Raw genomic sequence first — 72,089 nt, 5'->3', positions numbered from 1 at the left:
ACACGTCGAACATCATGATTACGGAAGTTTAAATAAGCATAATTCCTTTATTTCATATTTAATTTCCTTTATTTCATATTTAATTGCACTTTTAATTATCGCACTTTTATTTATTGTCATTGTATTTAATTGCACTTTTAATTGTCGTACTTTTTATTTATCGCATTTTTATTTATCGCAATTTCATTATTGTTATTTACTTTAACCTTAAAATTAAGTTATATTTATTTTTAATATTTTACATTAGGTTTTAGCTGCGACTAAAGTTTTAAAATCGACAAACCGGTCCGTAAACGGTAAAATCCCCCTTTTATAAATAAAATTACTTATATATATATTTTTATATTTTTACAAATATAGTTCATAAAAATATAGCGTTAAGCTTGTTTAAAAGATCCCTGTGGGACGAACCGGACTTACTAAAAACTACACTACTGTACGATTAGGTACACTGCCTATAAGTGTTGTAGCAAGGTTTAGGTATATCCACTCTATAAATAAATAAATCACTTGTGTAAAATTGTATCGTATTTAATAGTATTTTCTTGTAAAAATACTACTATTTTGTACCCCTTACCTTTAACATCAAGTATTTTTGGCGCCTCTGCCGAGGAAAGCCGAAGCGAAACGCTATAAAAAAAAGATTTTTATTAAGTTTTAATTAGTTTTGTAAAAATACGTTTTTTAAATATTAAAATTCAAAAACATAAAAAGAAAAAAATATATATTTTTATTTTTAAAAGTTTGTTCAAAATATATAATATATAAAATTATAAAGTAATTTTATTCTATTTTAGTTTTTAAAATTAAGTTTTATAAATATTTTATATAAAACAGAAAAAAAAATATAAAAAAATCGAATTGGGCCAAAACCCGTCGAAGCCCAACACTGTTTTTAATAAAATTTTGAATTGGGCCGAACTGTTTTAGCCCAGTTTTAATCCGGTAATATTCATCTCCGCGATCTCGGAGGAGAAAAGGTAGAGAGCTACGAGATCGCGTAGCCCTGTCTGACACGCCACAGTTTGACCTAAATCTGCATTAATTACGGAGTATTATTTATTATTATTACTTTAAACCCTAATTAGGGTTATATTTTTTATATTATTTAGTTTAGTTTATTTATTATTTGTATTATTAAGTTTAATTAGTTTTAATAATTATAAAATTAATAGTTTTATAAAATAAATAATATAAAAATAATATTTTTATAAAAATTGTACTTTTTATAACTTTAAGTATATTTTTATATTTTGTATCTTTTTATTCGTTTTAGCGTAATATTTGTATTTTTCGTTCGTATTTAGTTTTAAGTCATAGTTTTTGCCATAGTTATTTTTAGATTTTTAGGCTTTGCCGTAAAATCCCTTAAGTACTTTTTCTTTAGACTAAGATTTAAGTGCTTCAGAATTTTTGCAACGCCGTTTTATAAAATTTAGTACCTTTTTAAGTTTTTGCCATTTTGGATATAGTATTCCTTTTAAGCTTTAATATTTTTAGACGCAACTTTTAATTCTTAGTTTTTAGACTTTTTAGTTTCGACGCGCTACTTTCTTATTTTTATTTTTCGACGCCTATTATTTTTCGACGTTTTTCGGCGCAATCTTTTTCTTTCTTATTTCTCGACGCTCTAGTGTATAGGACATAGAATTTTTTTCTATTTCTTCTCTAAAATTTCAAAACGAAAAATTATTTTAAGTGGTTAAATTGATAGACATCCATTTTCTGGTTCGTAGTAATAGTTGGATTTGTACGTGGACCGGGTTATTGGAGCCAAACAGTACTCAATTATATTAAGACCAAACGAATCCTGCCCCTCTGCTGCATCTTTTGGCTATTCGAAACGTGGGCAAAATCAGAAAAGTCTATTAATTTGATAACTTATATAATTTTTCTTATTTTTATAACTAATAGGATATTCAGTGAATGCACCGAGCAAAACGTTCACCACCTTTTGTATGTTCACCACCTGTAACTCGATCAAGACATCTAGCAAATATTGTCGCCGTTGATTTTTCTTTAGAATCATCATCCAGTCGACCAAGTACTCCAATTCAAATTTCCGAAAATCCATTTTTTGAACCCGACCTCACAATTGAGAATCCGGAGGATATTCAAGGACAATTCAGAGATCCTGAATCATTAATCTTTCCTCCGGAACCACCAATCATTCAAACAGAGATTGTCGAGGAACCAACCATTAAATCAGAATCCTCTAGTGATTCAGAATCAACCATTCCAATCATGGAAAATCTGGAGCCTCTAAGTATGGAAGACCGAATGAGAGCTAAACGCACTGGCCAAGGTCACGCAATTACTCCACCAGACAATAATGCGCCAGATTATGAAATCAAAGGACAAATTCTACACATGGTAACTAATCAATGCCAATTTAGTGGTGCGCCGAAGGAAGATCCAAATGAACATCTTAGTACATTTAATAGGATCTGCACTCTATTTAAAATAAGAGAAGTGGAGGATGAACAGATATATCTCATGTTATTTCCTTGGACTTTAAAGGGAGAAGCCAAAGATTGGTTGGAATCGTTACCAGAAGGGGCGATTGATACATGGGACGTTTTAGTTGAAAATTTTCTTAAACAATTCTTTCCGGCATCTAAAGCCGTGAGACTTCAAGGAGAAATTGTTACGTTCACACAAAAGCCAAATGAAACTCTATATGAAGCGTGGACAAGATTTGGAAAGTTATTGAGAGGATGTCCACAACATGGTTTAGACACTTGTCAAATAGTACAAATATTCTACCAAGGATGCGACATCACTACAAGAAAAGACATTGATATAGCAGCTGGTGGTTCCATTATGAAGAAAACGGCAACTGACGCTTACAAAATTATTGATAATACTGCTTCCCACTCACATGAGTGGCACCAAGAAAAAGATATCATTAGATCATCTAAATCAGCTAGAGCCAATTCTAGCCATGCCTTTGATTCCATTTCCGCAAAGATAGATGTTGTCGAGAGACAAATGGAAAAGATGACTAAAGATATTCACTCAATACGAATTAGTTGTGAGCAGTGTGGAGGACCACATTTGACAAAAGATTGTCTCAGTATTGAACTAACAATGGAACAAAGAGAGAATGTTTCATACATGAACCAAAGGCCTGGAAATAATTATCAGAATAATTATCAACCGCCAAGACCAATCTACAATCAAAACCAGAATTATAATCGAAATGTTTCATACAACAACCAACAAGGTCCTAGCAACCAACAAGTATCCAACAATACTTACAATCAGTAAAGACCTATTTTTCAAAATAAACTACCACAAACCGATGATAAAAAGCCAAATTTAGAAGATATGATGTCGAAGCTAGTTGAATCTCAAACTCAATTTTTCACATCTCAGAAACAAACCAATGAACAAAATGCTCAAGCATTTAGAAATCAACAAGCTTCTATTCAAAATTTGGAATAAGAAGTAAGTAACCTAGCAAGGTTAATAGGTGAAAGAAAACCGAGAAGTCTACCTAGTGATACAAATGCTAACCCCCGGAATGAAACAACTAAAGCCATTACCACAAAAAATGGTATTACACTTAAACCACCTGAAATGCCTGTAATTTCTGATGAAGCTATTCCTACTCCACAAGAACCACAATCTGAACAAGATAAGGAAAAAGAACTGGTAGTTGAAAAGGTTAATGAAGATAACACAGTTAAGGCTAAACCTTATGTTAAACCATACCAACCACCACTTCCTTACCCGAGTAAAATGAGAAAAGAGAGACTTGAAGTCGAGCAATCCAAATTCTTGGATATGTTTAAACAAATAAATGTAAATCTTCCTTTCATTGATGTAATTTCAGGAATGCCTAGATATGCTAAATTTCTAAAAGATCTAATCACGAATAGAAAGAAAATGGAAGAACTCTCGGCTGTTACAATGAATGCTAATTGTTCTGCAGTGCTGTTGAATAAGATACCAGAAATACTTTCAGATCCAAGAAGTTTCACAATTCCATATTTTCTGGGTAGTCTTAGTTCAATAGAAGCATTGGCAGACTTAGGTGCTAGTATAAATCTAATGCCGTATTCACTATACGCTAAACTAGACCTTGGAGAATTGAAACCAACACGAATAAGTATACAACTAGCCGATCGATCAGTAAAATATCCTAGAGGGATAATGGAGAACATGCTACTTAAAGTTGGTACTTTAGTATTTCCAGTAGATTTTGTTATTCTGGACATGGAAGAAGATTCTCGAGTTCCTCTCATATTAGGAAGACCATTCTTAAACACAGCTAAAGCAATAATAGACGTGTTTGGAAAGAAACTGACCCTAAGTATAGAGGACGAGAGTTTTACCTTTTCTGTTGATAGAGCCATGCAACAACCGCAATCTGCAGATGATACATGTTATTATATTCAAACTATAGATTCACATGTAGAATTGTTAGAAGAATTTCCAGAATTACAAGGAACAGGAGAATGTTCTTTAGGAGAAGGAACTGAACCAATTGATGAAACTGAAATATTAGCTACACTTATGGCTAATGGATATGAACCAATAACAGAAGAAATTCAAATGCTAAAAGAAGAAGACAGATATCGATATAAATCATCGATAGAAGAACCACCGACATTAGAGTTAAAGCCACTTCCAAACCATTTGGAATATGCTTATTTACATGGTGAATCTAAATTACCTGTAATAATATCGTCTTCTCTTACTAAAAATGAAAAATCTCAACTTATTTCTATGCTAAAAGCTCATAAACCAGCTATTGCATGGAAGATTCATGATATAAAAGGAATAAGTCCTTCGTATTGCACACATAAAATCCTTATGGAAGAAGGTCATAAAACGTATGTGCAACGCCAACGAAGACTAAATCCTAATATGAAAGATGTTGTTAAGAAAGAAATTATTAAACTGCTTGATGCAGGTTTAATTTATCCAATTTCTGATAGTCCATGGGTAAGCACAGTTCAATGCGTACCTAAGAAGGGTGGCATGACTGTCATCACAAATGAGAAAAATGAGCTTATTCCTACTAGGACTGTAACAGGATGGCATGTTTGTATTGATTATAGAAAATTAAATGACGCCACCAGAAAAGATCACTTTCCCTTACCTTTCATTGATCAAATGTTGGAAAGGTTAGCCGGAAATAGTTACTATTGTTTTCTTGACGGTTTTTCCGGATATTTTCAAATTCCAATCGCACCCGAGGATCAAGAGAAAACCACGTTCACGTGCCCTTATGGTACTTTTGCTTACAAACGCATGCCATTTGGACTTTGCAACGCCCCTGCAACCTTTCAAAGGTGCATGATGGCGATTTTTCACGACATGATAGAAGAATGCATTGAAGTTTTCATGGATGACTTTTCAGTCTTCGGTTATACATTTGAATCATGTCTAGTTAATCTTGAACGAATGCTTATTAGATGCGAACAATCAAATCTAGTACTTAATTGGGAGAAATGCCATTTCATGGTTAAAGAAGGCATCGTTCTTGGTCATAAAATTTCAAAGGAAGGAATTGAAGTGGATAGAGCTAAAGTAGATGTAATTACTAAACTTCCACATCCCACCAATGTTAGAGGAGTAAGGAGTTTTCTAGGGCATGCCGGTTTTTACCGACGTTTCATAAAAGATTTTTCTAAAATTGCCACTCCTATGAATAAACTCCTAGAAAAGGATGCTCCATTCATCTTTTCAGATGAATGCATCAAATCTTTTAATATTCTTATAGAAAAACTCACTAATGCGCCGATCATGATAACTCCAAATTGGAATATACCATTTGAACTCATGTGCGATGCAAGTGATTTTGCAATGGGAGCCGTTTTAGGACAAAGGATTGAAAAACGATTTCAACCTATTTATTACGCTAGTAAGATGTTACAAGGAGCACAAACAAATTATACAACTACTGAAAAAGAACTCCTTGCTATTGTCTTTGCTTTTGACAAATTTCGTTCATATCTCGTTCTAGCTAAAACGGTGGTCTATACCGACCATTCTGCTCTTAGATACCTATTTTCAAAACAAGATGCCAAACCAAGATTAATCCGTTGAATCTTACTCTTACAAGAGTTCGATATTGAAATCCGAGATAAAAAGGGAGCAGAAAATCTCGCAGCTGATCATCTTTCTCGTCTTGAAAATCCCGAATTAGAAGTTCTAAATGAATCGGCCATACAAGACAACTTTCCTGATGAATATCTATTGAAGATAGATTATAATGAAATTCCATGGTTTGCAGACTATGCAAACTACTTAGTATGTGGATTCCTTGAAAAAGGATTATCGTACCAAAAACGAAAGAAATTCTTTAGTGATATAAAACACTATTTCTGGGAAGATCCACATTTGTTTAAAAGTTGTCCCAATAGAAAAATACGTCGATGTGTATTCGGAGATGAAGCTAGTCAAATCTTAAACCATTGTCACACAGGATCAACAGGAGGGCATTATGGGCCTCAGCTAACAGCAAGAAAAGTTTACGATGCTGGATTCTATTGGCCTACAATTTTCAAAGACGCACACCTTCTTTGCAAATCCTGTGATGCTTGTCAAAGGGCCGGAAAAATAAGTCAACGTGATAAAATGCCACAAAATGTCATTCAAGTATGTGAAGTATTTGACGTTTGGGGTATTGACTTTATGGGTCCATTTCCAAAATCTCATAATAATCTCTACATTCTCGTTGCCATTGATTATGTATCTAAATGGGCGGAAGCACAAGCTCTCCCAAATAACGATGCACGAGTTGTAGTCAACTTTTTAAAACGTCTTTTTGCAAGGTTTGGAACACCGAAAGCTTTAATAAGTGATCGGGGTACTCATTTTTGTAATAATCAACTTGAGAAAGTTCTTAAAAGATATGGAGTAACTCATAAAATCTCCACTGCTTATCATCCACAAACAAGTGGACAAGTTGAAAATACCAACTGAGCTTTAAAACGTATTTTAGAGAAAACCGTAGGATCAAATCCGAAGGAATGGTCCATGAAATTGGAGGATGCACTCTGGGCTTTTTGAACAGCCTACAAAACTCCAATTGGTACCACACCTTTTAAACTCGTTTACGGAAAAGCATGTCACCTTCCAGTAGAAATTGAGCACAAAGCATTTTGGGCTTTGAAGGCATGTAATCTTCATTTACATGAAGCCGGACGTTTACGGTTAAGTCAACTAAACGAATTAGAAGAATTAAGACATGAAGCATACGAAAATTCGTTAATCTATAAATAAAGAACGAAGAAATGGCATGATAAAAGAATCAGAAGTTCAAAAGAATTTAAAGAATGAGACTGAGTTCTTCTTTTCAATTCACGATTCAAGCTATTTCCTGGAAAATTGAAATCAAGATGGTCTGGACCATTTATAGTCAAAAGAGTTTTCCCATACGGAACAATAGAGTTAATAAATTCAAATAGGATTGAATTTAAAGTTAATGGTCACAGAGTTAAACATTACATACATGGTCCGATGGAAGTTGACAATGAAGTCAATCATAATTTCACCACCCAAGAAAACCTTCAAAATGAAAACATAAATATGTTATCAACAACATATGAAAAATCAAAATTGGAAAATAGGGAGGATTCAAATTGGAGTGATGAAGAAGAATTCTTATACAAACCTCCCATTCCAAGAAACGAAGAAAAATGTGAACAAGAAGTTCAAATAGAAGTGAAAGAACCAAGAAAAGAACACCCGAAAAAGGTTTACAAACCAACTCGACTTACTAAAGCAGGAGACCCGGGTGAATTTATCATTTCTTGCTTGCTTAATGATGGTGCTGTATATAACGGACTCGCAGATTTAGGAGCAAGTGCAAATATTATGCCTCTTTCCTTATACAAAAGATTAGGTATGGGTAAATTAAAACCAACCAAAATAGGTGTTCAATCATTTGACCTAACCATTAAACACCCGGTTGGAATAGCAAATAATTTACTTGTTAACGTGGGAAGTTTGACCTTTGTTGCAAACTTCATAGTGATTAATATGGAGGAAAACCTTGATATTCCTCTAATTTTAGGTCGCCCATTTTTAGCAACCACCGAGGCATTCATTGATGTAAGAGAAGGTAGAATGACACTTAGGGATGGTGATACATCGATCACCTTTGTGAACTGAAAGTTTAGATCTCCACCAACCAAAACTATTAAACCAATAAAAATGCATAAGTGTGGGGAAGATGAAGAAACACTTAATGATGATCCGATCACAAAGAACCCCGTTGATGATACGAAATTAGATGAACCCGTTTTTAACAGTTCAACGAAGAAAATTTATAAACGGATTCATGATGCTAGGATTAAAGGGAAACTTTAAGTTATGTAACCGATTACTATCCAATTTATCGCCAAAAGAAAAGGCAATGTTAGTTGAATTTGTGAAAGTTATGGAGGAAATCAACAAATGGATTGAAGCAAAAGTCAGAGATATACAAGTTGTTGATGATCCAATTGAAAATAACGTTAATCACAATTTCAACTAAGTGTGGGGAGGTTCGAATCTTTTTAGGGTAATATGTATTTCTTTTAGAGTTAGATTTTATGTTTTCGTGTAGTTCTCGAGAATGGAATCCGAATGGTCTTTCCCTAGCAGACCCTAAAGAACTAGTCTTATCCCCCCCCTTCTGAATTTTTATTTTTTTTAGGTTTTACGAGATGAAGACTTCCTGTGAATTAAACCATGGTCTAATGCTACACGCTTTGATCACTAAACGTAATAATGACACCCTTCTAAATGAATTGGTATCATTAATCAGAGGCAAATTGGACGGAGTAAGAAAAGAATCCAGGAACGAAAATAATAAGTTACATTTTGGTAAAGAAAAATCAAAATCCACAGCGAAAAGAAGAGCACGACACCTTGAAAGATGTCACAAATGCGGAAAATGGTCACACGAAGGAAAATGCTCGACGAATCAGACATATTCAAATACCGAATTTGTTACTTTATGCAGAGATGGACCGTTCATATGTTTAGAAGAAAAATCGTTGAATGCTCGAGGTTATGCCTATGTAGCTATGGAAAACCAATTAGTCCGACTATCTTATGAGTGGGCTAAAGCAGGTCACTGAGAATTCTTTCTCACAGGTAAGTTTGTACAATTTTTATTTTTATTTTATTGCTTTTAGCCTTTTGATAATAAACGCTAAATCGTTCGCTATAAAGTATTAAATTGATACTCAATAAAATTAGGTTTTACGATTGAAATTATTGATATCATACAAAAATTTATTACATCACTGCGAAATTTACCGTTTATTCTTAAGTTATAAATATCTTTAATCAATCAACCCAAAATATTTCAGAAATTCGTCAGGAATAAAACTAGGTAATATAACCGAAATTACTTTACCGAAAAGAGGGGCGTATATTTTTGATAATATTTGATTGATTAAAGTGGGATAAAAGACCCAAAAGATTTTTAATTTTTAATTTTTACTTTGTTTTTAAAATTACTATATATTAATATTAAAATAATATTGTAAACTTTTTAAAATTAATATATTTAAGTTTGTAAATATTTGAAAATTTTATGTTTTTAATATAAGTTTGTATGTATAAAAACAAAAATATAATATAAGTTTGGTATGAATTTTTTATAAAATGAATTTTTAATTTTATGCATTTTAAATTTAAGTTTGGTGTGAAGATAAAAACAAAAATTTAATTTATTTCGCTAAGTTAAAAATGTGATTTTTAAAATTCGTCTTGAGTTGAAAACTAGGTCGTTGAACCGAAATTGCTCTACCCAAGGAAGGGACGAGAATTTTATTATCATTATTTTTAATCTTATTGACTTAAAGTATGCCAAAAAAATTAAAAAACCCAATAATCTTAGTTTTTAAAACAATCGCTTCAAAAAGACAAATTTTAAAATTTTGTCGAGGGACGGACTAGGACAACGATCCGAAACGACCTGGTCCTAAATAACAAGAAAAACAAAATTTTTAAATTATGTAATTTCTATTTTAAAAGTTAAAGGTTTTATATATAAAAAAAGGGTTTCGAGATCGCGGAGCCAGTAGGGTGTCCTCCTTCGAGATCGCGGAGCATTCCAGAAAGCATAAACTGGTCGACAGACCAGTTTCATACACACACACCACACATATTTCTGCGAAAATCCCACGAAAAAACACACAAAAATCGCCATTTTGCACCATTTTTTATCAAATTTGTTGCTAAAAATTGATGTGGAGATTCCTACCTAGATCCCTTTCAAGAAGAATGGTAATTTCTACACCCCTAACACTATTAAATTCGAATTTTTTTGTGTTCTTGAGCTATTTTTTTAATTTGATTTTTGTTAATTTTTAGTGTAATTAGTGCTAAATTGTTGATATATTATGCATGTATAACCTAGATTGATGCTATTTAACATGATTTGAAGCCAAAAACTTCAAAATTTTTAGGAATCTAGGGTTTGTGTTCTTGAGCAATTTGGGGCTTTTTGATATAAACAGGTTATGGCCGATTTTTGTCATGAATTATTGCTAAATTAAGTAGTGTAACATGTTTAGGTAGCTAAATGATCAAAACTTTGATCCTAAACATGATTTTTGAGAATTAAAGTGGACTTTTTAAGTCTAAAATTCATGAACTTGATTAATTTGATATAAAAGCCATTTGAAACTTGTTTAATTGCTAGTAATGATTATTTTGACATGTTATTTGAGTAGAATGCTTATAAACTTGGTAAACATTTTCATATATGCTTATTTGAAAAAGTGTAGAATCGTTAAAAATATGAAAATGAGCATGAGTTTAATATGGATTAAACATGTCATGTTAGTTATTTTTAATTGTCATTTTGCTAATACCAATGCATTTTTGGATGCACAATTCCTTTTTGTTTAATGTGTTTAGCAGAATGAACGAGGTGAATCTTCATCCGCGCCACAAAATTTGAATACTTATAATGAAAGTGACGAGGATCAAGATCTCAGTGAACAATACAAACAGAATCAACCGCATCCTTTTATTTCATTGTCACGAGCAGTTGAAGCAAATCTACACCCTAACTTACGATTTGACATATTTTGGATAGACTATCCAAAATATCAGAGGAACTTGAGCATTCTTTATCCCAAAGATGTTGAAGTGTCCAGGGTGATAGATTGGGCACCATTAGAGACAGTGGGATTGGCCGAGCCAATAAGAGAATTACTTACACAAAGGTATGGTAATTCTACTTTCAATGATTGGATTAATCTATTCACTATACGTAGACCTGTGTATAAGGAATGGTGCGTTGAGTTAGTAAGTACTATTGAACTAAATGATGAAGTAACTAGTTTAACGGATAGAAGTTTTATTAGATTTCTATTAGGAGGTGTGATGCGCTGTATGTCTTTATTAGATATGGCTGAAGCTTTGTGTATTTATACGGCTAAAGAATTATTAACTGATGATTGTAGACAGTTGATAAGTAATGGTAGAAGGGTTGATTATGATTTTGATAAGAATGAGTTGTGGAGTATAATGACTAGCCATAATCGTTTTCGTGGAGGTCATTATTCTTATACTGATATAGATAGAGCTGAGCTTAGGGTAATCCATAGATTCATTTCCAACTCTATTACACAAAGGGGTAGAAATAAAGATAAAGTGACTGAAGATGATTTATTTTATCTGGTGTGTATTAGAGACCCACAGAGCTTTGTAAATATTCCTTATTGTGTGGGCTATTATTTGTCGGATATGATAAAGGGAATGCGAAACAATAGTATTATAGGAGGTGGTATTTTTGTGACCTTAATTGCCGAGTACCTCGGTGTGGATATTACTCGGGAAAGGGAGTTAGTACAAGTACCCATTCCTCGTGATCGGATTGATATGCGGGTATATGCTGGTGCAAAGGTTTTGTTGAAAAGAAATAATGTTGCACTTCCATATCAAGGGAATCGTCCACAGGTAGAAAGAGGTCAACAACAAGGTAATGTGGGAGGAGGAAACCAAATGACCGATATACAAAGAATAATGTCCCAAACTGAATACCAATGGGCTATGCAACAAGAGTTTCAGGCTTGGCAATATCATCAAGAATATATCAAAGCCTATTTAGCCTCCCAAGGTAGGAACTACATTCCTACTGAGCCAGTCTATTTTCCTCCGTGGACCGAGGATACGAGACCACCTTTTCCTACCTATGACCCATTTCAAGCATATCAAGATAGATACAATGAACCATGGAACCCCTACTGGTTTCAGAATCAACCCTAGTTTACTTAGTTTTATTTATCTTATTTATTTGTAATGTTGCTATATTTAATACTTATGTTGGTATTGTATTAGTTTTTATAATTTTCTAACTATTATTATTATATTTTAATAATTTTTGAATGTGGGGTAATATACCAAACTTCAAAAATATGTATATATGTTTGCAGTTTATCTTATGTACACAACAGGGTAAAACAATGCATTTTCAAAGACTGGCATTAAGTTCAGCAAAAGCTACTAATTTTGACGACAAGATGCAAAATAAATGTGATGAAATAACAAACGGAATGAACAAATGATGTGCACCATTTATCATTCAACAAACAAACAACAATATGTTTGGAAACTTTGGTAAAATTTAATCGTTTTTCTACGCTAATCACCCTCAATAATTTAAATTGTTACTGATTTCTTGCAAATGAGGGCATTGCAAGATCTTAAGTGTGGGAAGAGGTTAAATTCTTTCGGAATTTTAAAAAAAAATTAAACACTTGGTTACCATTAAAAATACTAGTAACGCAGTAGTTGTATTAGAATCTAGTGCTCTCTGATAATAAAGAACAGCCCTAGTCTTATATACTGACTACCCAATTCTAGTAAAAATTTTCAAAATTTCAACTAAATGAATTCAAAATCATGTTTATACATATTTATGAACGATAAAACTAGGTATTAACACCGAAATTATTGTTACCTTGGAAAGGACATAAATTGAGAAATAACCAAAAATGTTATAATTCATTTAAAATGGAATAGAGGACAATAAAAAGGCAAAGAAATGAAAATAAAAGCCAAGTGTGGGAAAAATTTACCAAGTTATTTTGAACATATATCACATATTTTTGTACAAATAATTGAAGATACTTTTGTTTTGGACAAAATTAACTGTTTTACCCCGAAAACTGTAATATATTTGAAAGAAAGATGGATCTACATGATGAATCAATTCCATCATTAAAAGGAAGTAAAGTCTTCCGAAAAAGAAACGCGCTTCTTGATTTAGATCAGGAAGTTGTCGTCCAGACCAGCTGTAGGTTGACGAAAAATCTAGAAAAGTCATCACTAAAATCAGCAGGAAATCCACGGACCTCAGCATCAAACAGGGTCGCCAAGTGGTCAGATTTATCATAACCATGAGAAGGATTTATCTCGTAAAATGGGGAGGGCGCCGTGCAAATTAGCTTGATAAGACTAATGAATCAGATCCCCAGAAAGGATAATCTCCTTAAAAGATCAAAAATCAGCTTTTAAGACTGATATTACTCAATCCTTGAGATTGACTTTTAAAGATTGAGAATTACAAACTCATTGAATTCGATGATATCTAAACTCGAGCTTGAACGAGAAAATATTTTGAAAAAAAAAATATACAAACCGATTTGTTTTCTAAAAACTCATTTTCAATGCGTTCATTACCATTGAACGTAAAATCCTATGAATTCACCTGGAATTCATTAGGTCACCTGAACCAAATTGGGTGTCAACCGTAAGAACGGTGGTTGCATAGTATGGTCGAAGACAGGACCTTGTGCCAAACCGAAAAATTATAAGGGTGAGCTTTACTATTGCTCCTACCAAGAATAGTAATTGCATCCGACATGTTATAGACCATAATTAAAAGCATGTCAGTGGACATTGCCTTAACAGTTGCTTGTTCAACGCTTTCCTTTACAACCGGACGGTAGTTTGCCGAAAGGTAATATACGGGACAAGTAAACTGGACGTGTTGCTTTCCTAATACAAGGTTAGCAAGTGGGTAACACAAAACCGCAAGTGTTGAGCTAAAATTTTCAAATCTGAAACCCACAAAATCCACAAAAATATTTTGCAACACCGGTAAAGGGTTATTCGGGAAAACTTATCTAGGGTAAAAGCTAGATTAAATTTTCAAAAGATCAAATGTTTTCATAAAGATCCAATTTCCTTAAGGGATCTAAATTTTATAGTCATGTGGGACTGTAAACCACAATGTTACTACCATTGTTTATACCGCCGTATAAAAATCACTGATGTACAAAGTGTGAAGAATAAAGAAGTGATTCAAGTATGTTTTTATTTCAAGACTATATTGCTTGAGGACAAGCAACGCTCAAGTGTGGGAATATTGATAATGCTAAAAATGAACACATATTTCATAGCATTATTCCTCAAGAAAGACAATATTTTAGTTGCAATTGTTCTATTTACAAGTAATATTCGTTTAAATAATAAAAGGTGAAGACAAAAGGCAGATTCGACGATTTGAAGACGCAAACGACCAAAAAGCTCAAAAGTACAAAGTACGATCCAAGAGGTTCAATTTATTGATGAGAAGCGTCTAGAAATGACAAAAGTACAAGTTACAAAACGCAAAGTACAAGATATTAAATTGTACTCAAGGACGTTCGAAAATTCGGAACCGGGACCTAAGTCAACTTTCAACGCACGACGCAACAGAGCAAAAATTACAAGTCAACTATGCATATAAATATAATATAATATATAAATAATTCTTAAAATTATATATATATTATATTTATTTATTAAAAAATCCGTCGGCAAGCTAGGAGCCAAACTTGGATGAGCTGTAATCCACCACTCCGCGATCGCGGAGCTGTGAAGGAGAAACCCTTCGAGATCGCGGAGCACACCAAAATTGAAATTGGGCCTATAAAAGGCAACGCATTCGATCGATATTTTTACACCTTCTTTTTCTTTTCATCATACGTAAAAATATATATATAATTTATAATTTTAATTTTAATTTAAGATTAATAATAATAAGGTTATGTTAATGAATGTTTTAAGGTTGTAAGTCGAAATTCTGTCCGTGTAACACTATGCTATTAATAAATCACTGTAAGTTATGTTTAAATTATTTTCATTAATGTCTCGTAGCTAAGTTATTATTATGCTTATTTAAGCCGAAGTAATCGTGATGTTAGACTAAATATTAAAATTGGGTAATTGGGCTTTGTACCATAATTGGGGTTTGGATAAAAGAACGACACTTGTGGAAATTAGACTATGGGCTATTAATGGGCTTTATATTAACCAAATGATACCTCGTTAATTTAATATATAGACTTATAATTTGACGTATTTATATATAACCACATATGCTTGACTGGGTACGGTGGGCGGGATATCTATAAATACCAATAATTGTTCATTTTACTGGACACGGAACTGGATTAATAGTTAATAGACTTGTTGAAACAGGGGTGGATTACATTCAAGGGTAATTGGTGTAATTGTTAACAAAGTAGTAAAACCTTGGTTTACACGCAGTCGATAACCTAGTGTATTCATTAAACAAAGTATTAAGACCTTGTTACAATTCGAATCCCCAATTAGTTGGAATATTTGACTTCGGGAATAAGAATAATTTGACGAAGACTTTCGCACTTTATGAATATGACTGATGGACTATTATGGACAAATCCGTATGGACATATCGAATAATCCAGGACAAAAGACAATTAACCCATGGGAATAAACTAAAAACAACACGTCGAACATCATGATTACGGAAGTTTAAATAAGCATAATTCCTTTATTTCATATTTAATTTCCTTTATTTCATATTTAATTGCACTTTTAATTATCGCACTTTTATTTATTATCATTGTATTTAATTGCACGTTTAATTGTCGTACTTTTTATTTATCGCATTTTTATTTATCGCAATTTCATTATCGTTATTTACTTTACTCTTAAAATTAAGTTATATTTATTTTTAATATTTTACATTAGGTTTTAAGTGCGACTAAAGTTTTAAAATCGACAAACCGGTCATTAAACAGTAAAATCCCCCTTTTATAAATAAAATTACTTATATATATATTTTTGTATTTTTACAAATATAGTTCTTAAAAATATAGCGTTAAGCTTGTTTAAAATATCTCTGTGGAATGAACCAGACTTACTAAAAACTACACTACTGTACGATTAGGTACACTGCCTATAAGTGTTGTAGCAAGGTTTAGGTATATCCACTCTATAAATAAATAAATCACTTGTGTAAAATTGTATCGTATTTAATAATATTTCCTTGTAAAAATACTACTATTTTGTACCCCTTAGCTTTAACATCATGTGTCTAACTAGTAGTTGTTAGGATGCATTAATGAGTCTGGACTTCGACCGTGTCTGCATGTCAAAAGTTTTGCTTATCATTTCTAGTCGGAAATCATCTGCTTATCATCCTTAAAGTCTAGACACGTCTTACTGCCTCTATTGCATAGACAGTGTATAGATAAATTCATATCTTAGCGTATCTGTTATTGTTACCTTTGCCTGACAGCTTCCGTAGATTCCTCCGTAACTTATGAGATTTTTAGTATTATATATGCATATGTAAATTATGTATTGCAGGGTACTAATCTACATCCTATAATCTATTTCTTATCGAAAATCCTCCATCTGATCGTATGAGATGGATCCCTCAACCAGTTCAAATTTCTCGAATTCCGACGACTATTCTGACTTGGATGTTCACCTAAGCTCCAAAACCAGCGTCACCAGAATGAATCAACCAATCATCCATCCCCAATTCATCTGATGATTTCGTAGTCGACTTAACTAATAGAGATGCGAAGAAGGCGATCCTTTTCACCAATCAAATTGCCCTCTTGGTGTAGAACCCGAAGCACTTACCGGCGAACCTATCTGAAACACCATTTTCAGCCTCATTTCCAGAATAACTCGACACGATTATATTCTATCCACAATTCTAAACCTTATTCATCCGCTCGTTCCGACCGACAATCATCCCGGAATAATAGAAGAAGTTAGCGAACATCGCGCTCAAGTAAACAATTGGGAGAATATGGTGCAAAATTTACCAGCTTCAGCAACATCATCGGCACCAACAGTACCAGCACTAACATCAATACCAGTACCACCAACAACCCAAGTTCAACATCACACACCTCAACATCTCATTATGTACCTCGAGCATAATCATCAATCTGTGAATCGTTCTACATCATTTATCTTCGTTCGACATGACGATTATGTAATCTCTAATGTTTTAGAGGTTATATATTCTTGTTCTAATGGTAAATCAAATGAGTTTAATATCATATTGATTCATTAAATCCATGATTACATCTGAAGAAAATATATATGTATATATATTTTTTCATAAAGATTGTAATTAAAAATTCTTTCGTACAAACTGTTAATGGTGAAAATATTTTAACGGGTAGGTAAAACCCGAGGAATATTTAGATTTCATATTAATAAGTACATTGTACATTCTTTTAAAGCTAATTCAACAGTCATTTACTATCCTATTTACAACCACCGATATACGTATCTGTTCACCACAGAATAACTATTTTCATCCAATTTTATATTTGGATTTTTATATATCAGAATCCAACAAGTGGCATAATGAAGAAAACATGGGACAAAATAAAATTTGTTAGAAACAAACAAATTAACTATGAGAAATTTTGTTAAGAATCCACGCTAACTATTCATAGCTAACTCTTACTAGCTAACTGTTAATTCCGCATTACATTTATCGCAATTTTAAATTCTCGCAATTTTAATTATCATCATTTAATTTCTGTTATTTATTTTACGCACTTTATTTATCGTCATTTAAATACTGTTATTTACGAATTTTAAATATCGGGACACGTATACAAAGTTTTGACATATCATATCGACGCATCTATATGTATTATTTGGAATAACCATAGACACTCTATACGCAGTAATGATCGAGTTAGCTATACAGGGTTGAGGTTAATTCTACAATAATATATATACTTTGAGTTGTGATCGAGTCTGAGACATGTATACGGGTCACGATATGTATTAATTAATTCAAATATTATATATTAAACTATATATGAATTATTGGACTGTTAACTGTGGACTATCGACTGTGGACTAATAACATTGGACAATTAAAATGAATTAAAATATTGATTATAACATATGAAACTAAACATTTCTTCAAGTTGCCACTTGATTTCATCTTAAACCTCATTTGCATCTTGACGATTACAAACTACGTTCAAACCTTTCATGATTCTTCAAAACACCTCAATCGGGAGGATGAACCAACAGCTCTTCATCTACAGAAGAAAAGATTGATGCATATAGTTATGCACCTGAAAACACTCGGAACCTGAGTAAACGTTTAATACCTACCTGTACTAGCTCCTTTGGCGTTATTTTTACCGAAAATAACATTACAATTGTGACAACCCAAAAATTTCCAACCAAATTTAAACTTTAATCTTTATATGTTTCCGACACGATAAGCAATATTTGTTAAGTTAAATTTCAAGAATTTTAAACTATGCTCATACATTCATTCAACCTCGACCAAGTTCCAATGATTCACGAACCATTAAACGAATATGATTATATATGTATATGTGTATATATATTATAACTTGAAACGTAAAAAAAATATTAGATTAAATACTTTATATGATTGTATCTATTTCAAAATGTTTATCAATGGAATTAGAAGATAAGATCAAATGATTGAATTATCAGATATATTGAATTATGATTACAAGTCTCTGTTGAAAGGCCCACGTTGATTTGAGAAATCTTTCCATTTTAACAATATTCGGAAAATGGTAAAGTGATTTATAAATAAGAACAAATTGTCAATCATTGAGAACTAGACAAAGGATAGTGGAAGATTGAATCTCATAAAGACTCGATTGATCTATTTAGTTTCAAACGTACAAAAACATTTTCAGTTTAAAAAGAACTTTATTATTAAAACGTATATAACTTTTATAAATATCTAGAACCACTTTTGACAACTCATTACTTAACTAGTATGATAAAGATAACGATATTTATATTTTATTTTATTAAATATATATAACGATTTAAATTAATATTATATATATTTATACGCGTATTATATGTACATAGTTTTATACTTTTACTATGCTTAAACTTTACCTTTACTTTATTTTTACTTTACTTTAACTTTAATAATTCACTTTAATAATTCATACTTTAATAATTCACTTTAATAATTCATACTTTAATAATTCATTTTAATAATTCATACTTTAATAATTCACTTTAATAACTCAAAAATCTATTATAAATAGAATTCAATAGGTTTCATTATTTCATAGAAACTTGAAAATATTTTTCTCTAAACTCTCTCAATCAATTTACATATATATATTTACTCCGTATTATTTCAAGATATTATTAGTATACATAAAATATTACGACGGAGTGCTGTCCGAGTGATTTCGAAATTGTTTTTCGAGTGGGATAGGATTAAGGAAATTATGGGTTATAGCTATGGAGGTGATTGAGTATGGTTCATGGGTATGCTCATGAGGTCAATATAGTGTTTATCATTTCCGTTGCGTCTACGTACCTTTCCTGCAATATTGAATCTCAATATTGATACGTGAGTACTCATAATTTAACTTTTACATACTAATAGTGTATCCCTGACTAGTGCTCAAGTATTTAGGATTATGCATGCTTGTACTTTTGATATTGCCCTTAGACAGGTTAGGTTGAATCTTGAATTAGTTACACTTGCGGTTGAGATAAGGTATAAGATATGCATGTCCTTGGAAAGCTAGCGAAAAATTAAGAACTTTTCCTTTAGATATCGAATGGTTTCGATGAACGGATTAGAAGTTATAATTAATTGAATTTTCGATATTTTTATTAAAAATGATTATTATTATCGTCGTTTTTATCGTCGTTCTAGTTTTATCTTATTATTATCATTATTATTATCTTTATCAATAAAAGGGATTTATCATTAAAAATTGTTATTTTTTTTATTATTACTATCATTATTATCGTTAAAGTTATAATTAGTATTATTATTATTATCCAATTATTATTATTATTATTATTATTATTATTATTATTGGTATTATTATTATTATTATCATTATTAATATATATATCATTATTTAAAAATGGTTATTGTTATTGTTATTATTATTATTACTATATTATCATTAAGATAATTATTAGTATTATTGTTAATAATGTTATAGTAACTATCATTATTAATATTAATGTAATTAAAACAAATATTTGTAACACCTAATTATTTTGATTACTATTATTATCATTATTATGAACACGATATAAAAGACGATTAAAAGCTATTAAACGAAACGATTAGAAAATAATGGGTAAGAGTATCATGATGAAATTAAAATATTATAAGATATTGATTTAGATAAAATTATCGTTCTTATTATTTTTATCATTACTATTATTATTAAAAGTATCGTTAGTATTAAAACTATAATTTTAACAAAAATTATCATTTTAATAGAAATGTCATTGTTACTATAAAATATCATTATTATTATTATTATTTTAAATAGAATTATTATTTTAAAGATAATATTAAAAATTATCGTAAATATTAAAGTTATCATAATTAGAATTATCGTTTTATCATAATGTCATCTTAGTAATTATAAATATTGATATTTTTATAATAATAATTATTATTACAAAATAATACAACATTTACTTACTATCATTATAGATATTATTTTATCAAATAAATATGTGATACAAATATATTTTACTACGTGTAATAACTTACTTTAATAATACCTATCATATTATCTTTATGATATTAAATGAACCCTATAAATTTTATTACTTAATATATATAAAAGTATATTTTATTATATAAATTTAATATAAAATTTTATTTATTAATAAATAAATTGTATTATTTACTCTAATAAATCTTTTAAAAATATTTAAAAATATAAAACGACGATATTTAAACTATATATTAATCATGTATAGATTTTTGGAAATTATTTTGAGTCAAATTTACTTTTGTTGACTTTTGCATATTAGTCTCGAGCATTAGGATTGTGGTACACTATGACTTGACCTAATTTGTTAGATAAATATTGACCAACACATAAATATATAATTAATTTAGGTTCGTGAATCCGAGGCCAACCTTGCACTTGTTCAATGACGTTATATGTATTTTTACTACGAAATACAGTATGGTGAGTTTCATTTGCCTTTTTACCCTTTATATTTTTGGGACTGAGAATACATGCGCTTTTATAAATGTTTGGCAAAATAGACACAAGTAATTGAAACTACATTCTATGGTTGAATTATCGAAATCGAATATGCCCCTTTTTATTAAAGTCTGGTAATCTAAGAATTAGGGAACAGACACCCTAATTGACGCGAATCCTAAAGATAGATCTATTGGGCCTAACAAACCCCATCCAAAGTACCGGATGCTTTAGTACTTCGAAATTTATATCATGTCCGAAGGAGGATCCCGGAATGATAGGGGATATTCTTATATGTATCTAGTTAATGTCGGTTACCAGGTGTTCACCATATGAATGATTATTTTTGTCTCTATGCATGGGACGTATATTTATGAGAACTGGAAATGAAATTCTTGTGGTCTATTAAAATGATGGAAATAAATGATTATGATAAACTAATGAACTCACCAACCTTTTGGTTGACACTTTAAAGCATGTTTATTCTCAGGTGTTAAAGAAATCTTCCGCTGTGCATTTGCTCATTTTAAAGATATTACTTGGAGTCTTTCATAGCATATTTCGAAGAACGTTGCATTCGAGTCATTGAGTTCATCAAAGATTATTATTAAATCAATTTATAGTTGGATAGTGGATATTATGAAATGGTATGCATGCCTGTTAATTTTCGATGTAAAGAAAGATTGTCTTTTAAAAACGAATGCAATGTTTGTAAAATGTATCATATAGAGGTCAAATACCTCGCAATGTAATCAACTATTGTGAATCGTTTATAATGTATATGAACGGGTCCTTTCAATTGGTATCAGAGCGGTGGTCTTAGCGAACTAGGTCTGCATTAGTGTGTCTAACTGATAAGTCGATAGGATGCATTAGTGAGTCTGGACTTCGACCGTGTATGCATGTCAAAAGTTTTGCTTATCATTTTGTGTCGAAAATTAACTACTTATCATCCTCAGGAAATTACCTGCTTATCATTTTTAGTCTAAGACACGTCTTGCTGCATTGATTGCATGAATAGTGTATAGACAAAAATTCATATCTTAGCATATCTGCTAAATCATATCTTATCGTATCTGTTACTTTAAACTTTGCCTGACATATCCCACAAAGTCCTCCGTAATCTACGAAATCTTTTGATATATATATATATATATATATATATATATATATATATATATATATATATATATATATATATATATATATATATATTCTATGTAATTAGAATACCATTCGTTAGCCAAAATCATTTCATATCAAAAAAAAAAAAAATCCTTTATCCAATCGTACGAAATGGAATTCGTCATCAGTTCAAGTCACTCAGATTCCGAAATGGAATCCCATTCAAGCTCCGAAAGTAGTGTGACCGGAATAGATCAACCAATCAGTCATCACCTATTCTGGATGAATTGGGGATGGGTTCGTAGCCTCCTCAATCATTGGAGACAAGAAGAAGGTGATCCCGTCCATCCACCACATTGCCCTCTTGACGAAGAACCTGAAGCACTTACCGGCGAACCTGTCCGAAACACCATGTTCTCGCTCATTTCCAGAGTATCTCGTCACAATTATGTATTACATCAAATTTTAGATTTTATTTATCCACTCGTCCGAACCGACAATCACCCCTGTGTAATAGAAGAAGTCAACGAGCTTCGCGCTCGGGTAGTGGCTTTGGAGAATATGGTGCAGAGATTACAAACACCAGCAGCAGCATCAGCAGCAAAACCAGTACCACCATCATCAACGCCAATAGTACCATTACCACCTCTAACCACAACCGCGTCGTAAACCTCAACTTCACAATCTGTCCCACGAGCATCAACGTCATACGCACCATAGATACCAAGGAGTACCAACAACAATAACTGACGAAGTATTAATTCATAACTTCATTGGAGAAACATTCCGCGGCGATTATGTAATCTCTAAAGTCTTAGATATTATCTAATCTAGCCCTAACCATAAATCAGTTAAGCGAACCAAAATGATAGAAGGAAGAGTAGAAACCCTGACAAAAATGATGTGTGATTAACAAGATAAACTTGCTTTACCAATAGCATCAACAATACAGTCAGCATTACCAGCATCGTCAGTACAGTCAACATCCGAATCAACAACACCGATAACATCACAAACTCCGTCAGTTCAAGGATCACTGTGGACATCATTACGAATCAATAACGTGTATATTTTATCAACGAGTTATGAAGAATTAACTCATTCCCTCTGAAGAAATTATATGTATATTATATATATATATATATATATATATATATATATATATATATATATATATATATATATATATATATATATATATATATATATATATATTTTTGAAATAAATCTTTCCGTGCTAAGCTATTGTGTGTGAATATTAACTACTCGGTTAATTCATATTACAAATATGCAATAATGTACGTCCTTCGGCCGCAACTTAACCAGCGTTAACTACAATCTCTGTCGCAATTCAACAAATTCCAATTCATAATAAATCAAGTATATATTTGATTTTACACTTTCATCATCGATGTACCCGAAACTTTTCAGATAACATCATTCGTACTTTGCAAAATTTACAAGAATTCCACGAACCGAACATCATACATCAACAAATAACGAAGTATTGATTCATAATTTCAATGTCATTAAAGAAATACTGCGTAAAAGTTATGTACTTTTTAAAGCCTTTAGGGATTATTCAATTCTAGTTTCAACCGTAAATCAAATGAGTTTAATTTAACATTAACTCATTAAATCTATGTTACATCTGAAGAAAATATATATATATATATATATATATTTTCATAAAGACTATAATAAAATTCTTTTGTACAAAATATTAATTGTGAAATTTTTTTTAACTGGTAGGTAATACCCGAGAGATATATAAATTCACAAATAATATGTTACATTGAGATCTGATTCAGCAAATCATCCATTATACTCCCTACTTTCACAACAATATACATTCTTTTATAGAAATCAAAACAACCATACTCATTCAAAATTTAATTACATATTCTGATTTTGAAATCTCAAAATTCAACTCGAGATATGACCAAAATCATCACTCTTAGATCCTTACATCTTTCACAAGCTATATTTTGACTTCAAAACTGTGTTAGAACATCAAATGTATGTTAACGATTACAATCTGTGTTCAAACCCTTCGAAAATTTCTGAAGATACTTCGAATGATGAGCAATCGAGATGATGATCCAACCACATGTTACCCACAGTTATGTACCCGAAAAACTCTTGAAACCAAAGTAAAAGTTTAAACAACGTATCCGCGTCAGATTCTTTGGCATTTATTAGCAAAAATAACTTTGCGACTCCTATTCAAAGTAGCCAGTTTTGTCACAGCTCCAGCAAGTCAACTTCGACTTTTCAGTCAGATTAACCTTATTATAACCTTGAGATATACACCATCGTTACCAGGGAACCTTTTACATTCGACCACATTATTAGCAGATGTACCAACAACTTCATTACCCTTTGACTTTAGCCTCTCCAAAAAGTCATTATAATTATTTATTGAAACCCCATCATTTACTCATTCGTATCTTGTAATGAGAATTGCCATACGAATCATTGGGAATTAGCAATCAGTATTTTGAAATCTCGCAGCATGTCTACGCCAACAGTTATATGTGTATATATAACGTCTATCTTCTGGACTTAATTTGAATGTGAAGTTTCTGAAAAACACTCCGAACTAAGAATTGGTTCTCCGAAAATGGAAAAAATGTTGATGAAGCAGCAAAAACTAAAAACGACTTTAAACGGTAAAAGCTGGATGATAATGATGAAGTGTGCTGGCAAAGCGCAGAAAAAGAGAAGTTTTGGAACTAGAAAACGGATTGAGCAAAGTAGGAAGGAGGCTGTGGACAAATTATAAAGACTGAACCTGACTTCAAAGGATCCAAATGATTCAATACCTGCTGAAGTCATTAACGAATACCTTGCTCCTGACTCTAAACCCCTGTGGACAATATTCTTCATCATCCTCTGATATTAGAAATTCTAAAATATCATCATATCTTTCATTATAAATATCCTCCATATTTCTGAAGATATTTTCTTAATTTTTCTTATTTGAAATCATTTACCTCTTCGCACTATCAGTATTACATCATAAAAGAAACTATTTTAGTTTCTAAATTCTGAAACATTCAAGTTTAAAATAGGAATATTTTGAAGTAGTGTTGGGAACTGAAGCATGAATTAGTATAATATAATGACACTTGATCAACGTGATTATATTATAGTAAGTCATGCTGAGTTTCTAAATGGAACGTGATGATTCACAGATCATAACATCATCATGTGCCATGTTATACGACTCTTGTATTCTATTTAACCTCTAAAATATCAAGAAAATATTTCTTGATGATTCCGCCTTTTCCAAGGTATTCTAGTAATTTGACAAGTCAAGATCGTGCCATCACAATTTCCTTCCTAGAACATTAACAATGTTCATTTCGAAATTCATATCTGTGAATTCTGGACCATTACAAGCGGTGCTTAATCGCAAGAAGAAGAAACAAAAGGACAAAACTCCGAAATAGAAATTGGGGTATAAATTGCAGCAAATAAAAGAGAGCATTAACTGTGAATGATAATGATTATAGAAGACAGAAGCAGAGACTTTGAAATATAAGGGAACATATAAAGCCCAACGATAAACCAGAAATTATAAACCATATATATCGATGCATATAGCAATATAAAGACACGGGAGAACTAGAAACACTATAAACCCAAGAGTATAGTAGAAGTAAATAGATTCTTCTGGTGGTAGATGAAAAAGAAGAATGACCGATATGAAAGTTAGAAATATATCGAGAATTAGAACTGGATGGAGTATATTGATGAATACTTTAAAATATGAGTTGAGGGGGAAAGAATAGAAGGTGATGAAACATGACTAGGAACTTAGAAATCAACAGATTTAACTCATACAATGGTGGAATAAGTGAATCAAACCCTCTAGTGAATAGGTTAAGTTTTTTTTTTTTTTTTGATTAATTTAGTCAAACCACAACTAAATCAAGTGTGATTAGATCAACACCTAGAGCTATTATTCACCACCTGGGTGATTTGGACTGAGAGAGAATCGGAGGAGCTCACTAGATCTGAGTGTGTGTAACAAATGAGAGGCTTAACCTAAAATGAAGAACATAAGACTTTATATACCCCTGCTGTTGACTCATTCATACGATTCATTCATCACACGTACGAGTTGGCTTCATCAGCCCTACGGGTGATCACTCACTCGTGTCTTCTCATTTAGGTTGTAATTGTGACTTAGCTCAGTATCAACCGTGCGTATGAGCCTGTCAGCCGTACTAGTGAGGCTTCACTCGTACGTCTGACTAAGTCTAATATAGTCAAAATCTAAATCTCGTTCCTGCAGTTCCTGTAACCACATACAAACACGGATAGGATAATAACGAGCAATCATGTTGGCCTGTAAACTGTTGTACCTGCAATGGACGTCGGTAGATGTCTAGGGACTTGCATAAAATGCATCAACAGAAGGTGTGAGTTGTAAGGAAACGAAGGAGGTGAATTTATAAGAAAATCTCTGACAGAACAATTAAAATGGACGATCGCATTTAAAGCGGATCCTAATTCCCTTGATTACCGGAGAGTCAAATCTTATTAAGAAGATTTTCTTCAAATCCCTTGAAATCTGGGAATCATTCATATCTACGCCAAATGATAAGATGAATCTACACTTACTCATTTCACTCTTCTATGTTAGCTTCATTCGTACTCTTCATATAAATGGATTGTTTATCCAAATTATTCGCTGATGATAAAACTCTAATTTTCAGCCCGTATGCATCATGAAAAACATACTTATTATCATTCACGACCTTTCCACTCAAATTTCGGGATGAAATTTATTTAACGGGTAGGTACTGTGACAACCCGAAAATTTCCAACCAAATTTAAACTTTAATCTTTATATATTTCCGACACGATAAGCAATATTTGTTAAGTTAAATTTCAAGAATTTTAAACTATGTTCATACATTCATTCAACCTCGACCAAGTTCCAATGATTCACGAACCATTAAACGAATATGATTATATATGTATATGTGTATATATATTATAACTTGAAACGTAAAAAAAATATTAGATTAAATACTTTATATGATTGTATCTGTTTCAAAATGTTTATCAATGGAATTAAAAGATAAGATCAAATGATTGAATTATCAGATATATTGAATTATGATTACAAGTCTCTGTTGAAAGGCCCACGTTGATTTGAGAAATCTTTCCATTTTAACAATATTCAGAAAATGGTAAAGTGATTTATAAATAAGAACAAATTGTCAATCATTGAGAACTAGACAAATGATAGTGGAAGATTGAATCTCATAAAGACTCGATTGATCTATTTAGTTTCAAACGTACAAAAACGTTTTCAGTTTAAAAAGAACTTTATTATTAAAACGTATATAACTTTTATAAATATCTAGAATCACTTTTGACAACTCATTACTTAACTAGTATGATAAAGATAACGATATTTATATTTTATTTTATTAAATTAAATATATATAACGATTTAAATTAATATTATATATATTTATACGCATATTATACGTACATAGTTTTATACTTTTACTATACTTAAACTTTACCTTTACTTTATTTTTACTTTACTTTAACTTTAATAATTCACTTTAATAATTCATACTTTAATAATTCACTTTAATAATTCATACTTTAATAATTCACTTTAATAACTCAAAAATCTATTATAAATAGAATTCAATAGGTTTAATTATTTCATAGAAACTTGAAAATATTTTTCTCTAAACTCTCTCAATCGATTTACATATATATATTTACTCCGTATTATTTCAAGATATTATTAGTATACATAAAATATTACGACGGAGTGCTGTCCGAGTGATTTCGAAATTGTTTTTCGAGTGGGATAGGATTAAGGAAATTATGGGTTATAGCTATGGAGGTGATTGAGTATGGTTCATGGGTATGCTCATGAGGTCAATATAGTGTTTATCATTTCCGTTGCGTCTACGTACCTTTCCTGCAATATTGAATCTCAATATTGATACGTGAGTACTCATAATTTAACTTTTACATACTAATAGTGTATCCCTGACTAGTGCTCGAGTATTTAGGATTATGCATGCTTGTACTTTTGATATTGCCCTTAGACAGGTTAGATTGAATCTTGAATTAGTTACACTTGCGGTTGAGATAAGGTATAAGATATGCATGTTCTTGGAAAGCTAGCGAAAAATTAAGAACTTTTCCTTTAGATATCGAATGGTTTCGATGAACGGATTAGAAGTTATAATCAATTGAATTTTCGATATTTTTATTAAAAATGATTATTATTATCGTCGTTTTTATCGTCGTTCTAGTTTTATCTTATTATTATCATTATTATTATCTTTATCAATAAAAGGGATTTATCATTAAAAATTGTTATTTTTTTTATTATTACTATCATTATTATCGTTAAAGTTATAATTAGTATTATTATTATTATCCAATTATTATTATTATTATTATTATTATTATTATTATTATTATTATTATTATTATTATTATTATTATTATTATTGGTATTATTATTATTATTATCATTATTAATATATATATCATTATTTAAAAATGGTTATTGTTATTGTTATTATTATTATTACTATATTATCATTAAGATAATTATTAGTATTATTGTTAATAATGTTATAGTAACTATCATTATTAATATTAATGTAATTAAAACAAATATTTGTAACACCTAATTATTTTGATTACTATTATTATCATTATTATGAACACGATATAAAAGACGATTAAAAGCTATTAAACGAAACGATTAGGAAATAATGGGTAAGAATATCATGATAAAATTAAAATATTATAAGATATTGATTTAGATAAAATTATCGTTCTTATTATTTTTATCATTACTATTATTATTAAAAGTATCGTTAGTATTAAAACTATAATTTTAACAAAAATTATCATTTTAATAGAAATGTCATTGTTACTATAAAATATCATTATTATTATTATTTTAAATAGAATTATTATTTTAAAGATAATATTAAAAATTATCATAAATATTAAAGTTATCATAATTAGAATTATCGTTTTATCATAATGTCATCTTAGTAATTATAAATATTGATATTTTTATAATAATAATTATTATTACAAAATAATACAACATTTACTTACTATCATTATAGATATTATTTTATCAAATAAATATGTGATACAAACATATTTTACTACGTGTAATAACTTACTTTAATAATACCTATCATATTATCTTTATGATATTAAATGAACCCTATAAATTTTATTACTTAATATATATAAAAGTATATTTTATTATATAAATTTAATATAAAATTTTATTTATTAATAAATAAATTATATTATTTACTCTAATAAATCTTTTAAAAATATTTAAAAATATAAAACGACGATATTTAAACTATATATTAATCATGTATAGATTTTTGGAAATTATTTTGAGTCAAATTTACTTTTGTTGACTTTTGCATATTAGTCTCGAGCATTAGGATTGTGGTACACTATGACTTGACCTAATTTGTTAGACAAATATTGACCAACACATAAATATATAATTAATTTAGGTTCGTGAATCCGAGGCCAACCTTGCACTTGTTCAATGACGTTATATTTATTTTTACTACGAAATACAGTATGGTGAGTTTCATTTGCCTTTTTACCCTTTATATTTTTGGGACTGAGAATACATGCGCTTTTATAAATGTTTGACAAAATAGACACAAGTAATTGAAACTACATTCTATGGTTGAATTATCGAAATCGAATATGCCCCTTTTTATTAAAGTCTGGTAATCTAAGAATTAGGGAACAGACACCCTAATTGACGCGAATCCTAAAGATAGATCTATTGGGCCTAACAAACCCCATCCAAAGTACCGGATGCTTTAGTACTTCGAAATTTATATCATGTCCGAAGGAGGATCCCGGAATGATAGGGGATATTCTTATATGTATCTAGTTAATGTCGGTTACCAGATGTTCACCATATGAATGATTATTTTTGTCTCTATGCATGGGACGTATATTTATGAGAACTGGAAATGAAATTCTTGTGGTCTATTAAAATGATGGAAATAAATGATTATGATAAACTAATGAACTCACCAACCTTTTGGTTGACACTTTAAAGCATGTTTATTCTCAGGTGTTAAAGAAATCTTCTGCTGTGCATTTGCTCATTTTAAAGATATTACTTGGAGTCTTTCATAGCATATTTCGAAGAACGTTGCATTCGAGTCATTGAGTTCATCAAAGATTATTATTAAATCAATTTATAGTTGGATAGTGGATATTATGAAATGGTATGCATGCCTGTCAATTTTCGATGTAAAGAAAGATTGTCTTTTAAAAACGAATGCAATGTTTGTAAAATGTATCATATAGAGGTCAAATACCTCGCAATGTAATCAACTATTGTGAATCGTTTATAATGTATATGAACGGGTCCTTTCAACAATTCCTTTTCAAATTAGCCAATTTTGTCACAGCTCCAGCAAATTAACATCGACCTTTCATTCGAATAAGTCTTATTATAACTTTGATATATAAGTTTACCTTTCATCATCGTTACCGGAGAACCGTTTATAGTCCACCACATTAGCAGTAAACTTACCAGCAACTTCATTACTCATTGGCTTGAGTCCCTCCGAAAAACCATTATATCTGTCCATTAAAACCCTATCATATACTTATCTGCATCTTGTAACGATAATTGCCATATCAATTACCGAGAATCAGTAATCAGTATTTCGAATCTCGCAGCGTTTCTACATCAACAGTTATATGTATACATTTAATATTTATCTCCTAGAATTATGTACTACAATTCTGAAATCCTGAAAAGCAACCAGTCTACGAATCAATTCTCTGACTTACGAAAAAGCTGAATGAAGTAGCAAAAACTGAAAACTGCCTTAACAGTCAAAAGTTTGATGATAAAGAATGGAGTGTTGAAAAAGCTCAAAAATTTTGATACTGAAAAACGAATTGAGCAAACCATGAAGGAGACTCTGAACAAATCACAAGGACTAAACTTGTACATAAAGATCCAGATGATTCTATTTCTGATGAAATCTTTAGCAAATACCTTGTTCCGTAATTGTTCTAAATCATTGTGAATGAATTTATTCATCACATTTTGATTGTAGAATTAAAAGATATTATCGTATCTTTCATTATAAATATCCTCAATATTTCTGAAAATATCTTCATAAATATTCTCGTCCGATATTAATTATCTTTCCGCATTATCTGTATTACCACATAAAAGAAACTGTTTTAGTTTCTAAATTCTGAAACCTTCGAATTTAAAATATGAATGTTATTGAAGTAGTGTTGGGAACTGAAGCATGAGTTAGTATAATATAATGACACTTGATCAACGTGATTATATTACAGTAGGTCATGCTGAGTTTCTATTGGAACGTGATGATTCACAGATCATAACGTCATCATGTGCCATGTTACATAGCCCTTTCATTTTGCTTATCTTCTGAACATATCAAGAAAATATATTCTTGATAGTTCTATTCTCAGTGATTCTGGTAATTTGACAAATCAAATCGTGCTAATACATTCTTTCTTATTTAGAACATGATGTTTATCCGAAATTCCATACTTACAAATTCTGGATCGTTACTCGCTTTACTAGAGGTCGGGAGGATAATAAAAAGGCATAGAGCTCCAAAATATAAGAGAAAATATAAAGCCTAATAACAACACGAAAGTTATAAACCGTGGATATTAATACGAATAGCAACATGAAGATACGGTAAAATTAAGAATAGTATCACCCCAAGGCAATAATAGAAGTAAATAGATTTTCCTTGTGGAAGATTGAAAAGAAGGATGACAGAAATGATAATTAGAAAAATATCAAGGATTAGAACTGGATTAAGCATTTTCACAATCTTTTGGATGTATGAACTAAGAAAGAAAGTATAGGAATGCTGAGAATAATGGAACGAAAGAGTTTAATTTATAATAGAAATATCATACAGAGTAATCGAGGCAGATCACCGTATTTAATTATAGAGATCTTAATTTTCTTATTCGCCGAAGAATCAAATCTTTTAGATTTCGAAGATTTTCTTTATATCCCTTGAATTCCGGAATTCAACCAGGACAATGTCAAAAGTTAAGATGAAACTTTATTTACTCATTTCACTTTTTTGTGATAGTTTCATTCGTACTCCTCGATAATCAAATTGTTTTGTCTATATTACTCGATAATGATAAAACTTTAATTTTCAACTAGTATGCGTCATGAAAACATACTTATTGTCAGTCATGACCATCCCAATTAAATTTCGAGACGAAATTTATTTAACGGGTAGGTACTGTGACGACCCGGAAATTTCTGATCAAATTTAAACTTAATCTTTGAATGATTCCGATACGATAAGCAAAGTCTGTAAAGTTGAGTCTTAAAATTTTGGAACTGTTTACATGAATTCAATTGAACCTCGACCAATTTCGACGATTCACGAACAACTAATATAGTAAATAGATATATAATGATTATACATATAAAATATTATTTATGTATTCATATTTACATGATATAACTAATATGCAAACACGATTACATAATATTATGTATAAAATGTGTAAATATTAAATATTCAGTATATGTTATTATATAATATATAATATATTATATTACATAATTAATAATAAATAATATTAAGATATTAAATTAAATTTTGAATTTAAAATATAGTTACTAAGATAATATTATTACCACTCTCAATATGATAGCAACATTAGTATTTTTAATATCATTATATTAAATATATAACATATAGATATATAATTTGATAGATACAAATATTATCATTAATATTATTATTACTGTTATAATTATAATTTTAAGATGTTAATAGTCAAAATAAAGATTTTAATTACAAACATTAAAATAAGAGTGATTAAAATTATAAATATTAACATGATTACTAAAAAGTTATCATTTTTATTAATATCATCCTCATTATTCTTATAAATATTATTCTAACATTAGTATCTTTAATATTATTATTATTATTATGTGCATTACTTTTACTGACATTATTAATCATTTTTAACATTTAATATTATTATTAGTATTTTTATTATTACTAATAAATATTCAGTATTATATTAGATATATTTAATCATTATTAATATTAATAAAAACTGATTAATACGCGTAATGAATATCAATCAGATTCTAAAATTTTTGTTGTTTTCTTCTTTTTCTCATGTCCTTCTTCTACCCGTGAACTATGTCGATCCTACAAATAATCGTGATTAATTAGTATAGCTGTAATCACTCATATAATTGCAATACATGAACCGTCCGCTGCTATTGAAATTCAAACAGAAAGTTAATTAAATAACAACAGCCTTCATATATTTTTTTTCTTCTTAAACCCATTTAACCTTCAAATTGATTCAAAACAAATTGAAGAAAAGTGAGAATGCAGAAACATTCTATTTCGTTGCTTGAAACTTTCTTCAAATTTACGAAAGCTAATTCGAAGAAACGATCGAGAATTTCGAAGTCAAAGATTTTAGAATAAAAAGTCAAACCACGTTCTTCATTTAAATTCGAAGTTCGTGTTACGAATTAAGTGAAATTGAGGATTGAGAAAGATTATAAGAAAGTTTTAAAACAATTTCCGTGTAGGAATTTAGAGCTAAAACTTTCTCAATTACAAAATCAATTTTTTTTTTGAAGAAGAAGACCGTGACAGTAGCAGCGGTTCTTGAGGAGTAAATTTTTTTTCTTTTTTTTAGTTATTCTAGTGATTGTTAATTCGAAGTAACCATTATACGCGTTTATGTTTTGTCACAAAAATCCTAAAAATCAATTTGTTACACTGGTTGATCCCTGGCCGTTATGTTTTCAAGAAGTAAAAGGGAAAACAGTAAGATAGTTTAAGTGAAATTCGAATGGGTATTAATCAAATAAAAAGAAATGGTTCAATGGGTTGAGGTGTTGATGGGTTAATGAGAGGTCGGAGGATCGAGCCTCATCTAGAGCATTCTCTTTAGGAAAAAGCCTTAAAAGGGTATACACTTTATTTTTATTTCAATTATTATTATTATTATTATTATTATTATTATTATTATTATTATTAATATTATTATTATTGTTATTATAAATTATTATTGTTATTGGTAATATTGTTATTGTTACTAGTTAGTGTTATAATGTTATTATTATTATTACTATCATTAATACAAATAATATTATTACCATTAAAATTAGTACCAAGTATGATCATTTTGTATTAATAGTATTAATATGCAAATTATAATCATCATCAATATTAGCATTCTTATCATATGTATAGTTATTATTATTACTAAGGAGATTAAGTATCATTATCATTAAAATTAGTATACTTGGAGTACCCTTTAAACATTAATTTTAGTATTATTAATTATACAAACATTAAAATTTCTATTAAAACAATAGTTATTATTAAACTTACCATTACTATTAAAAATACTATTTTTGCTAAAACTATTATTTTTAATTTATCAATTTTTAGTAAAATTACCATTTTTATTAAAATTACTATTATCAGAATTATTATTATTCTTAAACTAGTATTACCACAATTGATAATTTTACAAAACAAAATATATATATGTATATATACTAATACTACATAAATTTTCATTTTAACCAATAACCTTAATTAAATATGGAATTAAATAACATAATGTAAAGTAAGTATTAATAAAATTATATATATATAAGAATATTAATCTTAAAACATAAAATAATATGTATACACTTGTTTGATTATGAGTATTTGTTTTAATATATATATATGCAAATGATATAGGTTCGTGAATCCAAGGTCAACCCTACAATTGTTCAATATAGTCATATGTATTTTTACTACAAAATACAATAGGTGAGTTTCATTTGCCTTTTTACCCTTTATATTTTTGGGCTGAGAATACATGCGCAATTTTTATAAATGTTTTACGAAATAGACACAAGTAATCGAAACTACATTATATGGTTGAATGATCGAAGCTGAATATGCCCCTTTTTGCTTGGTAACCTAAGAATTAGTAAACCGATCTACTAATTAACACGAATCCTAAAGATAGATCTATTGGGCCTAACGAACCTCATCCGTTGGAGCGGATGCTTTAGTACTTCGATGTTGTTTTTATCATGTCCAATGGATTTCCCAGAATGATAGGGGATATTCTTATATGCATCTTGTTAATGTCGGTTACCAGGTGTTCAATCCACATGAATGATTTTTGTCTCTATGCATGTGACGTATATTTATGACAACTGGAAATGAAATTCTTGTGGTCTATTAAAATGATGAAAATGATTGTTTATGATAAACTAATGAACTCACCAACCTTTTGGTTGACACTTTAAAGCATGTTTATTCTCAGGTATGAAAGAAATCTTCCTCTGTGCATTTGCTCATATTAGAGATATTACTTGGAGTCATTCATGACATATTTCAAAAGACGTTGCATTCGAGTCGTTGAGTTCATCAAGATTATTATTAAGTCAATTATAGTGCATAAATTATGAAATGGTATGCATGCCGTCAACTTTCGTTGTAATGAAAGATTGTCTTTTCAAAAATGAATGCAATGTTTGTAAAATGTATCATATAGAGGTCAAGTACCTCGCGATGTAACCAAATGTAATGTATTCGTCCAGATGGATTAGGACGGGTCATGAAATAGACTTGCTGTTACAGACTCGCTGTGTTAGACTTCCGCTGCATTACTTAGAGATGTCTCAATCATGGAACTTATACTTTACATTCACAACTTATGTTACATTTGAACAATGGCTTTGTAATGACCTTTGTGTCACGTACTTATGTTAATGCTTTCTATTCGTAGAAGCACGTTATCTTTGTAAAACATTTGACGTTGGCAAAGACGTCACCTTTTCATGAATGCAAAACTTGTTTTAAAACACCATGTAGTATTGTACCGTGTAATGGACCTGTTGTTGATGATCCGTACACGTTGATTTTGTACGGGGCGTCACAGCTCACCCAATTATTTGCTGGCAATATTTAAATTTCTCAATGTAAGTTGTCTGTATGAATTGAATTTTTTTCCTGCTTTGTTACTATGATGATGAGTTGGGTCAGGTATGTCTTGCTCAAATTACTAATTGATGATTTGGGCAGAGTTGATAGGAGTTACAATGATTATGTTGTTACTATTAAGATTGCGGGTTATCAGAACTACTATTATGTTGGAATGGGTCAAAATTGTTGTTTTTGGATATGGGTCATGTTTATATCTGCGTAGCAGTTATGGATCATAGTTATTGTTGCTGCTTGATTGTGGATCATTTTTGCACCTGTATTCTTAATTTGGATCTTATTTGCTACTGTTGCTATAATGGAGTTGATAGGAGTTACAATAATTATGTTGATACTATTAAGCAACATTAGATGTGGTATGTATTATATTTTGTCCATGTCTTATTTACTATGGATAATTGGGCTGTAATTGTTGAACATTGGGCCCAATAATTTGTTAAAGAACACCAGATGAGCTGATTTGAAACATTTGTTATGGGGCTTACAGGACTACAACAATGTAAAGAGAATGGAGGATAAAATTTGCAAGTATTATTTTTATTATTTTAAATGTATTAGTGATATGGTTATGGAAATTATTTTAGATTCAAAGTGTAAGTATTGTTTAACTTAAAGTATAGATTTAACAATATTAGTTTTTTACATTGTGTTTAAGAGGTTCACTAAAAACTATCCTACGTGGTATACTTGATTGCATATATATTTATATGGAAAAAAATCTAAAGTTTAAAAACAAAGTATAAAGTATGATGTTATTTGTGTTTATGTTTTTATTTATTTTAATTTTGTCAACAAATATACAACATTATTCTATGATTTGGTCTTATTACTGACAACTATTTAAATAATATAAAATATCAGTTTATGGAGTTTTAAATTTATTTTTGGAGATATTATCGTATTTATCCCTGGTAATCTTTAATATCACTTATTTCCCCATTTAAATAATAAAATATCACATATACCCTATATAAACCCTCAAATCAATCGTTCATATCCTCTTTTAGTGAATCCTATATTATGTAAAACCTAAAAGACCATCGAGCCCTCTCTGATCGTCATCCCTCCCGCCCTTTTTCTTCTCAACGGCCCACGATTCCCTCCAGCAGAAACTACATATGGCGAATAACTTCCAAAATCAATCATATTCATCCAATTTCATCTTCTTTATCAAAGGTTTTTCAAGGTTAGAATCCCTAATTATTATTTTTGTTGATTTGGGTTTTGATGTATTCTTGTTGTAAGTGACGAAGTTCAGGATTAAAGTTATCTAGCATTTAAAATTTTAAGTGGTCAACAAAGAGAATCCACAATTAATTTGATTTTAGTATTATACTTTTTTGCAAAATACAGTGACGAACTATCACTTGATGTGCTAAAGCTTATGTAGACTAATGTATTAAATAGATAGAAAAACCTCATCTAATTTGTTTTATTTAATATTTATGCTGATTCGCTTAAAACTGGTGTCAGGACTAAGTGGATTATGTATGAATATGCCTTAATTGAACAAAAAATGGTACTGTACTAATTTGTATTGTATATGGTTTTCATTTGATTAATTTTGTGTCAATCTTCCAAAAGAAAAATTTTTATGCTGATTATGTTCATGCTTATGTTTAGATGCATCATGGTGATGTTGATGATTATCTGGAACCAAGATGGGAGAACATGGCACAATCACCTATAATTGAGTATGTTTAGGCAAATTTTAAGAGCAATATATATTCTTTTGTAGAGTTGTAATGCTATATGTTCATTTAATTTTCATTTGTAGACAAGTAACATCAAAGTACAAGTTGAAACTGAAATATGGAGGCTTGTTTCGAATGGTTAAAAACTCATCTAGGAGAAGATACTATTTTGGATCGCAAAAATTTATCTACATCGACCCAAGTTCATACAATTTGAACAAATTAACCGAAGAAGTCAAGAAGCATTATCCAGTCAATAGCAATCATGTTTTTTCGATTCAATTTGTTGACAATGACGTAAATGAGCAGTCTTACATTGATATCGATTCTGATGAAGACTTCATGGGAATGCTTGCAATGTATCAGAACGAGAAAGAATTGACAATTTACGTGACGACAAATCATAATCACGGAAACCATTTTTTAGTACCAAGGTATTGTCAGTCAATATGTATGTTTATACATATGTATATATGTGTACTTATTGTTCAACTGTTAAGTAATTGTGTACATTTGATGTAGTGGTGAATGTCAACTTACTGATGAACCACAAGGCGAAGATGATTCGGACTATTGTACTGATAATGAAGAAAGTTATCACAGCCCTTATAATACTGATAATGAAGATGAGACAGTGCACTACCAAACCGAAATTCATTCACTCAACAACAAAAATACAGAACTGAAAGAGAATTCAAAGTTTCCAAATGTGACTAGTTTCAGGAGAGCTTTGAACCATCATGCACTAACAAATGAGTTTGAGTACTCTATTGAGAAAAGTGAACCGACACGATTCACAGCAAGGTGTAAACAAATCGAGTGCAAATGGCGAATTCATGCTTCTATCCTACAAGATAGGATTACCTTTCAAGTAAGCATATAGTTTATTAAAGAAAATTGTGAAGTAAACATATGCAATGTAATAAGTTTTGAGTATATTGTTGAAATGAAAAATTATGACCCATTTCGGTCATAAGGACCTATTTTAACCCGTATGCATAATATGATAAACCGAAGTCACCAACACGTTCAAAATGTCATTTTTGAATCGTGTCATGAATTTGGTTGGTCCGGGTAAGCGAGATGGAAATTTGAGTTGTCAATCAGAAAATATACTAATTTGTAAAAATTATTAAAACATGACTTTCGGACCTACTTTGGGGGGCTAGTAAGTCAGATATGGTTAACCTTTTTAAAAGAAGTAAAAATTCAAATTGAATATAGACCCGAAAAGTTTCAAATCGGTATATGAGATGTTTGATTTTGTCAAGTTTACATGAGTTATAATTAGTCCTTAAAAGTGCATCTTTTGGCTGCAATCTGCTAGTAAGTGCCATTGGTAACAAGTAAAAAAAATTTGTTATTGTTTTCATATCATTGCAACTCAAAACTGGTAACTCCTTTTTTGCACTGATTACTTTCAAAGAGCAATATGTTAGTTTGTATCATATATTTGTGATATTTATGAATTTTAAGCGGACTTGAAAGTGGAACTAAAAGTGCAATATGAAAGTTTTATGAATTTCAAATTGCAATCTGATGGTTGCATAATTAGTAGATGCATTATATATCATTCATCCATATATGTGCTAAAAGACAGTCTCCATATTTAGTTTTATTATATATCATTCATTCGTATATGCGTAGCATACACTATAGCCTAGATATTTTTTTGTCCAACAAGTTTTATTGTTTATTTGCTATTTTTGTAGGTGAAGAGTTTGGTAGAACCACATACTTGTATTCAAAGCAGTATGAGCGGTAACAAGTGTGCCACTCAAGGATGGGTTGCTGATGTAATCACGGACAAACTAAGATCTGATGGATGTCTCGGTTGCAGAGCTTAGAAGGTGGCTTGTGAAAACTTACAATGTTGAGGTACCATACATGAGAGTTTTTAGAGGGAAAGAACAAGCTTACACGGATATGTATGGTAAGTGGGAGGACTCTTTCATACACCTTGATGATTTCAAAGAGGAACTACTAAATAGAAATCCCGGAAGTGTTGTTGACATTGATTTTGACACAACGACTGGTCAGAAATGTTTTCTACGTTTTTTTATTTCATTAGCTGCTTGTTCTAATGGATTTCTTTCCGGTTACCGTCCCTATATTTCTCTTGATGCTTGTCACCTGAAAGGTAAATTTAACGGTGTACTAGCTGCTGCCACGGGTGTTGATGGTAATAATTCGATATTTCCAGTAGGCTATGGCGTGCTTGAGTCCGAGAATACAAAGTCATGGACGTGGTTTCTTGAGTTACTCAAAAAAGCAATTGGAGTACCAGATGGTCTTGTTATCTCCTATGACATGCAGAAAGGACTAGAAGTAGCAATCACACAAGTCTATCCTAACGTTGAGCATAGAGAATGTATCAGACACTTGTATAGTAATTTTAAGAAACACTTTCGTGGTGACTTCTTTAGCTCTAACTTGTGGGGTGCTGCACGAACCTATTGTCCTAGTGAGCATGACAAACTACTAAAGGAAATCTTTGACGCACGAGAAACGGCAATTACTTATCTTAATCAGAACCATAAGAAGATATGGAGCCGGAGCAAGTTTGGCACAATATCTAAGTGTGATTACATTACTAATAACATTTCAGAAGTTTTTAATTCTTGGATAGGTGACTTGCGTTCTCAACCGGTCCTTGATCTACTAGATGCCATTAGAGAAAAGTTTATGGTACGGTTTTATAATAAAAGGAAGCTAGTGGAAAAGTGGAATGGCACGTTAGTTCCGATGGCTAAAAGTTATATCAACAATATCTCCAAGGTAAGTAGCTTGCGTTATAATTATTATATTATTAAAACAAGTAACTCCCACTTTACAATCTGAAAATGATAAAATGAGTTACAAATGTCAAATAATGTTTTCTTATAGAAATCTATTTATGCACTGGTGAGCATCTAGCATAAATACTTAGCTGGTATAGAAATCTTGATCCCTGACTATGTGTATTATTATAAATACTTAGCTGATATAGCATAAATATTTGTAGAAATCTTGATCCCTTGACTATGTGTATTATTATCATCAATAAAATTTGATGGCTTTTCAAGAAGATAAAATAACATGCAGGTCATGTGTTATAATCATCGTGTTTAAAAGGAAATTTTTATGCCATTATTTAATATGTTTTTTCTTTGGTAGAATTTGGGTGAATATGAGGTTCTTAGAAGTAGTGATAATCGAGCTCAAGTGAAATTCAAGGGGAGACAATGGGAGGTTGTATTAAATGAGTGAACGTGCACTTGTCGAGTTTGGCAGGTTAAAGGTCTTCCATGTAAACATGCAACAGCTTTCATTGCTAGCATAAGAGATAGTTTGGATAAACATGTTGATCAATATTTTATAGTTGAGAAATTCAAAGAGGCTTATGCTCTAGAAATTTCTCCTATGCTAGGAAAAGATCAATGGGTGCCGAAAGCAACACATGATAAGATATACCCACCAATAATTAAACGTCCACCTGGTCGACAAAAAAAAAGAGAATTGTACCATCTAACGAGCCTAAAAGAAGACAACGATGTGCACGATGTGGCCAATATGGCCATCGTGATAAGACATGCAAAAATTCACCCCTGGAAGGGTATGATCCATATCAACCATCGACGAGTAAAAGGTTTATAAATTTCTTTTTTCCTTTTTATTTACATTTTCAAAGATAAACCTTGAAATTATATGTAATGCTAATGTTAATTAATGGTTATGTTGTTATAGGAGATGTGATATGTAATGCTAATGTTAATTAATGAACCTATGTTGTTATAGGAGATGTGGGAAGAATTCAACAACTCAAAGCGGACGATAATGAAGTAATAGCACTCCGAGCATGTCACTTTTTCAATAGTTAGTAATTCTTTTTCTATATATATGTCTTGTTGTTAGATATAGTATTAGGCCTATTCACTAAATCCTTAATTCTACATATAGAAATTTTTAAGAATTATTAACTAATTACGTTTTAGTGTTAGCCTCTTAGGTGATATGAAATTAAACTAATTAGATTTAGTTTAGATTTTACACAGTAGTGAAACAAGTAGTTATCAAAGTATTATTGAGTTGTAATATAAAGTGGTTTCTCTAATTGTTATATTTTGTCACATACAGGAAGGAGAAGGATGGTTTGTTTTTATGTCTCAAATAAAAGATATGAATCAAAATGGTGAAAGAAATGGGGCAGGAACGGAAATGGAGAGGTGAATTACTGAAGAGGAAAAGGCTATGTTATTTTGAATTGGAATAATGAATCAGTTAGTTTGTTATCCATCAAAATATATATATGGGCAAAACTGGAATTTTAGTTATGTTAGTTTGGTTTTGTTATTTATTTTTAATGAAATGGGTATATTTGAAATTTTCTTATTTACTTGGATATCTATGTAATTTTAACACTTAATAGGGGGATATATGTTATTGACTCATATTTTTTTTATTAGTCTCATAAAAAAGCCACGTAAATTCGCGAGCCGTAGTTTGCTAATATAAATACAAATAAAATCTACTACAAATACAAATACATCTAATACAAATACAAATAAAATCTACTACAGAAGCATATTTTTAACCTCAGGGACGGATCTTCGGGGTGGCAGGGGTGGGCAGTGGCCCCTCCAAATTTATGTGCTCTTAGTGTAAATTTTATTTTTTTGGAATCCAAAAAAATAAATATTTATGTAATAGCCCCTCCAAGATTTTAGAAAATTTTTAATTGATTGAAGTATATGATTATCTCTCTAAGGGTTTAGGTGTCCAGACTTTTCACATTCTATTCTTCATCCTTGTATATTCTCATATCAAAAAAACTTAGGCATAGCTCAACGGTTCTCCCCATGTAGTTTGTGTCATAGGATAGGGAGAGGTAATGAGTTCGATCCTTAGGGATGACATGATTTTCTCTAAACCAATTGAACACCAATAATGGTGGTATATATTGACCCTATAGAGAGGTTTTGCCGGATTCGTTCACGGACCTCTACCCGGACCACTGCCCGAATGGATGTGTTCCCGGGTACCGTCGATCTGATTCGGGTTTCCGCCCGAACATGTGTGTTACGTGCAAACGATGAGGGTTGTTGAAATAAATGATCTACTGATGCCAAAAAATCGCTTTCAGAAAAAATGTTCTCATATCAAAATCCATTGTTTTGAAGGTCAGTTTTTTACTTATATTATTTAAGACTTTATCATTTAAATACTACGATATTGAGTTATATATTTTACGTATACTATGAACTGTGCCACACATGTAAATTAACCGACTTTTGTTTGTACATCTATTAATTAATGGATAGCGATAGGTGGATAATGGATTAGGAGCTAATCAAGTAGGCACTTTAACACGAGCTGGTGATACGCGTTGGTGTTCTCATTTTCATTATGTTTGTAATTTGCTTAAGATGTTTAATACTGACTATGAAGTTCTTGAGAGTATAATTGAAGATGGATCTTACATTTTTTGAAACGATTTTGGCCCTCCCACTAAATTCATTGAAGATCCGTCTTTGTTTAACCTGTTCAAGAATAAATAATTTTACGACGCCATCAACGTTTGAAATCACTCATTGACTCCATCACAACTGATAACCTTCGGATCAAACATTCTAATAATCGGACCGTCAAAAATATTTACATTTACAAAAAATTGAATTTCAAAACCTCAGGAGAGGGAGGAACAACAAAATAGCCTCCTCTTCTATTTTCCCTTTTTCCATTAATTTTTCAAAAAAACAAAAATTAATTCATTTTTTTTTTTTTAAATAAATAACAACAATCACATCCTTCTTATGTTTTTCTCGACGTTGGGTTTTCTTTCAGCCTAATTTAACAGATTCAACTTATTAAATCTGAGCTGAGTTAGAGTAATTGAACTGATATATCTATCGATATCTACGTATCTATATGCATACATATACATATACATATATTGAATCAATTATTTGGTGAATTTGGAGTCAAATTGATTGAACAAATTTGAAATTCGGATAGAAATGGAGAAAGGTGAAGGCGGAGGGGATTTAAATTTCCCTCCGAAAATCACGCAAATGGAGGCTGCAGCGGTGACGGTAACTGCATCACCGTCGCAAGTTACGATGTCGACGGCAACGGCGATGGATTTTCCGGCGGCAAAGAAGCTCGCGCGCCAGCTGGATTTTGATAGGGTTGGTGGTAGTGCATCGGTTACAGAGACTAGTCGTGTTTTGCCGGAGCATTCACAATCGATAATGATGCAGAAGCCGCCGTTACTACCGTCGTCTCCGTTACAGCCACGGCCGACGTCGTCTCCGATGGTACAACCGCAGTTACAGTTACAATTTGTGCCGATTATGCCGTCGTTGCAGATGAAGCAGTCTCATGTTTCAACTACTTTTCAACCAAGGCCTATGTAAGTATCCTACATTATGCCTAATTTAAACTGGTTTTATTTTGTGGTTGATGTATATGTATGTATAATTTGAAATTTGATTCAATTCAAGCTTATTTTGTTACAGTTGAAGTCTTAATTAGATAAAAATGGCATTTATGAATTTATGATCTAGATGAGTGCTTAATATGTTATGTTTTGAAATTAAGTCATATGACACCTTATTTAGTGAGTATTAATTCATTAAAAACTATATATTGGAGGAACAAGTAAGAAGACAGAACTGTATTCTTTAGGACTACTTACTATTTTGCGTTTAAGTACCGAAAATAGTATAGTGGTAGTGAGAGGTATTTAACATAATCTGTATCAGTTATACATAAAATGGTGCTTCCGAAATTAATAAAAAAATAGTTGACGTTTGCTAGGCATGTAGTTTTTTATACACTGCTGTCGTCATTTGGGCGAACTGTATACGCGGTGTCATAATATTACAACACTTGCATTTCTTGATTTCAGTAGGATCCATATAGGGAATACAAGATTTTGCGAATGGGAATATGGTAAAACCCTGATTTAGACATCTAGTCAATTTATTAGGCTTCGTATTGTTAATAACTTTCAAGTATATTATTCATTAATGTTATTATCTTTCAATCTTGTTGGTACATAATTCGTGCCGCATAAAAGTCAAACTTGTCTTATAGTTGTAGTAAAAATTGCTATTTCTGCCTTTCAGAAAAACAGAATCCCCCAAACCACGACCAAGACAAAATGTTGAAATCAAGGATGGTACTCCTAAGAAGCAAAAGCAATGCAACTGCAAACACTCAAGATGCTTAAAGCTGTAAGTAATTCCTTAGTATTCGTGTGCTCCGTGAACCAAAATTTTCAGTTGTGAACTGCCGATGAATGTGGGAATACTTGGAAATGATATTTTTAATGCTTTATGTCTAGGATTCATTATTATATTTGAATCCTGAACCTAAAGCATAGGATTTTGATACGATGCTGTGATGTTTCTGGCATGCTCTGCTATGATCATTGACAGCTTCTAATTAAGTGCTTGATTGGATTATAAATAAATCAAGTTATGATTTTTGATGAAATTCACATGTTGCTCCGTATATTATGGAAAATTCTGATTCTGATTAGATACATATCTATCATTTTGTGGTCAGATATTGTGAATGTTTTGCATCTGGAATATACTGTGATGGTTGCAACTGTGTAAACTGTTACAACAATGTTGAAAACGAGCCTGCTAGAAGAGATGCTGTTGAAACTACTTTGGAACGCAATCCAAATGCATTTAGGCCTAAAATTGCTAGCAGTCCGCATGCAAACCGTGATAATAGGGTTCGTCTCTTTCTCAATTAAATGATTAATATAACTGTTTCTTGAATCAATGCGGTTTGGACTTTGTCATTATTAATTTCGTACTAATTTGGTACCACCCTTGTGGCCTAGTGGTACGCCCAACACCTTGTGTGTTGGATGGGAGTGGGAGGTCTCAAGTTCGAGTCCACTCCCTTAAAACATTCCAGGATATTTACCCGATTTATGGAGTAACCCCGGGGAGGTTTTACCGACCCGTATTCCAGGATTCCGGCCCGCTCCGCCTGCCCCTCGGGATGGTTTAAGGATCGGGTCCCTATAATGCGGTTCTGGCTTCCGCCCGAAGCGCGTGTATGCGTGGAAATGATTGGATGGGTGGGTTATTCCTCGTCAGTGATTCCAAATACTCGCCATTCAAGAAAAAAAATCATACTAATTTGGTACTAAGGTAATATCAAGTATCTGAAGGTTCTAAAAGAAGTGCACATTGTCATTATTACAATTTCTAAAGTAGAAAAATACACATTGTTTTTTTGAACGACGATATCGACATAGAATGCTCTCATTTGTCACCCACACACGCGTTAGGAGGAAACCCAATTCGCGACGATGCTGGCAGTACCATCGAAGGTTAGGAAAACCCTTCAGAGACCTTCCCAAATCGCATTGATGTTGGCAGTACCATCAAAGGTTGGAAAATCCTTGCTTGGAGTGAGAATCGAACCTGGGTTGGCATTACCCCAAGTTGGATCCCACCCCGTACCAGTCAAGCCAAGCTTCGGTGGTAGAAAAATGCACATTGTGCCAATACAACTTGGTTTTTGTAACTGGTAATGCATATTAAATAATGGACTACTAGTATTGTCCTTTATTGTCAAGTTTTGTACATGCTCATTCTTATCATTCAAACTGCGGTTTTACGTTTGGAGAGATTAAAAAAATAAAGAAAGGATGTTCAGTTTATTTGCGTGCTCTTGAGTCTCAACGGAGAAAATCAATTATCATGTTTTTGTGATCCCAAGTTAAAGGTATCCGAAAATCCACTTGAGAATATTGTACAAATCAATCAATGTATGTGAAAAGCAATGTTGCAAAAATCGCTACTCGGGAAGTAATCGGTCAAAAAATTTTACGGGGTACTTGGCAACTCAGGGAGTACTTGAATGTTGACCAAGTTTGACTTTGACCGATGTTGACCGAACTTTGACCAAATTTCCGAGTAATCTCGTGTTTTGGACAAGTTTTGACTTAGTTTTGACCGATTTTCCCAGTAATCCCGAGATTTGGCCGAGTTTGACTAAGTTTTGACCTCGTTTGACCGAGTTCTGCAACATTGGTGAAAGGTATCCAAGACACTATATTAGTTCACTGTAAAATGTTTCTGTTCCATGGGAGCTATATGCTAAAATGGTCTAGGTTAGATTATATCTTTGGCAATTAAATTATGTTACGCATTTATTTATTCATTTTTCAAATAACTTTTAAATATCAGGAAGATGTTGGGGAAGTTTTATTGGCGAAGCATAACAAAGGATGCCATTGCAAAAAATCAGGATGTCTAAAAAAATATTGCGAATGCTACCAAGCAAACATTCTATGCTCGGAGAACTGTAAATGCATGGACTGCAAGAATTTCGAAGGAAGTGAAGAACGTCAAGCCCTTTTCCATGGCGATTCTACAAATAATTTGACATATCTTCAGCAGGCGGCAAATGCCGCCATCACCGGTGCTATTGGATCATCTGGTTACGGTTCTCCGCCAGTTTCCAGGAAGAGAAGGACCCCTGACCTGTTTTTTGGTGGGCCCATGGAAAAAGATTCATCTAATCAAAAGCTTGCACTGTTTCATCAGGTATTGGCACATAGTAAATTTGCTAAAAAGGTTACTTTTACTTGTTTATGTAAGGTAATATTCATGACCGCGTTTGAAATCTGGCTTATTATTTGGCAGGCGAATCACATAAAAAGTTCTGCTCCTTCCTCTTCTTTGTCTCCTATCTCTGGCCCACGTGTTGCTAATGTTGCACCTGTAGGCCCTTCAAAATTTACGTACAGGTACAGGCATTACATGTTTTGTGTTTCATATGACTGAGGTGACAAGATGGGTAAGGTTGGGTTACGGCTTAAAACAGATACAGGTTCAAATGGATTGGAACGGGTTGGGTTGACTCACAAACACCTCTCTCTCTCTCTCTCTCTCTCTCTCTCTCTCTCTCTCTCTCTCTCTCTCTCTCTCTCTCTCTCTCTCTTAAATTAAATAATTCGTTTAAAAGTCAATAATATCCATACAAATCTGATTCTTTGAATGCGAATGTTTTTTGAGAAAAAAACAAAGATCAATGGGTAGATATTGTCACCTCTTTGATATATCATCGAAGTGCTTGTAATGCTAACTACTCGAGCGGTGAAGGTCTCTTTTAGCAGATCTTATCCGACCTGAAGATCTGAAGGAGCTCTGTTCTGTTTTGGTGGTGTATGCAAACGAAGCTGCCAGGGTAGTTGCAGGTAAAGATAGGATATATCTTGATACTCTTTTACGAATAGAAGCTTATGATCTTTTCTGTTACTGTATGTATGTGTGTGTAATTGTGTGTATATATATATATATATATATATATATATAGACACACACACACACACACATATATATATATATATATATATATATATATATATGTGTATATATATATATATATATATATGTATCATTTGCCCACACATTTTTTTTTTGCTACCCAATTACCATTACAAGTTAAGAAATTTATTTTATTTGTAATTGTTTTCTAACATGGAAGAATTCAAAGCCAATATAGATACGCCATACAATATATGTTCTTTGTACGATTCAATCTCTTATCAACTTATGTAAGTATTTATTCAATATTAAAAGCAAATGTTTATTTGTAATATTACAGATGATCAGAGAGAAAGCGCTGCTGACTCAGCATTCAAGGACCGAATACAAACCCAGAAAGATCCTGACTCTGGCAAAGTGGTGGCGGATGAACTTTCAGGTGGAGCTCAGGCTGATAAAGACGAGTCTACTTCAGATAACGCAGATGTTTCTAAAGGGAGGCCCATGTCTCCTGGAACACTGATTTTGATGTGTGATGAAGAAGACACAGTTTTGGGGCCTACTTCAGCTTCTAATGGATCGGGGCCTGATGGTTCAGGTGCTCCTCCTCAGTTGCCAAATGGTCAAGCAGTGACCGAAACCTATGCTGCACAGGAGAAGATTGTCTTAACTGCGTTTCGGGATTGTCTCAACAGGCTCATCACTTTTGGAGAAATAAAAGGCAAGTCTCCAGTTTATCTTTTATTTGTCAAATGTCTAGAATACCCTTTTTAAGCCTGGAAAACTGGTCGGGTGGGGTCGAAACCCAAATGGGTTTGAGCCAAAACGGGTCATGGGTCGAATGGGCCTCAAAATTCATACGGGTCAAACAGGTCGGGTCGAGATCCATTTTTCCTTATAAATTTTCTTAAAAAACTTATTTTTGAAAGAAAAAAAAAAATTATTATAAAAAATAAATTCTATTTATTACTCCTTACTTTTTTATACAAAAGTTTGTTTTTTTCTAAAAAAATAATTTTAAAATTTTTTTGTTTGTGTTTTTTTTTTCAACATTTTTTGTTTTTCTAATTTTCTATGTTTTTTTAATTTTTTTTTTTTTTTTTTTGCTTTTTTATTTTTCCGTACAATGGGTTGGTAATGGATTTTGACGGGTCTAGATGGACCTTCTAACATATTGAAGGACTAAAGATGGGTCCATATTGGACCCATTCCCTTTGCTTTCTCGAGACCCAATGGACCCAAATGGTTGACCCAAAATGGACCCAATATTTGGTGTATACCTTTTACACACTAAGGGTTCTTTTCTATTCTAACATCTCCCCTCTGCAGAAGCTCAATGCTCTTCGTTGGTCAGAAGCGATTCAGGAAGTCAAAGTCAAATGGAAGTCGTCGAGACCAACACTGGCATTGCACATATAAGTCAAACTACAAGTCAACGTGAACCATTCAGCAACGGCTTTGCAAAGTCTGCGGGCCCAGCCCCTCAAGCGAGTAATGCAGCAGTCAGGACATTTGATAATAATGGTACACATTTGCAAGGTATCCCTTTTCGTGCTGAAAATGGAGAATTGAATTAAAAAACAAAAGAGATATAATCATTGATTGATTACCAGAGTAACCTTTAATCAACTGCAAATGTTAGGCCATTCTTTGTTTATGGCTTTTCTTTGGTACAGTATTGGAAACTACAGTTTAGCCCCTCCCTATTGTTAGAAAACTAACAGAAATATTGTTTTTTTTCCTATCTTTTTTAACCTAGTTTTGTAATCGTAATGAAATTTACAGTGCTGAGCTAGGCTTGTCATAGGCACTAGGTAGTAGTGATTAGTGAAGGTGTAATGTAATATGTGCCTGTGATATCTGTGTATACTGCTAATAGTGACGTTCTATTGTTGCAATAAACAACAATTGTTACTACATTGTTTCAAGTAGTATAGATTAAAACTTTAAAGGTTTTAATAAAGTTGGATGATTATTTATAATGATGTCAGAGGACATGTTTGTAATAAAAACTTCTATAAGAGGGGTGCCATCGGTGATGTCTTTCCCCCGCCCTCACCGTAGTCCGAGTGGACGCCATTGACACAACCATGTGCTCACTCCGCCCTCACATGCCTCCATTGCCGCATTTCGTCCTTTTTAGGTATATTTGAGGGTAAGTTTGTGAATAAATGGTTTGTGCGTAGAGCTTGAATACTTGCACATTAGTTTATTTTATTAATATTGTGGGTACCACTTTTTTTGAGGAAGTTTTCATAGATGATGACAGTGGTTCGGCCTTTGTTTTGTCATGGGAGAAAGTTTGAGGATATGTTGACGTAGCGTTGATCGCGACGTGTAAAAATATAACGACCCTCATTTTTCCATTCTATATTTTTTCAATATTAACTGCCCAAACAATATAATTAAAACTTAATGATCAAACTTTAATCAACAATTGTTAAGTGTTAAGAGTTAGAAAACATATTAATTAACTTTGTGCAATAATTGACAAGTTAATAAAAGATGAAAATAATAAACTGTTAGTCGACACTCGCTACTAATTAAAATTTATGCATTTATGTAATATTATAACTAATAACCTGTAAGTAATAAATAAAAAGTGACATTTATATAAATAATAAAACAATTGGGAACTAAATATATACAAGTCATGAATTAGTAAAAAGAAAATAATACTTATCATGTAGTAAATGTAAAAATAATAATAATAGTAATAGTAATAATAATGAGACTAAAAAAATCTTACATCCTTATGTTGACTAAAAATAAAGTGTAAACTAGTACATCCTTATGTTGACTAATTATAAACTAGTACCACCTATTGTTGACTAAAAATTATAAAACAAAATAAAATCATTAATTAGAACATCCTTATGTTGACTAACACTCTAATACTTGCACTATATAAACACCTAGTTTCTCATTCACAAATCACACCAAAATCCTCTCTCAAAAACAATCTCTCCCTCTCCCTCTCTTGTGATATTCGGATCTTCAAGCTTGTTCTTCGTATTCTTCAAGAATCTTCAAGGAGTTCTTCAAGATTTTCAAGGCTTTGATCTTCCATCTTCATAGTGTTCATCTTTTTTTTGTTAATTATCTTGAATCTTCAAAGGTATAACATAAACCCTAAACTATTTACATAAACTTTGATCTTTGTTAATTCATATTCATATTATAAACTTGTTATTCATAAGTATATACATAAACACACCTAGATTTATATATACATATATACATGTAAAAAAATATATTTTTATATATATATACATATATATACGAATTATATATATATATACATATACATATTAAAACCTTAAAACTACTTATACTAGTACTTAACATGTATACACTATTACTATTACTAGCACCTATAACCTACTACTTATATTGTAGCACAAAAACATTTTGGGATATGTATTAGAGATGTATAGATCTTCGAACTTTCTTGACGAATGGTTTCTACGAGATTCTAGGCAGAGGGTTTGGATTTCCGATTTAAAGGGTCCTATGGCTCAAGCCCCTAGATCTAAATTAGCCATTCGAAGGGAAAGGGGTGATTGGAAGCTTATCTAATACAGCAAGTATCCTAAAATGGAAACACTCATAAAAGTAGAAACTCTCTAGTCATAGAAACTTAGTAAAATAAGAAACTTTCTAAAAATAGAAACTTTATAAAAATAGTAACTTACTAGGAATAGAAACTTAGTAAAACAAACTATACTTAAACACAACATGGGCAAAACACTTAACTACTCTTAAATGTCAATAGGTTGACTTTCCTGCTCACTCGTTCAACTCTCTATTCCGAGGAATAACTCTCTCTCTACTTACTAAGGTGAATTCATAGCCCCACTCTTTATTGCTAGCAAACTTATTTAACTTTTTGGGGTGAGACACATGCTGCTTTTACTATTTACAATTTAGACACAAGTACCAACTGCTAAAACTATGCTATACCCGGCTATGTCCGACTAAGTCCCTACAGTGATATTTTTAAGTGCTGCGGCATGCTTATTTATTGGGGGTAGGCCTATCGGGAGTAACGTCCCCGATACATTTGATGTTATCTTTGTATTGCTTGATAATGAAATTAAACCGACAAGTAGAACTAACTTGTCATGGGGCAAACTTGAACGTTTAGTCTAAATATCACGCACTGGCATAACTTTTTGATCCTGCGGGAGATCAACCTTACAAATTAAATCTTGTGGTCTAAAACAAACGGTCAAACTTATTTGTTAAACCTATGAACTTCACTCAACCTTTTGGTTGACACTTTAGCATGTTTTGTCTCAGGTGCTGTTTGATTCAAGCTCTTATACTTACTGCTGCTACTTGGACATAGGATCAAGAGATATCGCATTTATTACTTCTGCATGTGAACATTTCCATTATTGTTATTCCTATCATTGTAACTACGTTTCATTTTCCGCTGCGTGCTCAATAAAGTTTGTTTTATCATTTAGCATTGTTCTCGTATATTATAATATGTTGGTTGATTTGATATTAAGTCACATTTCACCCAGGCCCTAACTGGGGGTGTGACAGATTGGTATCAGAGCAAACCAGGCTGTTATAGAGAACCAGGATTGCATTTTTATGTGTGCCTTACTTGTTAGCTAGGGTGCCTTAGCAATCTAGGAAACTATAACCTTTCCTGCCTTAGACTTAAAGCACTTAGGATTGTCGTATAATCTTAACAATTATGCTTTAATAAACTTGACTCAAAGATTCTAATCAAGGTCTCTTTCCTAATGATAGGATGTCAAGCTCAAGCATTAACAAGCCCAACAAAGCAACTCACAACCCTACCACCGAAGTAGGTGTTGGACACTCTTCAACTTCGAGACCAGTTCAAAGTCCTCTTTATAGTCCTGCTTCACCACCGCTGAATTATAGCCCGAATACTATTTTAGATTCACATGGGTCTCCTCAATACTACCCAACTCCGAGAACCCAAGATAAGGGAAAACGGCATGAAGAAGTTGGTCCATCAAGGAAGAGAGCCCGATCTCCTTTTTATGATGGTCCTAAGTATGAAATCATGAGATTACGAAACGATACCGAGAGAAACATTGAAGGTCTACTTCGCCACATGGAAAGAGTGGATCGTCGAATGAAGAAACTTATGAAAGAAAACGTCGAGCTAAGAAAGGAGTTGCTGATGCTAAAGTGCGAGGAAGAACGCAACACTCGCTGGGGAAAGCAATCACTTGCTTACCTCAAGGAGGATGTTGATGTCCGAATGAAAATGGAGAAAGGTCGAGTCGACGAACAACTTGCCATAAGAGAGTACAACACTAATGCCGTAAACAGTCGTGTTACCAACCTTTATGACAACTTCGAGTATCTCTATGAGAAACAAAAGACGAAAAATGAGAAAGTTGAGGAGTTTATGAAGAAGGTTGGAGACGAAATATGAAGACTACTTCAATCTTAATATTTCCTAGTTATTTTTCCTATTTTCCATCTATGTAAAGGCTGTGCCTTAAACAATTTCTATTTCCGAATCGTGTAATAAAGGCTTATTTAATGCCTCGTTCTAATAATATAAAGTGTTTTATTAATATCATGCGATATCAATACTTTAGTTTATTCATACTTGTGATTACTCAAACTTATAACTTGTTAAACTTATCAAACATATGTTCACTTTTATGTAGTGACATCATGGTTCGTTCAGCTGCACCTACCGTTAACAACATTGTGTTAACTACTGAGCAATTCCAACAGTTACTCGCTGCTGCCCAAGGCAACGCCCAAGCTAATCATGCTAATACTCAACCAAAACCTTGTTCCTACAAGGACTTTACAAACTGTCACCCTCCCGCTTTTAAGGGAAACGAAGAAGCTGTCGAACTAGTTCGTTGGTTCGAAAAGATGGAATCTATTTTCCGTATTTGCAACTGTGGTGATGATGATCGAGTAAAGTATGCCACTAGCTCGTTGGGTGGTAATGCTTTAACTTGGTGGACTGCTTATGCCAAGTCCGTAGGAATTGATAATGCTAATGCAATTCCATGGGATGAACTCAAAAGTATGATGGTCAACAAATTCTGCCCAAGGAGTCAAGTTCAGAAGCTTGAAGCTGAGTTCTGGGAACTCAGGGTCAAGGGTACTGACATTGAGAATTATACCAATCGTTATCTGGAGCTTTCTACTCTATGTCCTGAAATGTTTCCTACTGAAGCTAGAAGAATTGAGCGGTATATTGAAGGTCTTCCCGAGGATGTTCAAGGGAATGTTATTGCTGCTGAGAAGGTTACTTTGGATGCTGTGATTCTCATGGCACAAAATCTCATGTTGGCCAAGAGAAGAAGGGCGTCGGCCAATAAGCAAGTTGAAACCAAGGGTAATGATGGTAAGAGGAAGTTTGAGCCGTCTCAAGGTTCAACTCAGAATGTTAGTAAAAAGCTTATGGATAGTACAAGGACGAATTATAAGGGCACTTATCCTTTTTGTGTTCGTTGTGAAAGGCATCACCCGGGGCAGTGCACTGCCACTTGTTCGTTGTGTAAGAAAGTGGGACACGTAGCTAAGACGTGTAGGACTCCTCCAAAGAATAAATCTATTGTTCCTGCCAAAGCTCCTCCTACTTGTTATACTTGTGGGGAAAAGGGACACATTAGTCCAAATTGCCCTAAGAAGAGAGATAATCCTGCTACTGGAGCCAATACTACTGCTGCAAAGGGTCGAGCATTTGTTATTACTGCTGCTGAAGCCCGAGATGAAGATGAGGTCATCACGGGTACGTATCTCGTCAATAATTGCTACGCAACTATTTTATTCGATACTGGTGCCGACCGAAGTTACGTATCTAATGAATTTTGTACCCTATTTACTGAAAAGCCTCAACCCTTAGAAACTAAACGATTAGTAGAAGTAGCCAATGGAAAGATCATGAAAGTTGATAAAATTTATAAAAACTGCAACCTAATCTTAGCCAGCAAAGAATTTAAGATAGACCTTTTGCCGGTCGAGCTAGGAAGTTTCGATGTCGTAGTTGGAATGGATTGGTTACGTCCATTAAGAGCTGCGATCATGTGTTACGATAAAACCGTTCATGTTCCATTAGGAAATGGAGAGACTCTTATTATCCAAGGTGAAAAGAGTGGTTCCAATCTCAATATTATCTCCTGTATTAAAACCCGCAAATACCTTATGAAAGGTTATCCAGCTATTCTAGCCCACGTTAATCTGATTGAATCGAAAGAGAAGCGAATTGAAGATGTACCAGTAGTTAAAGACTTTCCCGATGTGTTTCCCGAAGATCTTCCGGGTATTCCACCTCCTCGACAAGTTGAATTCCAAATTGATTTAACTCCTGGTGCTGCTCCTGTTGCTAAAGCACCATACCGTTTAGCACCTTCCGAAATGAAGGAATTATCCAACCAACTCCAAGAACTATTGGATAAAGGTTTCATTCGTCCAAGCTCGTCCCCTTGGGGAGCTCCTATTCTGTTTGTTAAAAAGAAGGATGGTACATTAAGGATGTGCATTGATTACCGCGAACTTAACAAGCTTACTATCAAGAACCGTTATCCGTTGCCACGTATTGATGATCTATTTGACCAACTTCAAGGGTCAAGTGTTTATTCAAAGATTGATTTAAGATCCGGTTATCACCAACTCAAGGTCAAGGAATCCGATATTCCTAAGACTGCTTTTCGCACTCGTTATGGGCACTATGAATTCTGTGTCATGCCTTTTGGTTTAACTAATGCTCCTGCCGTGTTCATGGACCTCATGAATCGTGTTTGTAAACCGTATCTTGACAAATTTGTCATCGTATTCATTGACGACATCTTGATCTATTCGAAGAATGAGAAAGAGCATGAGCAACATTTGCGCATGATTCTTGAACTCTTACGAAAGGAACAACTTTATGCTAAATTTTCTAAGTGCGAGTTTTGGCTCAAAACCGTACAATTTCTCGGACATGTTGTTGATAGAAACGGAATACATGTCGATCCAGCTAAGATTACTGCTATTCAGAACTGGGAGATACCAAAGACTGCAAAGCATATTCGTCAATTTTTGGGACTTGCCGGTTACTATCGAAGGTTTATAAAAGATTTTTCTCTCATTGCCAAACCTCTTACAAAGCTGACTCAAAAAGGGAAGAAATTTGAGTGGTCCGAAGAACAGGAATCTGCTTTCAAGATTCTGAAGGAGAAGTTGACCACAGCCCCGATTCTTTCTTTACCTGAAGGTACCGACGACTTTGTTGTTTACTGCGATGCCTCAAAGCATGGCTTTGGTTGTGTTTTAATGCAACGAGAGAAGGTTATCGCCTATGCATCTAGACAGTTGAAGAAACATGAAGTAAACTATACCACACATGACCTAGAGTTAGGTGCCGTGGTATTTGCATTAAAGATATGGAGACATTATCTCTATGGTAATCACTTTACGGTGTACACTGACCATAAAAGTCTTCGACACATCTTTGATCAAAAACAGCTGAATATGAGGCAAAGTCGATGGCTCGAGACATTGAACGATTATTATTGTGAGCTGAAATATCATCCTGGCAAGGCGAATGTAGTTGCCGATGCCCTTAGTCGAAAAGACGATATTAAACGTGTTCGTGCTTTAAACCTAAAAATCAAATCGAATCTTATTTCACGAATCTGTGAAGCTCAATTGGAAGCTATTAGACCGACACTTATCGAAGGTGAAGGACCTATTGGTTTTGAGAACCAACTTCAAGTGAAAGCTAATGGTACACGGTACTTTGGCAATAGAATCTGGGTTCCTCGTTTTGGTAATCTTCGCGAACTAGTCTTGGATGAAGCACATAAGACTAGATATTCTATCCATCCCGGTTCCAGTAAGATGTATCACGATGTGAAGGAATTCTACTGGTGGCCTAACATGAAAGCCGATATTGCTACTTATGTTAGTAAGTGTCTCACTTGTTTGAAAGTCAAGGCCGAACATCAAAAGCCTTCTGGTCTGTTGACACAACCCGACATTCCGCAGTGGAAGTGGGAAGGTATCACTATGGACTTCGTTACTAAGTTACCTAAGACTTCGAACGGTAACGATACTATTTGGGTCGTAGTTGATCGTCTTACTAAATCTGCACATTTCATACCGATCAAGGAAACCGACAAGATGGAGAGATTAGCACAGCTTTATATTAAAGAAATCGTCTCACGTCATGGTGTTCCTATCTCGATCATTTCTGATCGCGATAGTCGATTTGTTTCTAGATTTTGGAAAACTTTACAATCTGCTCTTGGAACTCAACTCGACATGAGTACAGCTTATCATCCGCAAACCGATGGTCAAAGTGAACGAACCATTCAAACTATGGAGGATATGCTACGTGCTTGTGCAATCGATTTCGGCAAAGGATGGGATAGACATCTACCTTTGGTTGAATTTTCTTATAATAACAGTTATCACTCCAGCATTAAGGCTGCACCTTTTGAAGCTTTATATGGACGGAAGTGTAGATCCCCTTTGTGTTGGGATGAGCTTGAGGACAGACATTTAACTGGTCCTGAAATTATTCACGAAACTACCGAAAAGATCGTTCAAATCAAGCAACGTTTAGAAACTGCCCGTAGCCGACAGAAAAGCTATGCCAATAAGAAACGAAAAGACATCGAATACCAAGTTGGAGATAAAGTCATGTTGAAAGTATCCCCTTGGAAAGGTGTTGTCCGCTTCGGTAAGCGAAGTAAACTCAGTCCACGATATGTTGGACCATTCACAATCACTGAAAGAGTCGGTCCCGTGGCATACCGATTAGAACTGCCAACCGAACTTAGTCAAGTACATGATGTGTTTCATGTCTCAAATCTTAAACGGTGTCTTGCCGATGACACACTCGTTATTCCTCTGGATGATGTCCGCATTGATGAGCAAATGCACTTCGTTGAAGAACCTATAGAAATCATGGAAGGAGAGGTCAAACAAACGCGTAAAAGCAATATACCTATCGTTAAAGTCCGGTGGAATTCGCGTAGAGGCCCCGAATATACCTGGGAACGCAAAGACCATATGAAACGGAAATATCCCCATCTCTTCTCAACTGCTGATGCAAACGAGAAAACTACCTAAAAACTTCGGGACGAAGTTTTCAATAACGGGGAGGTACTATAACGACCCTCATTTTTCCATTCTATATTTTTTCAATATTAACTGCCCAAACAATATAATTAAAACTTAATGATCAAACTTTAATCAACAATTGTTAAGTGTTAAGAGTTAGAAAACATATTAATTAACTTTGTGCAATAATTGACAAGTTAATAAAAGATGAAAATAATAAACTGTTAGTCGACACTCGCTACTAATTAAAATTTATGCATTTATGTAATATTATAACTAATAACCTGTAAGTAATAAATAAAAAGTGACATTTATATAAATAATAAAACAATTGGGAACTAAATATATACAAGTCATGAATTAGTAAAAAGAAAATAATACTTATCATGTAGTAAATGTAAAAATAATAATAATAGTAATAGTAATAATAATGAGACTAAAAAAATCTTACATCCTTATGTTGACTAAAAATAAAGTGTAAACTAGTACATCCTTATGTTGACTAATTATAAACTAGTACCACCTATTGTTGACTAAAAATTATAAAACAAAATAAAATCATTAATTAGAACATCCTTATGTTGACTAACACTCTAATACTTGCACTATATAAACACCTAGTTTCTCATTCACAAATCACACCAAAATCCTCTCTCAAAAACAATCTCTCCCTCTCCCTCTCTTGTGATATTCGGATCTTCAAGCTTGTTCTTCGTATTCTTCAAGAATCTTCAAGGAGTTCTTCAAGATTTTCAAGGCTTTGATCTTCCATCTTCATAGTGTTCATCTTTTTTTTGTTAATTATCTTGAATCTTCAAAGGTATAACATAAACCCTAAACTATTTACATAAACTTTGATCTTTGTTAATTCATATTCATATTATAAACTTGTTATTCATAAGTATATACATAAACACACCTAGATTTATATATACATATATACATGTAAAAAAATATATTTTTATATATATATACATATATATACGAATTATATATATATATACATATACATATTAAAACCTTAAAACTACTTATACTAGTACTTAACATGTATACACTATTACTATTACTAGCACCTATAACCTACTACTTATATTGTAGCACAAAAACATTTTGGGATATGTATTAGAGATGTATAGATCTTCGAACTTTCTTGACGAATGGTTTCTACGAGATTCTAGGCAGAGGGTTTGGATTTCCGATTTAAAGGGTCCTATGGCTCAAGCCCCTAGATCTAAATTAGCCATTCGAAGGGAAAGGGGTGATTGGAAGCTTATCTAATACAGCAAGTATCCTAAAATGGAAACACTCATAAAAGTAGAAACTCTCTAGTCATAGAAACTTAGTAAAATAAGAAACTTTCTAAAAATAGAAACTTTATAAAAATAGTAACTTACTAGGAATAGAAACTTAGTAAAACAAACTATACTTAAACACAACATGGGCAAAACACTTAACTACTCTTAAATGTCAATAGGTTGACTTTCCTGCTCACTCGTTCAACTCTCTATTCCGAGGAATAACTCTCTCTCTACTTACTAAGGTGAATTCATAGCCCCACTCTTTATTGCTAGCAAACTTATTTAACTTTTTGGGGTGAGACACATGCTGCTTTTACTATTTACAATTTAGACACAAGTACCAACTGCTAAAACTATGCTATACCCGGCTATGTCCGACTAAGTCCCTACAGTGATATTTTTAAGTGCTGCGGCATGCTTATTTATTGGGGGTAGGCCTATCGGGAGTAACGTCCCCGATACATTTGATGTTATCTTTGTATTGCTTGATAATGAAATTAAACCGACAAGTAGAACTAACTTGTCATGGGGCAAACTTGAACGTTTAGTCTAAATATCACGCACTGGCATAACTTTTTGATCCTGCGGGAGATCAACCTTACAAATTAAATCTTGTGGTCTAAAACAAACGGTCAAACTTATTTGTTAAACCTATGAACTTCACTCAACCTTTTGGTTGACACTTTAGCATGTTTTGTCTCAGGTGCTGTTTGATTCAAGCTCTTATACTTACTGCTGCTACTTGGACATAGGATCAAGAGATATCGCATTTATTACTTCTGCATGTGAACATTTCCATTATTGTTATTCCTATCATTGTAACTACGTTTCATTTTCCGCTGCGTGCTCAATAAAGTTTGTTTTATCATTTAGCATTGTTCTCGTATATTATAATATGTTGGTTGATTTGATATTAAGTCACATTTCACCCAGGCCCTAACTGGGGGTGTGACAAAAAATGTAGTTATATGAATGGAGTAAAATACATGTGTAATTCATTTTTGAAGCTGGCAAACTTCAAACTTATTCAGGTAGTCAAATATTGCAGGCCAGTGATATGTAAAGGGAAAGTTCTAACAATATAAGTTCAAATAATCCTAAAACGTAGGTGTTAGTATGTGACAATCTTAGGCCACACGCAGTGGACCGTGACCCAACCCGCCACCGACCGCCACCCCTTTCACCCCACCACCACCGAACCGCCACCACCACCGCCAACCATACCCCTCACCCTTCTAACGGGTGTATTTGTGGGGGCCATCATTTTTTTTTTCTTTTCTTTTTCTCATCCAACGGCTACTTCTATTATTTTATTAATTTATTTTTTTTAAACCAATAATACACTACATTTTCTCTATATATACATACACTCTCATTCCATTATTTACCCAACACTACTATCAATTCATATTTCACAAACACAAAAAAAAAATTTCAAATGGAAGTGGAAGATTTATTAAATTCTCAGAGTGAAAGCGAGGAGAGCGTGACGGATAGTGATAGCGCAGAGTCCGATTCCGATGAAGATTTAATTCAAGACGGTTACAACGCGCTTAATAGGGTGTTCATCGGTTCGGTTTTTGGTTTGTTCGGTTTATTCGGTTCGGTGTATTTGGTTTTGAATTTTTTTGGGCAAAACCGAAAACCGAACCAAAAACCGAATTCAAAGTTAAAACCGAACCGAACCGAAAACCGAATTCGAATTCGGATTCGGTTCGGTTTTCGGTTAAAACCGAATATTATGAAAAAACTGAGAACGATGGTAGTTTAATTGTGACGTTATCGATGTCTTAGTTATTTATATACTAAAACAATGACGTACTATTAAATTATCAAAAATTCGATGATTTATTAATATTTACAGCTTAATTATGACTTTTACAACTTCTGTTATTAAGAAGAAGAACATTATAATTTGAGTAACATAATTATAATGCGAGCTACCAAATCGTCATATGAGTGTGAACATATTTTATTAATTGGATCCCAAATTATAATGACATTAAGACATAAATATACAAATTAAATATATAAAAATTTTGAATTCGGTTTTAAATTCGGTTTTCGGTTAAACCGAATTCAAAATTTTCAAAACCGAAAACCGAACCGAAAACCGAATTCAAATTCGGTTTCGGTTTGACTCGATCCGAAAACCATTTTTCAAATTCGGTTTGGTTTTTTTCCGGTTTGGTTTCGGTTTGGTTTTCGGGTTCCACGGTTTCAAACCAAATACTAACCACCCCTAGCGCTTAACTATCTCGATTTGCTTGATGCAATGGACCAAGAAGATGAAGCTCAAAATTCTCGTACAATTTTTAGAAGACGTCGGTTACAAAGAGATCGGATTGATACCGGTAATCGTTTGTACAACGACTATTTCTCGGATAATCCAACATTTTCGGGTGATTGTTTTCGAAATCGATACCGAATGAGTAAGTCATTGTTAAACCGTATTTGTGACGCCCCGTACTAAATCATCATGTACGGACCATCAACAACAAGATCATTACAAGGTCAAACACTATATGCGTTTTCAAAACAAGTTTGCATTCATATCAAAAGGTGACGTCATAACTAACGTCAATTGTTTTACATCAAAAGTATGCTTCAATGAACAGAAGCAAATGTAATAGTACGTGACCCTTAGGTCGTTATAATTCATAGTTCAAAAGTAATTAAGTTTGAATGCAAGATAAAGTAATTCATGCGGAGATAACTCTAGAGCAGCGGGTGTCTACAGGAAGACTAGTACACAGCGGAAGCAAGCAAAGCTTAAACACCTGAGAAAAACATGCTTAAAAATGTCAACACGAATGTTGGTGAGCTATAGTTTAAGTATAACAGTAATGTAAGGTAAGCCACGAGATTTCAGTGCTACAAAGAGCGTTTTAAAAGTAATCCAAATCAGTATGTTTAAGTATATGCTCAACCGTGGGCACTCGGTAACTAACTTGACGTTTAATAATATAATACCCCCTGAAAGTACACTTGGCAAGTGCGTATGTTTACGAAGTATTAAACACTCGTTGATTGCTAGCGCGACTAGCCCGAGTGGGGATGTCAAACCCTATGGATCCATATCTAAGATTCGCGTTCACGGTTCAAAAACCAATGATTAAACGTTACCGAGCTAAAGGGAATGTTTATGCCGTTGTATAACCCACACATATATAAGTTTAAGTACTCGTGCCTAGTATGTAAAACATAAAATCCGCATGTATTCTCAGTTCCCAAAATAAGTTAAAGTAAAAAGGGAATGCTATAACTCACAATGATAAAGTAGCGGTAAAGTCGAGTCGGGAAAGTAAGCAAGTAATGAAGGTTGTCCAAACGGGTCCTCAACCTAAGTCAAATAGTACTAAGTCAGTAAATCGTCCGAATAGGTTTAAAAGTATGTAAATAAGGTCTTAAGGGTCATCATCATTCATCATTTAACAAAAGGTGTAAAGTAGGTTTCGTTTATGAAAGTAGTTTACAACAAAGGCTGACTTCAGTCAGTCACCACGGCCTCTACCCTTACTGAATTAAGGTGAGACCAGTGGCCATGGCTCTGTCTATGAGTCCTTTAAGTGTGGTAAAATTTACAGAAGCAAACTCGTCTTGGCGACGGTCTAAGTGCGAGTAGGTCAGAAATTTCTGCACAACGTTAAAGGACATAGTGACGATCGGAGGGCCATAAATCCTAAACCGTAACTCGGATTAAGACGAGTCCTATATGAAAAGTTATCTACTCGAAAAGATATATTTGAAAATCATGGTTAAAACAGCCCAGGTCTACTGGTCTGTTACAAAAACAGCAGGTCAGTAGGTTTTGGACAGAAACAGTAAGTTTAAGTGAGTTCCGGTGGTCTTGGTGCTTGATGTTCATCATGGTTCTCATCCTTGATGCATATAGCTTCAAGTGTACAACTCATTGATGTATATACATCATCTTAACCAAGTCTTGACCATCATAACCCTAGTGCAAGTCTAAGACATGAAGCACAACTCACTTAAGAGTTGCATGTAGTTTGATGAACCAAAGTTACATCAAAGTCTTAGGTTTGACACTTACATGAACTATAATAGAAATATTGAACTCTAAACTTGAAAATAAAATAACTAATCAAGATCTTAAGATGTAGAACATAGTTCTTAGTTAGATCTTGAAGATCCAAGACTCAAAAGTCTAGATCAAGCATAAGTATACAAAGTTATTTTTAAAGAAAACTTATTTGTGTGTTCTTGAACTTTCAAGTTAACTTCTAGTTCAAGATTAATGAGATCAAAGTTAACTAGTAACATTTGACCAATAATAACATAAATCATAAAATTAAAGTGCAAGTAAATGAAGTAAATAGCTAAGTAAACAAGTAATTAAGTTCATGGTTTGCATACTTTAAAGATTCAAGCCTAAGCTTGATCTTTAAGGAAAGTAAACTTTAAAGTTTATTTCATGAATCACGAGTATGCTTTCAACACATGAACTTACAAACTCTTGAAACAATATAAGTAGAACATAAACTAGTAAATTTAGTTCTTGTGTTCTTGATAAATACAAGATATTATGAAGAATCAAACTAGTAAGTTTGATCTTGTAACTAGTAAAGAACAACTAACAAAGTAAGTAATCAAAAACAATATGGAACAAGTAACAACTAGTAAGTAATTAACAAAGACAAGTATCACAACAATAAACAAATGATGATGATATTTGATGGTTTGCTACGGTTTTTAGGCCAAAAGAAAAGAAGAAGAAAGTCCTTGTTACTTACAAAGTCTAGAGAGAAAAGAGAGAAAATGAAGATGCAAGTAAAAGTGTGTTGTTGTAATGAGAGAATGCAAGTAAGAAATAATGAAAAATTTTGAAACAAAACTCCCCTTATGCCATTGAGAGTGGACGGTTTTTCAAAGGGGATGGGGAAGGAGTTTACACACTAGTCTCTTGCATGTAAAGTCTTAAAAGATTGGTTAAATGGGGTGGTTTCATGAGGATCATGGTGTAAGTATTATGTGACTAGATTCTTCATGTAATAAACTAGCTAGTTTCATTCCAAGGTAATACTTACATATTAATGATGGGCTAAATAATCCTTGTAAGATGTAGGGTGGGCTTATAAGCCCATATTCATGAGTCCATAACATTAATCAAGCCCAAGTTCAAGTAATTAACAAGTTAATCCAATAAAAGTCCAAGTAACTAACTAATGACCTTAGTTAATTAAAATGATTAATAAAATTAATTATGAATGTAAATAATACTCGAAAATATTATTCGTGTAATGTACGTATGTCACAAAGACGTTTCGGGCATTTAAAAGTCAAGTACGGGCAATCATGGCAACATGTAAATGTAATAACATACATTCGTTTAATCACACGTATTAATAATAATAATTATTAATAAATAAAAGTTGGAATTTCCAGGGTCGTTACAGTATTGGTCATGCTATTCTATCATACGAATCTCAACCGAAACCCGATTATTTTAAATATTTTGAACAACGTTTTGATTCAACCGGTCAACTCGGTTTCAATATTTTTCAAAAGTGTACATCGGCGATATGTCAATTGGCGTATGGCATTGCGCCTGATGCATTCGATGAATATTTACACATGGGCGCATCTACATCTCGTGACTGTTTAAACAATTATTGTAAATGTATTATTCATATGTTTGCGCGAGAATATTTAAGGAAACCAACTGAAGAAGATGTTCGTCGATTGCATGCCAAACATTTGGAGATGCACGGTTTTCCGGGGATGTTAGGTAGTCTTGATTGCATGCACTCGGTTTGGAAAAATTGTCCAGTTGCGTGGCAAGGGCATTACCACAGGGGTGATCATGAAGGACCAACAGGGCCGGACCTGGTGCCGGGCTGGTAGTGCGACGGCACTGGGCAGCGAACAACAAGGGGCATCAAGCTCTCTAGTCGAATCTGAAAATTCGTAGTCGAAGAAACTGATTTTTAAATAATTATATCGAGTAATATCATCTTTTGGATAAATAAAATAAGATTGTGTTTCGGTTTGGTTTCAATTTTCTAAAGATTTTGTGAATAATTTAAGAGTTAGGGTTTGTGTTTGAGAAGGAAATTTAATTGCAGGGGTGAATGCGATGCTATGAAGAAGACAACAAACGTTTCACTGTTTACCCCCTCTTTATTATACTAGTATTGTTAGGTTAAGGTCCTCACATTTTATATACTTGAACAGATTAGTCCCTATAGTATATATAGCTGCTCCCTATGAAATATTACCTCGAGAATTACAAATCAAAGGATATTTATATTTTAAAATATTAATATTAAGTACTATTAAAATTAAATTAAATATTTTATTATTTATTATTTATTATTTATTATTACGTTTAAATTACTCCTGTATTACTATTTGTATATATGAACTACGAACTAATCATTTGTCAAAATTTGAAATTTAGTTCGAAGTCTTGCCTCGTCGTTTAGTTGTTTTTCAATTTATACCTTGGATAGTTTATGGATATAGTTGATTTTCAATAAGTAAAATGATAATAGTATCACTAGTATTATAATGATTAATTAAGGATTTAAGTTCATGTAAACTAACTAAATATTAATGTAAATTTATATTTAATATATTTGTATTACGTAAATTCTAATTTGAATATTATATTTGTAAAGTTGTTCCATTATTTTATACGAGAATAATTTATAATTTATTGGATTTGATTAAAGACAATTTTTAAAGGCTGTTATTAAAGTGCATAAAATAGTTAAAATAGTTGTACATGACGGTTAATATTGACGGATATTGGATACTGAAATGTAAAGGTATTTTCTACACGTTAACGATAACTTAGGGTCATCGTTAATAAAATCACAATTTATAATAACAAGTTTAAGATGAACATGGAACATGTAACTTAATTACATTACAATGCAAAACTGGTAGTGGTCTGCCTCTCTTAGCAAGAGGTCAGTAGTTCGACTCTGCTAGGCTGTAACATTACACTCAATGTTATCCCTGACCTGAAGTATCTACCCATGTCGCCTTTCGCTTAGTGCGGAGACAACGAGGAGGGGGGCTTTTACCGGCCATGCCCTCGGATTGGTTCAGGTTTCCTCTAGGGCAGTATTTGGGGCGGGTTATGCAACTACGGGAGATGAACGCGTGGTGGTTTATCTCAAACTGATGTCCATACAAAAAAAAGGGTCGTTCTCTTTCTTACAAAAATTAGTAGGGCATTATATTTTTATTTCGCACTAGGCATCAAAAGATTGTGGACCGGCCCTGAGGACCAACAATAATGCTCTAGGCGGTTGCGTCCTACGATATGTGGATTTGGCACGCTTTCTTTGGTCCAGCGGGTTTGAACAATGATATTAATGTTCTTAATGAATCGGATTTGTTCGAAGATTTATTGGATGGTCGAGCTCCGGAGGTCCGTTACACTATCAACGGGCACGAATTTACAAAAGGGTATTACTTGGTAGATGGCATATACCCAGAATGGGCAACACTTGTCAAGTCGTTTAAATGTCCACTTGAGCCAAAAAATATAAAGTTTAAACGTTTTCAAGAAGCCACGAGAAAAGACGGGGAACGAGCTTTCGGTGTTCTTCAAGGTCGTTGGGCAATACTAAAACACCCAGCAAGACCTTATAGTATCAATAAAATACGTCGAATCATGTACACTTGTGTTATACTTCACAACATGATCACCGAAGACAACGAGCGCAACATATGTGGCCTCGAAGAGGATTATCTCCGACATCAAGAAAACATGCCGCGACATACTTGGCAGGAAAGAGTTGAGCTCCAAGATCGGGTGGATCGAGAGATGCGAGATCGAAGAGCGCATCATAACCTTCGCAACAATTTGATCGAACACATTTGGACACTCCCGGATGATTATATTGTTCGAAACAATTAACGTTATTTATTGTACTTTTTTTATTTATGCATTGTCTTTTATTTATTTAATTATGTAATGTTTTAAATTTTTAATAATATAATGTTTTAATTTTATTTAATAAAATGTTATTTGTATTTATTTATTGTATTTAAGTAATAATTTAAAATTGGTTAAAGTTGGAAATGGAGTGTATGATTGTGAGGGTTTAGTGAAAGAAATGTGAAAGGAATGTTAAAAGGTTTGTGCTGATGGGATGCTGATGTGGAAGAGAAAAGTTCAATGAAAGGATAGAACGATTGTATGTGGCCTTACAACACCATTACACCATCTCTCTTGTTCTATAGCCTAAACTTAATTAGTATGATGCCAAAATTTAACCTTGTTGGAGACTGAAAGGTAGTTTTTAATTATATGATGTACAAGTTTAGCACTTTCATATATGATCTTTTTATGCAAATACTTTCAGTATACATATAGTTACTGATATTGCTTTTAACATACATATAATTCGACGCAATATCATTTATATTTCATCAGCTTTTATCGTTTACTAAGACATTCAAATGTATAAATCACGAGAAAAACGATAAAAGATAATACGAGCTCGAAGTTTGAAGAAAAGACGATAAACGATGGATTTAAACCAAATATATATCAAGATAACGTTACCCGAATACAAGTTCAAGATGAGCAAAGAAGAAGAGTTCAAATAAAAAGTTCCAAGTCGATATACGTAAACACGGGATCAAAAGAGAACAAAACATAAAATAAAAACAAGAAAACTGTCGGCTATTCTTACGCGAATCGTGTGGCCACCTACGCGAAACGCGTAGTAATTTTCTCTTACGCGGATCGTGTGGCCTCCTACGCGAAACTCGTAATATCCAGTCCAGATCCAGATTCAAATGCAAATGGGACGGTTGCTTTTATGTTTTAATATGATTTTTTTTAAGTGGTACAGCAAAGGGATACTTTTGACCTACTACACCAACTATCAACATGTATAATACGGAGTACACTTACAGTTACAAGAAAAGAGAGATACAGAGTGAGGAGAATTAAGTACACATTTCAAGAGACATATTTTCACACATACAAATTAATACAGTACACATCAAATTTATTTTCAAGTATATTTTGTAATCTGTATTATTTTCAACTTCAAGGTTCAATTTTTAGGATAGTTTCAGTTTTCAAGGGTATTGTTCGTGATTAAGGGTATTATTGTGCGCGCTAAAGGGGTGTTATTATTGTAATTTTCTACCGTTTAAAGTAAATGAGAGTGAAGATTTTCGTAAGTATATTCTGTTAATATTATCGTTATCAGTTTTTTATCATTATTATTATGTTTGTATATTTATATTTTTATGTTTTCCTTAGTATAATGAGTAGCTAATTTCCCTAGTGTTTGCTTAGATGTAGAGCCCCTAGTGAAATGGATTGTTATCATTTGTAAAAATTAAAATGTAACTTTAGTATTTTTAACATTGAGCCTAATTAAAAGAACCATTATTATGTATTTGGATATTTAACCCTTGTCACTTAATTTGTTAGATTAATATAACGAAAGTTATTTTTATTTATATAAATTAAGCTTCAACATTAAAAGTGATCTAGACGAACTTATGACTAATTTACTAACACTAAATTAAAAGTAAGGTTCGGTGGTTTGGGTAATATCACGAGTCATATAATAATGAAATTGTAAAAAGGGAAACCGTTATGATTTGGGTTTTGGCGAAGGTCAAAACTAGGTTGGGTCTCAATTTAAATACTTAAGAACTAGTAACTATCTAAATATAATACAATGAAAATTAGATTTAATTTAGTTAGTCAAAACTTATTATTTATTCGAAAGGAAAATATAAGTTTTATACTAAACAATTTAATACGAACTTAAACTTAAAACAATCCATGGACCTAGAGGTGACACATTTAAGTAAACACTCCCATTTATTTATTGTTAATTATTATTTTTTATTATTCACGTACATTTATTCAGTAAAACTAAAAAGAAAAAAAAATATACAACATTATAATTCAAGTTTATACTAGTACTGTTTGTCACCTGGATTATAACATACGCGGATCGCGTATAATTCTACACGATACGCGTACCTTTCAAAACATACGCGGAACGCGTACATCACTACGCGAAACGTGTAAGTACAAATACGAGTACTGTAGCGAACTAGGTTAAAATTTAGGGTTTTAATTATTTTATTATTATATTTAAGTTGTTAATTTATAATTAGTATTAATTTATATTTAGTAATTAGTTTATAACTAGTTAATTATTATAATTCCTATTAATTTATATTAATTTAGTTAAAACATGTTATTTAGTTAATTTAAATAAATTTATATTATAATTGCTCAAAACAAAATTCTAATCAATTAGTTTTATTAAAAGTTATTATCTTATTAATTATCATTTAGAAATAAACTTATTAGTATAATTTCAATTAATTCGCTTTTAAGTTAATAATTATAAATAATGTATTCGTATAAATTAATAAGTAGTTCAATTAAATTAGGATTAAGTTATATTTTATTATTATTATGTAGTATTATCAATTCCTAATCCAAAACCCCCTTAAAATAAGTTTAACTTCAAAGACTATTAAAAACCATTGAACAATGTCTCCCTGTGGAACGAACCGGATTTACCAACAAACTAAACTACACGGATAGGACCAGTTACCTATATATGTTTGAAACCAACCTAAAATGTTTAAAATACCATATATACAATAAATTAATTCGTGTAACAAAACAACTCAAATCCGTTCATAAATAAAGGTACTGTTTCAACGCATCAACTTTTTGGCGCCGCTGCCAGGGATCAGTTACGTTTAAAAGATTTTAATAGACTTTAGGTTATTCGATCCTTTTATAGGAATTTATTCCTAGAAAAGCTTTTAATGTTATGATAGAAATTAATGCATGAATTTACGTTCCTCCAACAATGAATTAACTTCTCCATATCCTGAACCCGAAAGAGAATTTCACGAACGCTTAAGAGCTCAAGAAGTAGAATCTCTCGCTGAGGATTTAGAATCACTTTCATTAGATTCTAACTCTGAACCAGATATTCAACAAATCATAGAACCAGATATGGCTGTTACAAATCAAACAATGGAAGCATTAATGAAGGCGACAAGAACAGGTCAAGGCCACGCAATCATCCAACCTACAATGACTGATGGCTTTGAAATTAAAGGTCAATTCCTTCACATGGTGACTAATACATGCCAATTCGGTGGAGCTCCAAATGAGGATGCTAACGAGCATCTTCGTAAGTTTAACTATTCAAAATTAAGGATGTCTCCGATGAAGTCGCATGTTTGAAAATCTTTCCATGGTCCTTAAAAGACGATGCAAGAGATTGGCTAGACTCATTACCAGAAGGTTATATCGAAAACTGGAATGACATGATGGACAAATTTTTGTCAGAATTCTTCCCTGCTTCAAAAGCAGCAAAATTGCAAAGTGATATAAATCATTTCAAACAAAAGCTTAACGAAATCCTTTATGAAGCTTGGACCCGATTCAACAAAATGCTTAGGGTATGTCCTAAACACGGGTTGAATACATTCCAAAAAGTCCAAAAATTTTATAAAGGAGTAAATGTTGCTACTAGAAAAGATATCGATGTTGCAGCCGGTGGTTCGATAATGAAGAAAACACCAGAAGACGCTCACACAATCATTGCCGATATAGCAGCACATTCCCATAATTGGCATCAAGAGATAGAATTCTATAGATCATCAACCGTTGCTAATATTGAAAGCAATGATGAAATTGCTTCTTTAAAAGTACAAATGGCAAATCAAGCAAGACAAATTGAGAAAGTAACCAAGGAAATGCATGCTATCAGGGTAGGATGTGAAATGTGCCAAGACCCCCATCTTACTAGAGATTGTGATAAAACAACGATGGAAGAGCAAGCAAATTTCCTAGGTTACTTGCGAAAAGGTGAGATGAATTTCAACGATATTCCAGCGATAGAAGCAAATAACCGAAAATATCCTCCAATTAACAACTACCAAATAGGAGGACCTTCAGGTTTAAATAATAATAACTATCAAGAAGGAAATCCGGTTTACCAAAACAACCGGAATTTCCAAAATCAAAATCAAAATCAAAGAAATCCACCACCAGGTTACAATAACCTAAACAACCGAAATCAACCTCAACGAATTTATCAAAATAATTTCCAACACAATCAACCACAACCACAAGCACTTATACAACCACAACCCGAGAAGAAATCCGGTTTAGAAGATCTCTTAAGAGATTTTATGGTTAAGCACGAGCAAACTGCGGAAATTCAAACTCAACAAATTCGAAACCAACAAGCTACGATTCAGAATTTAGAAAGAGATGTTGGAAGGATCTCACAGT

General features: G+C 32.5%; 3 protein-coding genes and 1 long non-coding RNA gene across 4 annotated transcripts; all 4 read left to right on the top strand.

The window, feature by feature from the left end:
- Positions 1–37,482: 37,482 nt before the first annotated feature.
- On the top strand, positions 37,483–38,380 carry LOC139853193 (uncharacterized). Its single transcript, XR_011761301.1, has 3 exons — positions 37,483–37,643; positions 38,081–38,151; positions 38,235–38,380. It is a non-coding gene; the product is annotated as an uncharacterized lncRNA (long non-coding RNA).
- A 1,658-nt stretch (positions 38,381–40,038) lies between these two features.
- Positions 40,039–42,522, top strand: LOC139853761 (uncharacterized). Its single transcript, XM_071843122.1, has 4 exons — positions 40,039–40,929; positions 41,308–41,779; positions 41,929–42,006; positions 42,268–42,522. The coding sequence occupies exons 1-2, from the start codon at positions 40,039–40,041 to the stop codon at positions 41,398–41,400; spliced, it is 984 nt and encodes a 327-aa protein (XP_071699223.1). The 3' UTR covers positions 41,401–41,779; positions 41,929–42,006; positions 42,268–42,522.
- A 1,490-nt stretch (positions 42,523–44,012) lies between these two features.
- On the top strand, positions 44,013–50,323 carry LOC139852913 (protein tesmin/TSO1-like CXC 6). Its single transcript, XM_071842256.1, has 8 exons — positions 44,013–44,542; positions 45,261–45,368; positions 45,703–45,880; positions 47,352–47,711; positions 47,811–47,914; positions 48,270–48,364; positions 48,775–49,155; positions 49,764–50,323. The coding sequence occupies exons 1-8, from the start codon at positions 44,148–44,150 to the stop codon at positions 50,009–50,011; spliced, it is 1,869 nt and encodes a 622-aa protein (XP_071698357.1). The 5' UTR covers positions 44,013–44,147; the 3' UTR covers positions 50,012–50,323.
- A 16,777-nt stretch (positions 50,324–67,100) lies between these two features.
- On the top strand, positions 67,101–67,700 carry LOC139853760 (uncharacterized). Its single transcript, XM_071843121.1, has one exon. It carries the CDS (start codon positions 67,101–67,103, stop codon positions 67,698–67,700), a length of 600 nt encoding a protein of 199 aa, XP_071699222.1.
- Positions 67,701–72,089: the final 4,389 nt, after the last annotated feature.

The sequence above is a fragment of the Rutidosis leptorrhynchoides genome, chromosome 6 (assembly GCF_046630445.1).
Source record: "Rutidosis leptorrhynchoides isolate AG116_Rl617_1_P2 chromosome 6, CSIRO_AGI_Rlap_v1, whole genome shotgun sequence".
In the NCBI taxonomy this organism is placed as follows: domain Eukaryota; kingdom Viridiplantae; phylum Streptophyta; class Magnoliopsida; order Asterales; family Asteraceae; genus Rutidosis; species Rutidosis leptorrhynchoides.
The sequence above is the reverse complement of the archived record's forward strand: the minus strand, read 5'-3'. Positions and strand labels throughout refer to the sequence as shown.

What these genes read in the sequence shown, in the direction of transcription:
- LOC139853761 (XM_071843122.1), top strand. Translation starts at nt 40,039, where the DNA reads ATGAGAGTTTTTAGAGGGAAAGAACAAGCTTACACGGATATGTATGGT. An exon ending in ATATCAACAATATCTCCAAG is followed by an intron (nt 40,930 to 41,307) that starts GTAAGTAGCTTG and finishes TTTCTTTGGTAG; the next exon opens with AATTTGGGTGAATATGAGGT.
- LOC139852913 (XM_071842256.1), top strand. Translation starts at nt 44,148, where the DNA reads ATGGAGAAAGGTGAAGGCGGAGGGGATTTAAATTTCCCTCCGAAAATC. An exon ending in CACTCAAGATGCTTAAAGCT is followed by an intron (nt 45,369 to 45,702) that starts GTAAGTAATTCC and finishes TTTTGTGGTCAG; the next exon opens with ATATTGTGAATGTTTTGCAT. An exon ending in AGCTGCCAGGGTAGTTGCAG is followed by an intron (nt 48,365 to 48,774) that starts GTAAAGATAGGA and finishes GTAATATTACAG; the next exon opens with ATGATCAGAGAGAAAGCGCT.
- LOC139853760 (XM_071843121.1), top strand. Translation starts at nt 67,101, where the DNA reads ATGTGGATTTGGCACGCTTTCTTTGGTCCAGCGGGTTTGAACAATGAT.